This window comes from Aulostomus chinensis, chromosome 1 (assembly GCF_037954235.1).
Source record: "Aulostomus chinensis isolate RoL2024-O1b breed Wild chromosome 1, RoL_Achi_v1.0, whole genome shotgun sequence".
NCBI lineage: Eukaryota > Metazoa > Chordata > Actinopteri > Syngnathiformes > Aulostomidae > Aulostomus > Aulostomus chinensis.
In genome coordinates this window covers 49,751,893-49,823,981 of record NC_141320.1, presented here as the reverse complement: position 1 = coordinate 49,823,981, position 72,089 = coordinate 49,751,893, and the positions used below count along the sequence as shown (strand labels likewise).

General features: G+C 42.0%; 2 non-coding genes across 2 annotated transcripts; one reads left to right on the top strand and one right to left on the bottom strand.

Moving 5' to 3' along the window:
* The first annotated feature begins 41,780 nt into the window (after window positions 1–41,780).
* Window positions 41,781–41,862, top strand: trnas-gcu (transfer RNA serine (anticodon GCU)). The gene has a single exon. It is a non-coding gene; the product is annotated as a tRNA-Ser (tRNA).
* A 4,865-nt stretch (window positions 41,863–46,727) lies between these two features.
* trnae-cuc (transfer RNA glutamic acid (anticodon CUC)) lies at window positions 46,728–46,799 on the bottom strand. Its single transcript has one exon. It is a non-coding gene; the product is annotated as a tRNA-Glu (tRNA).
* Between the last annotated feature and the right edge of the window lie 25,290 nt (window positions 46,800–72,089).

The window sequence follows — 72,089 nt, the reverse complement described above, 5'->3', positions numbered from 1 at the left end:
CTACTAATCTAGAAAATGATGCTAAGGTGATGCAGTGAGAGTTGCTTCAAATCTCAAAATGATGCTCCAGTGATACAGAAAGAGTTGCTTAAAACCTTAAAATGATGCTTACAGTCATGTAGTGAGAGTTGCTTAAAATCTCAAAATGATGCGACAGTGATGTGGTGAGAGTTGCTACTATCCTCAAAATGATGCTGCAGTGATGTAGTAAGAGTTGCTTAAAATCTCAAAATGATGCTCCACTGATGTAGTGAGCGTTGCTACGAACCTCAAAATGATGCTGAGAGTCATGAAGTGAGAATTGCTACTATCCTCAAAATGATGCTGCAGTGATGTAGGAAGAGTTGCTAAAAATCTCAAAATGATGCTTCGGTGATGTGGTGAGAGTTGCTAAAAACCTCAAAATAATGCTGTCAGTAATGTAGTGAGAGTTGCTACGAATCTCAAAATGATGCTACAGTGATGTAGTGAGAGTTGCTTAAAATCTCAAAATGATGCGACAGTGATGTGGTGAGAGTTGCTACGAACCTCAAAATGATGCTGACAGTAATGTGGTGAGAGTTGCTAAAAACCTCAAAATGATGCTGCAGTGATGTAGTTAGAGTTGCTTCAAATCTCAAAATGTTGCTACAGTGATGTAGTAAGAGTTGCTAAAAACCTCAAAATGATGCTCAAGTGAAGTAGTGAAAGTTGCAAAAAAACCTCAAAATGCTGCTACAGTGATGTCGGAAGATTTGCTAAAAATCTCAAAATGATGCTAAAGTGATGTGGCGAGAGTTGCTAAAAACCTCACAATGATGCTGTCAGTAATGTAGTGAGAGATACTACGAACCTCAAAATGATGCTACAGTAATGTAGTGAGAGTTGCTACGAACCTCAAAATAATGCTCCAGTGATGTAGTGAGAGTTGCTACTAATCTAAGAAATGATGCTACAGTGATGTAGGAAGAGTTGCTAAAAATCTCAAAATGATGCTTCAGTGATGTGGTGAGAGTTGCTAAAAATCTCAAAATGATTCCACAGTAATGTAGTGAGAGTTGCTACGAACCTCAAAATGATGCTGAGAGTCATGAAGTGAGAGTTGCTACTCTCCTCAAAATGATGCTGCAGTGATGTAGGAAGAGTTGCTAAAAACCTCAAAATGATGCTTCGGTGATGTGGTGAGAGTTGCTAAAAACCTCAAAATAATGCTGTCAGTGATGTAGTGAGAGTTGCTCCGAACCTCAAAATGATGCGACAGTAATGTGGTGAGAGTTGCTATGAACCTCAAAATGATGCTACAGTAATGTAGTGAGAGTTGCTAGGATCCTAAAAATGATGCTCCAGTAATGTATTAAGTTGCTAAAAACCTCAAAATGATGCTACAGTGATGTAGTGAGAGTTGCTACGAACCTCAAAATCATGCTACAGTTTTGTAGTGAGAGTTGCTACGAACCTCAAAATGATGCTACAGCAATGTGGTTCGACTTGCTAAAAATCTCAAAATGATTCCAAAGTAATGTAGTGAGAGTTGCTACGAACCTATAAATGATGCTCCAGTAATGAAGTGCGAGTTGCTACGAACCTATATATGATGCTACAGTGATGTGGTAGGAGTTGCTTAAAACCTCAAAATGATTCCACAGGCATGTAGTGAGAGTTGCTTAAAACCTCAAAATGATGCTACAGTAATGTTGTAAGAGTTGCTATGAACCTCAGAATGATGCTACAGTAATGTATTAAGTTGCTAAAAACCTCAAAATGATGCTACAGTAATGTATTAAGTTGCTAAAAACCTCAAAATGTTGCTACAGTGATGTAGTAAGAGTTGCTAAAAACCTCAAAATGATGCTCAAGTGAAGTAGTGAAAGTTGCAAAAAAACCTCAAAATGCTGCTACAGTGATGTCGGAAGAGTTGCTAAAAATCTCAAAATGATTCCACAGTAATGTAGTGAGAGTTGCTACGAACCTCAAAATGATGCTGAGAGTCATGAAGTGAGAGTTGCTACTCTCCTCAAAATGATGCTGCAGTGATGTAGGAAGAGTTGCTAAAAATCTCAAAATGATGCTTCGGTGATGTGGTGAGAGTTGCTAAAAACCTCAAAATAATGCTGTCAGTGATGTAGTGAGAGTTGCTCCGAACCTCAAAATGATGCGACAGTAATGTGGTGAGAGTTGCTATGAACCTCAAAATGATGCTACAGTAATGTAGTGAGAGTTGCTAGGATCCTAAAAATGATGCTCCAGTAATGTATTAAGTTGCTACGAACCTCAAAATGATGCTACAGTGATGTAGTGAGAGTTGCTATGAACCTCAAAATCATGCTACAGTTTTGTAGTGAGAGTTGCTACGAACCTCAAAATGATGCTACAGTCATGTCGTAAGAGTTGCTAAAAATCTCAAAATGATGCTAAAGTGATGTGGTGAGAGTTGAAAAAAAAAATCAAAATGATGCTGTCCGTAATGTAGTGAGAGATGCTACGACCCTCAAAATGATGCTACAGTGATGTAGTGAGAGTTGCTACGAACCTCAAAATGATGCTACAGTCATGTAGTGAGAGTTGTTAAGAACCTCAAAATGATGCTACAGTGATGTAGTGAGAGTTGCTAAAAACCTCAAAATGATGCTGACAGTAATGTTGTGAGAGTTGCTACGAACTTCAAAATGATGCTACAGTAATGTAGTAAGAGTTGCTAAAAATCTCAAAATGATGCTGAAGTGATGTGGTGAGAGTTGCTAAAATCCTAAAAATGATGCTACAGTGATGTAGTGAGTTGCTACGAACCTAAAAATGATGCTACAGAAATGTAGTGAGAGTTGCTACGAACCTCAAAAAAATGCTACAGTTATGTGGTGAGAGTTGCTACGAACCTCAAAATGATGCTACAGTGATGTAGTGAGAGTTGCTACGATCCTCAAAATGATGCTACAGTAATGTATTAGGTTGCTAAAAACCTCAAAATGATGCTACAGTGATGTAGTGAGAGTTGCTACGATCCTCAAAATGATGCTACAGTAATGTATTAGGTTGACTAAAAACCTCAAAATGATGCTCCAGTGATGCAGTAAGAGTTGCTTAAAACCTTTAAAAATGATGCTGACAGTCATGTAGTGAGAGTTGCTACTATCCTCCAAATGATGCTCCAGTGATGTAGTAAGAGTTGCAACGAACCTCAAAATGATGCTGACAGTCGTGAAGTGAGATTTGCTACTATCCTCAAAATGATGCTACAGTGATGTAGTGAGAGTTCCTACTAATCTAAGAAATGATGCTAAAGTGATGTGGTGAGACTTGCTACTATCCTCCAAATGATGCTACAGTGATGTAGTGAGAGTTGCTTAAAATCTCAAAATGATGCGACAGTGATGTGGTGAGAGTTGCTACGAACCTCAAAATGATGCTGACAGTAATGTGGTGAGAGTTGCTAAAAACCTCAAAATGATGCTGCAGTGATGTAGTGAGAGTTGCTACTAATCTAGAAAATGATGCTAAAGTGATGTAGTTAGAGTTGCTTCAAATCTCAAAATGATGCTCCAGTGATGCAGTAAGAGTTGCTTAAAACCTTGAAATGATGCTTACAGTCATGTAGTGAGAGTTGCTTAAAATCTCAAAATGATGCGACAGTGATGTGGTGAGAGTTGCTACTATCCTCCAAATGATGCGACAGTGATGTAGTGAGAGTTGCTTCAAATCTCAAAATGATTCTACAGTGATGTAGTGAGAGTTGCGACGGAACTGAAAATGATGCTCCAGTGATGCAGTAAGAGTTGCTTCAAACCTCAAAATGAGTCTGACAGTCATGTAGTGAGAGTTGCTAAGAACCTCAAAATGATGCTACAGTGATGTAGTGAGAGTTGCTAAAAACCTCAAAATGATGCTGACAGTAATGTAGTAAGAGTTGCTAAAAAACTCAAAATGATGCGACAGTGATGTGGTGAGAGTTGCTACGAACCTTAAAATGATGCTGCAGTGATGTATTTAGTGTTTGTAAAAACCTTAAAATGATGCTGACATTCATGTAGTGAGAGTTGTTTAAAATCTCCAAATGATGCTACAGTAATGTGGTGAGAGTTGCTAAAAATCTAAAAATGATGCTGTAAGTAATGTAGTGAGACTTGCTACGAACCTCAATAATGCTACAGTAATGTTGTAAGTGTTGCTAAAAATCTCAAAATGATGCTAAATTGATGTGGTGAGAGTTGCTACTATCCTTCAAATGATTCTACAGTGATGTAGTGAGAGTTGCTTAAAATCTCCAAATGATGCTACAGTAATGTAGTGAGAGTTGCTACGGACCTCAAAATGATGCTCCAGCGATGCAATAAGAGTTGCTTAAAACCTTAAAATGATGCTGACAGTAATGTAGTGAGAGTTGCTAAAAATCTAAAAATGATGCTGTAAGTAATGTAGTGAGACTTGCTACGAACCTCAATAATGCTACAGTAATGTTGTATGTGTTGCTAAAAATCTAAAAATGATGCTAAAGTGATGTGGTGAGAGTTGCTAAAATCCTCAACATGATGCTACAGTAATGTAGTGAGAGTTGCTACGAACCTCAAAATGATGCTACAGTAATGTAGTGAGAGTTGCTAAAAACCTCAAAATGATGCTACAGTGATGTAGGAAGAGTTGCTAAAAACCTAAAAATGATGCTAGAGTGATGTAGTGAGAGTTGTTACGAACCTCAAAATGATGCTCCAGTGATGTAGTGAGAGTTGCTTAAAAATTCAAAATGATGCGACTGTGATGTGTTGAAAGTTGCAAAAACCTAAAAATGATGCTCCACTGATTTAGTGAGAGTTGCTACTATCCTCAAAATGATGCTGCAGTGATGTCGGAAGAGTTGCTAAAAATCTCAAAATGATGCTTCGGTGATGTGGTGAGAGTTGCTAAAAACCTCAAAATGATGCTGTCAGTGATGTAGTGAGAGTTGCTACGAATCTAAAAATGATGCAACAGTAATGTAGTAAGAGTTGCTAAAAATCTCAAAATGATGCTACAGTGATGTGGTGATACTTGCTAAAAATCTCAAAATGATTCCACAGTGATGTAGTGAGAGTTGCTACGAACCTATAAATGATGCTACAGTGATGTGGTAGGAGTTGCTTAAAACCTCAAAATGATTCCACAGTCATGTAGTGAGAGTTGCTTAAAACCTCAAAATGATGCTACAGTAATGTATTAAGTTGCTAAAAACCTCAAAATGTTGCCACAGTGATGTCGTAAGAGTTGCTTAAAACCTCAAAATGATGCTCCAGTGATGTAGTGAGAGTTGCTACTAATCTAAGAAATGATGCTACAGTAATGTAATGACAGTTGCTACGAACCTAAGAAATGATGCTACAGTGATGTAGTGAGAGTTGCTACTGACCTCAAAATGATGTTGACAGTTATGTAGTGAGGGTTGCTTAAAACCTCAAAATGATGCTACAGTGATGTATGAGAGTTGCTACTAACCTAAGAAATGATACTACAGTGATGCGGTGAGAGTTGCTACGAACCTAAGAAATGATGCTCAAGTGATGTAATGAGAGTTGCTACTAACCAAAGAAATGATGCTACAGTGATGTAGTGAGAGTTGCTACGAACGTCAAAATGATGCCACAGTGACTTCATGAGAGTTGCTCCTAACCTAAGAAATGATGCTACAGTGATGTAGTGAGAGTTGCTCCTAACAAAAGAAATGATGCTACAGTGATGTAGTGAGAGTTGCTACTAAACTAAGAAATGATGCTACAGTGATGTAGTGAGAGTTACTATGATGCTCAAAATGATGTTCACAGTAATGTAGTAAGATTTGCTAAAACTCTCAAAATAATGCTACAGTGATGGAGTGAGAGTTGCTACGAACCTAAGAAATGATGCTACAGTAATTTGGTGAGAGTTGCTACGAACCTCATAATGATGCTGAAGTGATGTAATGAGAGTTGCTACGAACCGAAGAAATGATGCTACAGTGATGGAGTGAGAGTTGCTACTGACCTCAAAATGATGTTGACAGTGATGTAGTGAGGGTTGCTACTAACCTAAGAAAGGATGCTACAGTGATGTGATGAGAGTTGCTAATCATCTCAAAATGATGCTAAAGTGATGTGGCGAGAGTTGCTAAAAACCTCACAATGATGCTGTAAGTAATGTAGTGAGAGATGCTACGAACCTCAACATGATGCTACAGTAATGTAGTGAGAGTTGCTACGAACCTCAACATGATGCTACAGTAATGTAGTGAGAGGTGCTATGATGCTCAAAATGATGTTGACAGTAATGCAGTAAGATTTGCTAAAACTCTCAAAAAAATGCTACAGTGATGGAGTGAGAGTTGCTACGAACCTAAGAAATGATGCGAAAGTGTTGTAATGAGAGTTGCTACTAACCAAAGAAATGATGCTACAGTGATGTAGTGAGAGTTCCTACTCATCTCAAAGTGATGCTACAGTTATGTAATGAGAGTTGCTATTAATTTCAAAAAATGCTGAAGTGATGTAATGAGAGTTGCTACTAACCTCAGAAATGATGCTACAGTGATTTCGTGAGAGTTGCTACTGACCTCAAAATGATGTTGACAGTGATGTAGTGAGGGTTGCTACTAACCTAAGAAAGGATGCTACAGTGATGTGATGAGAGTTGCTAATCATCTCAAAATGATGCTAAAATGATGTAATGACAGTTGCTAAGAATTTCAAAATTATGCTAAAGTGATGTAATGAGAGTTGCTAAAAAACCTAAGAAATGATGCTACAGTGATGTGGTGAGAGTTGCTACGAACCTCAAAATGATGCTACAGTGACTTAAAGAGAGTTGCTCCTAACCTAAGAAATGATGCTACAGTGATGTAATAAATTGCTACTAACCTAAAAATGATGCTACAGTCATGTAGTAAGAGTTGCTACAAACCTCAAAATGATGCTGACAGTAATGTACTGAGAATTTCTGCTTACCTCTGAATAAGGCTGCAGTGATGTAGTGAGAGTATCTACTCATCTCAAAATGATACTACAGTGATGTAATGAGAGTTGCTACAAATTTCAAAATGATGCTGAATAGATGTAATGACAGTTGCTGCTAACCTAAGAAATTATGCGACAGTGATGCAGTGAGACTTGCTACTAATCTCAAAATGATGCTAATGTGATGTCATGAGAGTTGATTAAAACCTCAAAATGATGCTACAGTCATGTCGTGAGACTTGCTACTAACCTTAAAATGATGCTGACAGTGATGTAGTGAGAGTTGCTACGAACCTCAAAATGATGTTACAGTGACTTCATGAGAGTTGCTCCTAACCTAAGAAATGATGCTACAGTGGTGTGATGAGAGTTGCTACTCATCTCAAAATGATGCTAAAGTGATGTAATGAGAGTTCCTACTAATTTAAAAATGATGCTAAAATGATGAAGTGAGACTTGCTTCTAACTTTAAAATGATGCTGACAGTGATGTAGTGAGAGTTGCTACGTACCTCAAAATGATGCTACAGTGACTTAATGAGAGTTGCTCCTAAACTAAGAAATGATGCTACAGTGATGTAATAAATTGCTACTAACCTAAAAATGATGCTGCAGTCATGTACTGAGAGTTGCTACTCATCTCAAAATGATGCTACAGTGATGTGGTTAGAGCTGCTACTCATCTCAAAATGATACTACAGTGATGTGGTGAGAGCTGCTACTATGCTAAAATGATGCTCACAGTAATCTTGTGAGAGTCGCTTAGATTCAAGATTGCTTTATTGTCATTAACCATGGTGGAAATGTCAACGAAATTTTCTTTGCATTTTTTAAAAACCTCAAACTGATGCTACAGTGATGTCGTGAGAGTTGCTACTAACCTCATAATGATGCTTACAGTAATGTCATGAGAGTTAAAACAAACCTCATAATGGTGCTAACAGTAATGTCATGAGAGTTGCTACTAACCCAAGAAATGATGCTCCAGTGATGTGTAGAGAGTTGCTAAAAACCTCAAAATGATGCTAAAAGTGATATAATGAGTTTCGAAAAAAACTTAAAATAATGCGATAGTAATGTGGTGAGAGTTGCTCCTTTCCTCAAAATGATGCTGAGAGTAATGTAGCAAGATTTGCAAAAAATCTAAAAATAATGCTACAGTGATGTAGTGAGAGTTGCTCAAAACCTAAAAATGATGCTGTCAGTAATGTAGTGAGAGTTAATACACATCTCAAAATGATGATAAAGTGATGAAATGACAGTTACTACTCACCTAAGAAATGATGCTACAGTGATGTAGTGAGAGTTGCTATTAACCAAAGAAATGATGCTACAGTGATGTAGTGAGAGTTGCTACTAACCTAAGAAATGATGCTACAGTGATGTGGTGAGACTTGCCACTATGCTCAAAATGATGCTGACAGTAATGCAGTGAGAGTTACTTAAAACCTCAAAATGATGCTACAGTGATGTAATGAGAGTTGCTACTAACCTAAGAAATGATACAACAGTGATGTGGTGAGAGTTGCTCCTAACCTAAGAAATGATGCTACAGTGATTTAGTGAGAGTTGCTACTAACAAAAGAAATGATGCTACAGTGATGTAGTGAGAGTTGCTACTCATCTCAAATCGATGCTTAAGTGATGTCATGAGAGTTGCTACTAAACTAAGAAATGATGCTACAGTGATGGAGTGAGAGTTACTATGATGCTCAAAATGATGTTCACAGTAATGTAGTAAGATTTGCTAAAACTCTCAAAATAATGCTACAGTGATGGAGTGAGAGTTGCTACGAACCTAAGAAATGATGCTACAGTAATGTAGTGAGAGTTGCTACGAACCTCATAATGATGCTGAAGTGATGTAATGAGAGTTGCTACGAACCGAAGAAATGATGCTACAGTGATGTAGTGAGAGTTGCTACTGACCTCAAAATGATGTTGACAGTGATGTAGTGAGGGTTGCTACTAACCTAAGAAAGGATGCTACAGTGATGTGATGAGAGTTGCTAATCATCTCAAAATGATGCTAAAGTGATGTGGCGAGAGTTGCTAAAAACCTCACAATGATGCTGTCAGTAATGTAGTGAGAGATGCTACGAACCTCAACATGATGCTACAGTAATGTAGTGAGAGTTGCTACGAACCTCAACATGATACTCCAGTAATGTAGTGAGAGTTGCTATGATGCTCAAAATGATGTTGACAGTAATGCAGTAAGATTTGCTAAAACTCTCAAAAAAATGCTACAGTGATGGATTGAGAGTTGCTACGAACCTAAGAAATGATGCTACAGTGATGTAGTGAGAGTTGCTACTAAACAAAGAAATGATGCTACAGTGATGTAGTGAGAGTTCCTACTCATCTCAAAGTGATGCTACAGTTATGTAGTGACAGTTGTGACGAACCTCAAAATGATGCTAAAGTGTTGTAATGAGAGTTGCTACTAACCAAAGAAATGATGCTACAGTGATGTAGTGACAATTGCTACTAATCTAAAAATGATGCTAAAGTGATGTAATGAGAGTTGTTATTAATTTCAAAAAATGCTGAAGTGATGTAGTGAGAGTTGCTACTAACCTCAGAAATGATGCTACAGTGATTTCGTGAGAGTTGCTACTGACCTCAAAATGATGTTGACAGTGATGTAGTGAGGGTTGCTACTAACCTAAGAAAGGATGCTACAGTGATGTGATGACAGTTGCTAATCATCTCAAAATGATGCTAAAGTGATGTAATGAGAGTTGCTAAGAATTTCAAAATTATGCTAAAGTGATGTAATAAGAGTTGCTACAAACCTAAGAAATGATGCTACAGTGATGTGGTGAGAGTTGCTACGAACCTCAAAATGATGCTACAGTGACTTCATGAGAGTTGCTCCTAACCTAAGAAATGATGCTACAGTGATGTAATAAATTGCTACTAACCTGAAAAGGATGCTACAGTCATGTAGTGAGAGTTGCTACAAACCTCAAAATGATGCTGACAGTAATGTACTGAGAATTTCTGCTTACCTAAAAATAAGGCTGCAGTGATGTAGTGAGAGTTGCTACTCATCTCAAAATGATACTACAGTGATGTAATGAGACTTGCTACTAATCTCAAAATGATGCTAATGTGATGTCATGAGAGTTGATTAAAACCTCAAAATGATGCTACAGTCATGTCGTGAGACTTGCTACTAACCTTAAAATGATGCTGACAGTGATGTAGTGAGAGTTGCTACGAACCTCAAAATGATGTTACAGTGACTTCATGAGAGTTGCTCCTAACCTAAGAAATGATGCTACAGTGGTGTGATGAGAGTTGCTACTCATCTCAAAATGATGCTAAAGTGATGTAATGAGAGTTCCTACTAATTTAAAAATGATGCTAAAATGATAAAGTGAGACTTGCTTCTAACTTTAAAATGATGCTGACAGTGATGTAGTGAGAGTTGCTACGTACCTCAAAATGATACTACAGTGACTTAATGAGAGTTGCTCCTAAACTAAGAAATGATGCTACAGTGATGTAATAAATTAATACTAACCTAAGAAATGATGCTACAGTGATGTGATGAGAGTTGCTAATCATCTCAAAATTATGCTAAAGTGATGTACTGAGAGTTGCTAATCATCTCAAAATGATGATAAAGTGATGTAATGAGAGTTGCTAAGATTTTCAAAATTATGCTAAAGTGATGTAATGAGAGTTGCTACAAACCTAAGAAATGATGCTACAGTGATGTAGTGAGAGTTGCTACTAAACAAAGAAATGATGCTACAGTGATGTAGTGAGAGTTGCTACTGATCTAAAAATGATGCTAAAGTGATGTCGTGAGAGTTGCTACGAACCTCAAAATGATGCTACAGTGACTTCATGAGAGTTGCTCCTAACCTCAGAAATGATGCTACAGTGATGTAGTGAGAGTTGCTACGAACCTAAGAAATGATGCTACAGTAATGTAGTGAGAGTTGCTACGAACCTCATAATGATGCTGAAGTGATGTAATGAGAGTTGCTACGAACCGAAGAAATGATGCTACAGTGATGTGATGAGAGTTGCGAAGAATTTCAAAATTATGCTAAAGTGATGTAATGAGAGTTGCTACAAACCTAAGAAATGATGCTACAGTGATGTGGTGAGAGATGCTACGAACCTCAAAATGATGCCACAGTGACTTAATGAGAGTTGCTCCTAACCTAAGAAATGATGCTACAGTGATGTAATAAATTGCTCCTAACCTAAAAATGATGCTGACAGTAATGTACTGAAAATTTCTGCTTACCTCAAAATAAGGCTGCAGTGATGTAGTGAGAGTTGCTACTCATCTCAAAATGATACTACAGTGATGTAATGAGAGTTGCTACTAATTTCAAAATGATGCTGAATAGATGTAATGACAGTTGCTGCTAACCTAAGAAATTATGCGACAGTGATGCAGTGAGACTTGCTACTAATCTCAAAATGATGCTAATGTGATGTCATGAGAGTTGATTAAAACCTCAAAATGATGCTACAGTCATGTAGTGAGAGTTGCTACTAACCTCAAAATGATGTTGACAGTGATGTAGTGAGAGTTCTACTCATCTCAAAATGATGCTACAGTGACTTCATGAGAGTTGCTACGAACCTAAGAAATGATGCTACAGTGATGTAGTGAGAGTTGCTACTCATCTCAAAACGATGCTTAAGTGATGTAATGAGAGTTAATACAAACCTAAGAAGTGATGCTACAGTGATGTGGTGAGAATTGATCCTAATTTCAAAATAATGCTAAAGTGGTGTAGTGAGAGTTGCTACGATCCTCAAAATGATGCTGAAAGTGATGTAGTGAGAGTTGCTACGAACCTAAGAAATGATGCGACAGTGATGTAGTGAGAGTTGCTACTAACCTAAGAAATGATGCGACAGTGATGTAGTGAGAGTTGCTACAAATGTCCAAATGATGCTTAAGTGATGTAATGAGAGTTGCTACTAACCTAAGAAGTTATGCTACAGTGATGTGGTGAGTGTTGATAGTAATTTAAAAATCATGCTAAAGTGATGTAGTGAGAGTTGCTACGATCCTCAAAATGATGCTACAGTGATGTTATGAGAGTTGCTACGAATCTCAAAATGATGCGACAGTAATGTCGTGAGAGTTGCGACTATCCTCAAAATGATACTAAAGTGATGTAGTGAGAGTTGCTACGATCCTCAAAATGATGCTACAGTGATGGAATGAGAGTTGCTACGAATCTCAAAATGATGCTACAGTAATGTCGTGAGAGTTTCGACTATCCTCAAAATGATGCGACAGTGATGTAGTGAGAGTTGCTACGATCCTCAAAATGATGTTAAAGTGATGTAATGAGAGTTGCGACAAACCTAAGAAGTGATGCTACAGTGATGTGGTGAGAATTGATCCTAATTTCAAAATAATGCTAAAGTGGTGGAGTGAGAGTTGCTATGAACCGCAAAATGATGCTACAGTGATGTAATGAGAGTTGCTACTTACCTAAGAAATGATGCTACTGTGATGTGGTGAGAGTTGCTACGAACCTCAAAATGATGCTACAGTGATGTAGTGAGAGTTGCTACTTACCTAAGAAATGATGCTACAGTGATGTAATGAGAGTTGCTACTTACCTAAGAAATGATGCTACAGTGATGTAATGACAGTTGCTAGGAATCTCAAAATGATGCTCCAGTAATGTTGTGAGAGTTGCGACTATCCTCAAAATGATGCTACAGTGATGTTATGACAGTTGCTACTAACCTAAGAAATTATACTGACAGTGTTGTGGTGAGAGTTGATAGTAATTTCAAAATCATGCTGAAGTGATGTCATGAGAGTTGCTTCTAACCGAAGAAATGATGCTACAGTGATGTAGGCAGAGTTGGTACGATGCTCAAACTGATGCTTCCAGTAATGTAGTGAGAGTTGCTACAAACGTCAAAAATGATGCTACAGTGATGTCATGGGAGTTGCTCCTAACCTCAGAAATGATGCTAGAGTGATGTAACGAGATTTGCTACAAACCTAAGAAATGATGCTACAGTAATGTCGTGAGAGTTGCGACTATCCTCAAAATGATGCGACAATGATGTATTGAGAGTTGCTACGATCCTAAAAATGATGCTGCAGTGATGTGGTGAGAGTTGCTACGATCCTCAAAATGATGCTACAGTGATGTGGTGAGAGTTGCTACGAACCTAAGAAATGATGCTACTGTGATGTGGTGAGAGTTGCTACGAACCTCAAAATGATGCTACAGTGATGTAGTGAGAGTTGCTACTTACCTAAGAAATGATGCTACAGTGATGTAATGACAGTTGCTAGGAATCTCAAAATGATGCTCCAGTAATGTTGTGAGAGTTGCGACTATCCTCAAAATGATGCTACAGTGATGTTATGACAGTTGCTACTAACCTAAGAAATTATACTGACAGTGTTGTGGTGAGAGTTGATAGTAATTTCAAAATCATGCTGAAGTGATGTCATGAGAGTTGCTTCTAACCGAAGAAATGATGCTACAGTGATGTAGGCAGAGTTGGTACGATGCTCAAACTGATGCTTCCAGTAATGTAGTGAGAGTTGCTACAAACGTCAAAAATGATGCTACAGTGATGTCATGGGAGTTGCTCCTAACCTCAGAAATGATGCTAGAGTGATGTAAGGAGATTTGCTACAAACCTAAGAAATGATGCTACAGTAATGTCGTGAGAGTTGCGACTATCCTCAAAATGATGCGACAATGATGTATTGAGAGTTGCTACGATCCTAAAAATGATGCTGCAGTGATGTGGTGAGAGTTGCTACGAACCTAAGAAATGATGCGACAGTGATGTAGTGAGAGTTGCTACAAATGTCCAAATGATGCTTAAGTGATGTAATGAGAGTGGCTACAAACCTAAGAAATGATGCTACAGTGATGTAATGAGAGTTGTGACTTACCTAAGAAATGATGTTACAGTGATGTGGTGAGAGTTGCTACGAACCTCAAAATGATGCTACAGTGATGTAATGAGAGTTCCTACAAATCTCAAAATGATGCTGCAGTAATGTCGCGAGAGTTGCGACTATCCTCAAAATAATGCGACAGTGAAGTAGTGAGAGTTGCTACGATCCTCAAAATGATGCGACAGTGATGTGGTGAGAGTTGCTCCGATCCTCAAAATGAGGTGGCAATGATGTAGTGAGAGTTGATACTAATCTCAAAATGATGCTGACAGTGATGTAGTGAGAGTTGATACTAATCTCAAAATGATGCTACAGTGATGCAGTGAGAGTTGATAGTAATTTCAAAATAAAGCTATAGCGGTGTAATGAGAGTTGATTCTTCCCTAAGAAATGATGATACAGTGATGTCATGAGAGTTGCTTCTAACCGAAGAAATGATGCTACAGTGATGTAGGCAGAGTTGGTACGATGCTCAAACTGATGCTTCCAGTAATGTAGTGAGAGTTGCTACGAACCTCAAAATGATAATACAGTGATGTCATGGGAGTTGCTACTAACCTAAGAAATGATGCTACAGTGATGCAGTGAGAGTTGATCGTAATTACAAAATAAAGCTATAGCAGTGTAATGAGAGTTGATTCTTCCCTAAGAAATGATGCTACAGTGATGTAGTGACAGTTGCTATGAACCGCAAAATGATGCTACAGTGATGTAATGAGGGTTGCTATTTACCTAAGAAATGATGCTACAGTGATGTGGTGAGAGTTGCTACTAACCTAAGAAATGATGCGACAGTGATGTAGTGAGAGTTGCGACTAATCTCAAAATGATGGTACAGTGATGTAGTGAGAGTTGCTACGATGCTCAAAATGATGGTACAGTGATGTAGTGAGAGTTGCTACGATGCTCAAAATGATGCTTACAGTAATGTTGTGAGAGTTGCTTAAAACCTCAAAATAATGCTACAGTAATGTCGTGACAGTTGCCTCTATCCTCAAAATGATGCGACAGTGATGTAGTGAGAGTTGCTACGATCCTCAAAATGATGTTAAGTGATGTAATGAGAGTTGCGACAAACCTAAGAAGTGATGCTACAGTGATGTGGTGAGAGTTGATACTAATTTCAAAATAATGCTAAAGTGGTGTAGTGAGAGTTGCTACGAACCGCAAAATGATGCTACAGTGATGTAATGAGAGTTGCTACAAATGACCAAATGATGCTAGAGTGATGTAATGAGAGTTGCTACAAACCTATGAAATTATGCTACAGACATGTGCTGAGAGTTGATAGTAATTTCAAAATCATGCTAAAGTGATGTAATGAGAGTTGCTACTTACCTGAGCAATGATGCGACAGTGATGTAATGAGAGTTCCTACGAATCTCAAAATGATGCTGCAGTAATGTCGCGAGAGTTGCGACTATCCTCAAAATGATGCGACAGTGAAGTAGTGAGAGTTGCTACGATCCTCAAAATGATGCGACAGTGATGTGGTGAGAGTTGCTACGATCCTCAAAATGAGTTGGCAATGATGTAGTGAGAGTTGAAACTAATCTCAAAATGATGCTGACAGTGATGTAGTGAGAGTTGATACTAATCTCAAAATGATGCTAAAGTAATGTAATGAGAGTTGCTACAAATCTAAGAAGTGATGCTACAGTGATGCAGTGAGAGTTGATAGTAATTTCAAAATAATGCTAAAGCGGTGTAATGAGAGTTGCTACTTCCCTAAGAAATGATGCTACAGTGATGTAGTGAGGTTTGCTACGAACCTCAAAATAATGCTACAGTGATGTAATGAGAGTTGCTACTTCCCTAAGAAATGATGCTACAGTGATGTAGTGAGAGTTGCTACGAACCTCAAAATAATGCTACAGTGATGTAATGAGAGTTGCTACTAATCTCAAAATGATGCTAGAGTGATGTAATGAGATTTGCTACAAACCTAAGAAATGATGCTACCGTGATGTGGTGAGAGTTGACAGTAATTTCAAAATCATGCTAAAGTGATGTAATGAGAGTTGTTATTTACCTAAGAAATGATGCTACAGTGATGTAGGCAGAGTTGCTGCGATGCTCAAACTGATGCTTCCAGTCATGTTGGAAGAGTTGCTACAAACCTCAAAATGATGCTACAGTGATGTCATGGGAGTTGCTACTGACCTAAGAAATGATGCTACAGTGATGAATTGAGAGTTGCTACAAATGTCAAAATGGTGTGACTGATGTAGTGAGAGTTGCTACGAACCTCAAAATGATGCTACAGTGATGTAATGAGAGTTGCTACGAATCTCAAAATGATGCTACAGCAATGTCGTGAGAGTTGCTACTAAACGAAGAAATGATGCTACAGTGATGTGGTGAGAGTTGCTACGAACCTCAAAATGATGCAACAGTGATGTAATGAGAGTTGCTACTAACCGAAGAAATGATTCTACAGTGATGTAGTGAGAGTTGCTACGAATCTCAAAATGATGCTACAGTAATGACGTGAGAGTTGCTACTATCCTAAAAATGATGCGACAGTGATGTGATAATTACGATGAAGCTCATAATGAAATTACAGTGATGTATTGAGAGTTGCTACTAACCTCAAAATGATGCGACAGTGATGTAATGAGAGCTGCTCCGATACTCAAAATGAGGTGGCAGTGATGTAGTGAGAGTTGATACTAATCTCAAAATCAAGCTAAAGTGATGTAATGAGAGTTGCTTCTTACCTAAGAAATGATGCTACAGTGATGTGGTGAGAGTTGCGACTAACCTCAAAATGATGCTACAGTGATGGAATGAGAGTTGCTACGAATCTCAAAATGATGCTACAGTAATGTCGTGAGAGTTGCGACTATCCTCAAAATGATGCGACAATGATGTATTGAGAGTTGCTACGATCCTCAAAATGATGCTGACAGTGATGTAATGAGAGTTGCTACGGTCCTCGAAATGATGCTACAGTGATGTTATGACAGTTGCTACTAACCTAAAAATGATGCGACAGTGATGCGATAATTGCGATGAAGCTCATAATGAAAGTACAGTGATGTATTGAGAGTTGCTTCTAACCGAAGAAATGATGCTACAGTGATGTAGGCAGAGTTGCTACGATGCTCAAACTGATGCTTCCAGTAATGTAGTGAGAGTTGCTACAAACCTCAAAATGATGCTACAGTGATGTCATGGGAGTTGCGACGAACCTCAAAATGTTGCAACAGTGATGTAATGAGAGTTGCTACTAACCGAAGAAATGATGCTACAGCAATGTTGTGAGAGTTGCTACTATCCTAAAAATGATGCGACAGTGATGCGATAATTGCGATGAAGCTCATAATGAAACTACAGTGATGTATTGAGAGTTGCTTAAAACCTCAAAATGATGTTGAAAGTGATGTAGTGAGAGTTGCTAAAAACCTCAAAACGATGCTACAGTGATGTCTTAAGAATTGCTACTCACCAAAGAAATGATGCTACAGTGATGTAGTGAGAGTTGTTACGAACCTCAAAATGATGCAGGGTGACTTTGTGGAAAGTCTTGCACTCCCAACACATTCATTCTCACTAATGCAGTGACAGGTCAGAGTAAAGGGAGCCTCCATGTCCACAGATGTCCACATGCCAGCTGGACTTCCTTTTTCACTCCTTCCCGTTCCTCCTGGTACTTTTTAGCCACCGTTTGTTTGATGGTCTGAAAATGACACCCAGTGTAAATCAATACATTGAAATTAAAGATGAAATAAACTGGAGATATCAACGACTGCTTTAGATCATTTCCACACAAACCTTTCTGGTTGGCAAACATATGAGGCTCAAGGACCTGAACCAGTTCCCTGAACCCTTCCCTCTCAACAGTGCTGAGGGGCTGGCAGTCCTTCAGGATGAAATTCAGCAGAGCCTCATCCAGCATCTGCTTCCTGGAAGCTGGATGGTTAAAGATGAAGGAGAGAAGAAATGAATAGGAATTAATGATCAATGAAGCAACTGTGAGTCAGTTGGAGAGTGGCTGTATACCTGAGTTCATCCTGGTGGATCTGGGACTTCATTCTCATGCCTGGCCCCATCATGCCTCAGCACTGAAGAGGTGCTTTTGTTGAGATGAGACGCTTCTGTCCAACAAATGCCACATTCAACCTGCAGAAAAGAACATGAGTACTCAGCTAAAAGTTCCTTTCTTCATGGTGACTGGTGTTTCTTAGTCTTAGACCACCAGGTTTCCAATGAGGTGTATCGGATACGTTGTTGTGTGCCGCTGAAATCCGTCCAATTCCGGCGTTGTTTCCTCATGAAATATGTTTGCCTTAAAGCTCATTAAAGTGTTGAACCACAATATCGTTCACCATAACTGAGTCAACTTCAAGATAACCTACTTCTACATTCCAGTCCCGGCTGCTCCTGTTCTGCTGCAGTCCAGAAAACAACAACCCGATACAATTGGCGCTCCTTCCCACAGCTCCGGCCCGGATCCGCATGGTTCCGCTGACTGACTGTGAGACGCGCTCCCTCCAGAGTGGCACAGCCCGATGGGGTCCTTATCTGGCACGGGGGCGTAAAACAGGTGCGACTGGAAAGCCTGGTTTATTCTGCGTCGAGGGAACGCGTTGCTCTGCAATACACCGCCAAGCCGCTACGGGGTGTGGCTTTGTCTTTGTATTGTTTACGGGGCTCTTGTCGGATTCCTTGGATTTCTTCCGGTCACAGACAACAATTGTTGGCCATTTGTCAGTCTTTGTAGTGCCGCGAAGAGGCGTTGTAGAGGTGGTCGTACTTGAGCACCTCCTCGATAATCCTTTCTTCAGCTTGGTCTTTTTTTTTCTTGGAGCTTTCACCACAGAAACTTTGAAAATGGCGGTGTTGCTGTGCTGCGACTGAACCGGAAATAACGTTCTGAGCGGACCAATCACAGTCCTCGACGGTGACGTCACCACGCGTCGACGCGAAGCGAAAGCAGGATTTTTTGGAGGCGCGTTTCAGGCTACAGCGTCTTCAGGGGTCTGCGTCGACGGCGTAGGTACGAATACTACTCGACACAGAAGCATAACTCAGGCTTAAATCAGGCTTTATAGTCCAACAGGAAGTTAGCATGTCAGGGATGAGACACCTTTATAGTCCAACAGGAAGTTAGCATGTCAGGGATGAGACACCCTGATAGTCCAAAAGGAAGTTAGCATGTCAGGGATGAGACACCCTCATAGTCCAAAAGGAAGTTAGCATGTCAGGGATGAGACACCCTCATAGTCCAACAGGAAGTTAGCATGTCAGGGATGAGACACCCTCATAGTCCAAAAGGAAGTTAGCATGTCAGGGATGAGACACCCTCATAGTCCAACAGGAAGTTAGCATGTCAGGGATGAGACACGCTTATCGTCCAACAGGAAGTTAGCATGTCAGGGATGAGACACGCTTATCGTCCAACAGGAAGTTAGCATGTCAGGGATGAGACACGCTTATCGTCCAACAGGAAGTTAGCATGTCAGGGATGAGACACGCTTATCGTCCAACAGGAAGTTAGCATGTCAGGGATGAGACACGCTTATCATCCAACAGGAAGTTAGCATGTCAGGGATGAGACACCCTGATAGTCCAACAGGAAATTAGCATGTCAGGGATGAGACAGCCTTGTAGTCCAACAGGAAGTTAGCATGTCAGGGGTGAGACACCCTGATAGTCCAACAGGAAGTTAGCATGTCAGGGATGAGACACCCTGATAGTCCAACAGGAAGTTAGCATCTCCATGGTTCCCTTGACCAGAAGCCAGTGGGATCGTTCCATTCTGACATCTTGATTGACATTTGTCCTTCTCTTCGCTAAATAGCTGGCAATTATTTGAAGAAAACCTTGATTTACTTTTTGTATTTTGATCTTCAGCTCATTTGCATACTTTTGTTAAAATTCTCCCCTTTTTGTCTTTTTTTTCTGCTGTTTTTAGCACAAAGTCCACCTGGTGCCGAAAGACCAGTTCAGCATGGACTACGTTGAACCTTCAGTCCGCTGCATCAGCACCCATGGACGGTTCCCCCCTGACAGGTGGATTCTGGTGAGGAACATTAGTGGGACAGCGCTCTTGTTAGAACGGTTCTGATCCACCTTCCCTCCCCCTGTAGCTCCTCCTGTGTCCCCTCAGGCTCTTGTTAGAAGGGTTCTGATCCACCTTCCCTCCCCTTGTAGCTCCTCCTGTGTCCCCTCAGCGCTCTTGTTAGAACGGTTCTGATCCACCTTCCCTCCCCCTGTAGCTCCTCCTGTGTCCCCTCAGCGCTCTTGTTAGAACGGTTCTGATCCACCTTCCTCCCCCTGTAGCTCCTCCTGTGTCCCCTCAGCGCTCTTGTAAGAACGGTTCTGATCCACCTTCCCTCCCCCTGTAGCTCCTCCTGTGTCCCCTCAGCGCTCTTGTTAGAACGGTTCTGATCCACCTTCCCTCCCCCTGTAGCTCCTCCTGTGTCCCCTCAGCGCTCTTGTTAGAAGGGTTCTGATCCACCTTCCCTCCCCCTGTAGCTCCTCCTGTGTCCCCTCAGCGCTCTTGTTAGAAGGGTTCTGATCCACCTTCCCTCCCCCTGTAGCTCCTCCTGTGTCCCCTCAGCGCTCTTGTTAGAATGGTTCTGATCCACCTTCCCTCCCCCTGTAGCTCCTCCTGTGTCCCCTCAGCGCTCTTGTTAGAACGGTTCTGATCCACCTTCCCTCCCCCTGTAGCTCCTCCTGTGTCCCCTCAGCGCTCTTGTTAGAACGGTTCTGATCCACCTTCCCTCCCCCTGTAGCTCCTCCTGTGTCCCCTCAGCGCTCTTGTTAGAACGGTTCTGATCCACCTTCCCTCCCCCTGTAGCTCCTCCTGTGTCCCCTCAGCGTTCTTGTTAGAACGGTTCTGATCCACCTTCCCTCCCCCTGTAGCTCCTCCTGTGTCCCCTCAGCGCTCTTGTTAGAACGGTTCTGATCCACTTTCCCTCCCCCTGTAGCTCCTCCTGTGTCCCCTCAGCGCTCTTGTTAGAAGGGTTCTGATCCACCTTCCCTCCTCCTGTAGCTCCTCCTGTGTCCCCTCAGCGCTCTTGTTGGAACGGTTCTGATCCACCTTCCCTCCCCCTGTAGCTCCTCCTGTGTCCCCTCAGCGCTCTTGTTAGAACGGTTCTGATCCACCTTCCCTCCCCCTGTAGCTCCTCCTGTGTCCCCTCAGCGCTCTTGTTAGAACGGTTCTGATCCACCTTCCCTCCCCCTGAAGCTCCTCCTGTGTCCCCTCAGCGCTCTTGTTAGAACGGTTCTGATCCACCTTCCCTCCCCCTGTAGCTCCTCCTGTGTCCCCTCAGCACTCTTGTTAGAACGGTTCTGATCCACCTTCCCTCCCCCTGTAGCTCCGCCTGTGTCCCCTCAGGTTTCCAAACTCCCTCCCACTGGCTGGTGCTGAAGGAGGGCCAGAGCTCCTCCTACAGGAGCCCATCCTGGCCTCCACCGCTGCAGCTCCTCCACTGCCCTCCCACCAGAGAGATGAGCCCCCTGGTTCAGAGGTGACAGACCACCTCTGGGAGCAGACAACAGAGACCACATCAGGCTGGACTCCGTGCAGGTACGGAGGCTGACGGCTGCTGAGTGAGTGAGTTTACGACGCTCCCACCACTGCTGCTGGATTGATTTAACACATCTGGAATATTGAGATTTATTCTGGGTCAACATCTGCATCTGTTGAAGTCCTCAGTCTCCATGCAGGTGGTGTTGTTCCAGATAAAAGGTCTCAATAACAGCATCACTCCAGGTGAAACCATTCCAAAGAAGGCTAAGTGGAGCTGGCATATCAGCCCCCAATGGAAGCCTGCTGCTGCTGCCAAGCTCTCCATGTCATCATGGAAAAGTTGATTGTTCAACTCAATGTTTTTCCCATTGGGAGGAGATTTGTTGTTCCACCATGAAGTCTTTTCTGGTGATGAGTTTGTGTGTTGTAGTAGCATGAAGATATCTTGTTATCATGATCAACTCATCTGGCCTGGTGGAAGAACGCTGCTGTGTTTGGATTCAGACGAGTCAAATCTGAACCAGGGACTTGTAGTTTTATCCTCGGTCTCTGGACTCATAAAATGGAGACCGGCCCAGTTTGACACTTTTGAACTCCTCCATGATGTTCAAATCTCATGACTGAGATTCGTGATTGGAAACATCGGCGGTTCAGGAAAGAAAACATGTACCATTGAACATCGCTCTCATCCTTCTACTCAGAACGCTGCGGTGGACTCCACCTTGTCCAGGCTTTGGGCAGATACGTCTTCATCCTCCACCACCACCAGCCGCTCCACCCCACCCACCCTTTGCAGGTCTACATTACCAGGGTCGGATCTGGCAGGGTGGAGGATCTTTGATTCATCTTTGCTTTCCTGCTCCGGCTGTTTGAGAAACATTCAAATGGAGATGGTTGTTTGTGTCTTTCAGGCCACGCCAACGCCTCCTTCTGTCCCCACGCTTACGGCTGCTGAAACGTGCCGGTGTCTGAAAACCAGATCATTCTGGATGTGCCGGACCACCAGGTCCTCCTCACCTGCAGGTTCCTGCAGGCAGAGCCCTGTGGTGGTAGGTTTCCTGCTCCTCTGCTGGACTGATACCCTCTCCCTTTCCCGACACGTATCTGCTGTTTCTACTCTGTGCCTCCTTCTCCTCTGTCAGGCCTGGACTTCTTCCTTCTGTCTCTCCAGGATCACGTCCTGGTGGTGCCTGAGAGCAGCTCCAGCTCCAGCTCCCTGAACCAAGAACCACTGGAGAAATCTGACCACTTCATCAGCAACTGTGGCCTCAACAGCTTTCATGTCAAGTCGGTGTCTCTCAGCCTGAGTTGGTCCATGTTCTGTATCCCTGAATGTTCTAGAGGAACTAAACTGGGCCTGACTGGGACGCTTCTGTCTGCTCAGATTTGGGTTGTGAATGCATTCAGATGTCATTTACAAGCATTGGAACTAAAGACCTGAGCCTCAAGAATATTTAGTTCTTGATTTACTTTCTCTTGCAGGGTTTCATTTTGTGCTAATTTTCTTTTGAAGATCTTTGTTTTTTTGTTGTCCTTCCATTTAGCAAGTTTGGCTAAGAACCTTTTCCCCACTAAACTAATTTTCCTAAAATGTCTCGCTAACGTTTCCTTTTTCTCTGTCGTCCCTCCTGTCCTTCGTCTCCATTCTGTCTCAGCTCAGCTGTGTCTCTTGGGCTCTCTTCAACAACGGCGCCCTGCCTTGTGCCTGCCATGAGGTTGGAGCTGAGAGTGACACCTGCGAGTCATTTGTTGGTCGGTGCAGCTGCAGGCCCCACGTGATTGGCCGAGACTGCTCCATGTGGGCCGCGGGTTGCTGGGGATTCCCCTCTGCAGACGTGAGTGTCAGATTGGATGAATGATGAGTAATAAGGGCTTTTAATGATGAGAGGACGGACCAAACCAACCTGTCCAACCATCAGAGGACAGTTTGTTGTTCTCGTTTCAACTCTTATACATCACTGTCAGCATCATTTTGGGATCTTTAGCAATTCTTACTACATAACTGTCAGCATCATTTTTGAATTCATTAACAATTCTTCCTATATAACTGTAGCATTATTTTGAGGTTTTTAGCAGCTCTTACTAGATTACTGTTAGCATCATTTTGAGGTTATTCGAAAATTTCACTCCATTACTGTTAGCATCATTTTGAGTTCATTAGCAATTATTACTACATTTCTGTCATATCATTTTAGATCATTACCAATTCTTCTGACATCACGATACCATTATTTTGAGGTTCGTAGCAACTCTTACTACATGACTGTCAGCATCACTTTGAGGTTGTTCGAAACACTTACTACATCACTGTCGCATCATTTTGAGATCATTAGCAATTCTTCTGACATCACTGTCCCATCAGTTTGAGATCATTAGCAATTCTTCCGACATCACTGTCGCAATATTTTGAGGTACGTAGCAACTTTTACTACATTACTGTCGCATTATTATGAGGTTCGTAGCAACTCTTAGTACAAGACTGTCAGCATCACTTTGAGATTATTCGAAAGGTTCGCTCCATTACTGTTAGCATCTTTTTGAGTTCATTAGCAATTCTTACTAAATCACTGTCGCATCATTTTGAGATCATTAGCAATTCTTCTGACATCACTGTCGCAATATTTTAAGGTTTGGAGCAACTCTTACTACATTACTGTCAGCATCACTTTGAGTTTATTAGCAACTATCACGATATTACTGTTGGCATCATTTTGCGTTGTTGAGCAATTCTCACGACATCACTGTAGCATTAAATTGAGTTCATTAGCAACTCTTACTAAATGACTGTCAGCATGACTTTGAGGTTGTTCGAAACTCTTACTACATTACTGTAAGCATCACTGAGTTTCTTAGCAACTATCACTGCATTACTGTTAGCATCATTTTAAATTCATTAGCAATTCTTCCGACATCACTTGTGCAATATTTTGAGGTTCGTAGCAACACTTACTACATGACTGTCAGCATCACTTTGAGGTTATTCGAAACTTTCACTCCATTACTGTTAGCATCATTTTGAGTTCATTAGCAATTCTTACTACATCACTGTCGCATCAGTTTGAGATCATTAACAATTCTTTTGACATCACTGTCGCATTACTTTGAGGTTCGAAGCAACTCTTACTACATTACTGTAAGCATCACTTTGAGTTCATTAGCAATTCTTCCGACATCACTGTCGCAATATTTTGAGGTTCGTAGCAACTTTTACTACATTACTGTCGCATTATTTTGAGGTTCGTAGCAACTCTTCGTACATGACTGTCAGCATCACTTTGAGGTTATTCGAAACACTTACTACATTACTATAAGCATCACTGAGTTGATTAGCAACTTTCACTCCGTTACTGTTAGCATCATTTTGAGTTCATTAGCAATTCTTCCGACATCACTGTCGCAATATTTTGAGGTTCGTAGCAACTTTTACTACATTACTGTCGCATCACTTTGAGGTTCTTAGCAACACTTACTACATGACTGTCTCCATCACTTTGAGGTTATTCGAAAGTTTCACTCCATTACTGTTAGCATCATCTTGAGTTCATTAGCAATTCTTCAGACATCACTTTCGCAATATTTTGAGGTTCGTAGCAACTTTTACGACATTACTGTCGCATTATTTTGAGGTTCGTAGCAACTCTTAGTACAAGACTGTCAGCATCACTTTGAGGTTGTTCGAAACACTTACTACATCACTGTCAGCATCACTGAGTTGATATGCAACTATCACTACATTACTGTTAGCATCATTTTGAGTTCATTAGCAATTCTTACTCCATCACTGTCGCATCATTTTGGGATCATTAGCAATTCTTCTGACATCCCTGTCACATTATTTTGAGGTTCGTAGCAACTCTTACTACATTATTGTTTCATTATTTCAAGGTTTGTAGCAACTCTTACTACATGACTGTCAGCATCACTTTGAGTTTATTAGCACCTTTCACTACATTACTGTTAGCATCATTTTGAGTTCATGAGCAATTCTCACGACATCACTGTAGCATTGAATTGAGTTCATTAGCAACTCTTACTAAATGACTGTCAGCATCACTTTGAGGTTGTTCGAAAACTCTTACTACATTACTGTAAGCATCACTGAGTTTCTTAGCAACTATCACTACATTACTGTTAGCATCATTTTGAGTTCATTAGCAATTCTTCCGACATCACTGTCGCAATATTTTGAGGTTCATAGCAACTTTTACTACATTACTGTCGCATTATTTTGAGGTTCGTAGCAACTCTTAGTACATTGTTGTTGCATTATTTTAAGGTTCGTAGCAACGTTTACTACATGACTGTCAGCATCACTTTGAGTTTATTAGCAACTATCACTACATTACTGTTAGCATCATTTTGAGTTCATTCGCAATTCTTACTACATCACTGTCGCATCATTTTGAGTTTATTAGAAATTCTACCGACATCACTGTCGCAACATTTTGAGGTTCGTAGCAACACTTACTACATGACTGTCAGCATCACTTTGAGGTTAATCGAAACTTTCACTCCATTACTGTTAGCATCATTTTGAGTTCATTAGCAATTCTTACTACATCACTGTCGCATCATTTTGAGATCATTAGCAATTCTTCCGACATCACTGTCGCATTATTTTTAGGTTCGTAGCAACTCTTTCTACATGACTTTCAGCATCACTTTGAGGTTATTCGAAACGTTCACTCCATTACTGTTAGCATCATTTTGAGATCATTACCAATTCTTCTGACATCAGTGTCGCATCATTTTGAGGTTCGTAGCAACTCTTACTAAATGACTGTCAGCATCACTTTGAGGTTGTTCGAAACACTTATTACATTACTGTAAGCATCACTGACTTGATTAGCAACTATCACTACATTACTTTTAGCATCATTTTGAGTTCATTAGCAATTCTTCCGACATCACTCGAAATATTTTGAGGTTCGTAGCAACATTTACTACTTTACTGTCGCATTATTTTGAGGTTCGCTGCAACTCTTACTACATGACTGTCATCATCACTTTGAGGTTATTTGAAACTTTCACTCCATCACTGTTAGCATCATTTTGAGTTTATTCGCAATTCTTACTAAATCACTGTCGCATAATTTTGAAATCTTTAGCAATTCATCTGACATCACTGTCGCAATATTTTTAGGTTCGTAGCAACTTTTTCTACATTACTGTCAGCATCACTTTGAGGTTGTTCGAAACTTTCACTCCATTACTGTCAGCATCATTTTGAGTTCATTAGCAATTCTTACGACATCACTGTCGCATCATTTCGAGATCATTAGCAATTCTTCTGACATCACTGTCGCATTATTTTAATGTTCGTAGCAACTCTCACTACATTACTCTTGCATTATTTAAAGGTTCGTAGCAACTCTTACTACATTACTGTCAGCATCACTTTGAGTTTATTAGCAACTTTCACTCCATTAATGTTAGCATCATTTTGAGTTCATTAGCAATTCTTACTAAATCACTGTAGCATCATTTTGAGATCATTAGCAATTCTTCTGACATCACTGTCGCATTATTTTGAGGTTCGTAGCAACTCTGACTGCATGACTGTCAGCATCACTTTGAGGTTGTTCGAAACACTTAGTACATTACTGTTAGCATCACTTAGTTGATTAGCAACTATCACTACATTACTGTTAGCATCATTTTGAGTTCAATAGCAATTCTTCCGACATCACTGTCGCAATATTTTGAGGTTCGTAGCAACTTTTACTACATTACTGTCGCATTATTTTGAGTTTCCTAGCAACTCTTACTACATGACTGTCAGCATCACTTTGAGGTTATTCGAAAGTTTCACTCCGTTACTGTTAGCATCATTTTGAGTTCATTAGCAATTCGTACGACATCACAGTAGCATTAAATTGAGTTCATTAGCAACTCTTACTACATGACTTTCAGCATCACTTTGAAGTTGTTCGAAACACTTACTACATGACTGTCAGCATCACTTTGAGGTTGTTCGAAACTCTTACTACATTACTGTAAGCATCACTGAGTTTTTTAGCAACTATCGCTACATTACTGTTAGCATCATCTTGAGTTCATTTGCAATTCTTACGACATCACTGTCGCATCATTTTGAGATCATTAGCAATTCTTCCGACATCACTGTCGCAATATTTTTAGGTTCGTATTAACTCTTACTACATGTCTTTCAGCATCACTTTGAGGTTATTCGAAACTTTCACTCCATTAATGTTAGCATCATTTTGAGTTCATCAGCAATTCTTACTAAATCACTGTAGCATCATTTTGAGATCATTAGCAATTCTTCTGACATCACTGTCGCATTATTTTTTAGGTTCGTAGCAATTCTTACTACATGACTGTCAGCATCACTTTGAGGTTGTTTGAAATGTTCACTCCATTACTGTTAGCATCATTTTGACTTCATTAGCAATTCTTACTAAATCACTGTCGCATCATTTTGAGATCTTTAACAATTCTTCTGACAACACTGTCGCATTATTTTGAGGTTCGTAGCAACTCTTACTCCATTACTGTCAGCATCACTTTGAGATTGTTCGAAACGTTCACTCCATTACTGTTAGCATCATTTTGAGTTCATTAGCAATTCTTACTACATCACTGTCGCATCATTTTGAGTTCATTAGCAATTCTTCCGACATCACATTCGCAATATTTTGAGGTTCGTAGCAACTTTTAGTTCATCACTGTCGCATCATTTTGACATCATTAGCAATTCTTCCGACATCACTGTCGCAATATTTTGAGGTTCGTAGCAACTCTTACTACATTATTTTTGCATTATTTTAAGGTTCGTAGCAACTCTTACTACATTACTGTAAGCATCACTGTGTTTCTTAGCAACTATCACTACATGACTGTTAGCATCATTTTAAGTTCATTAGCAATTCTTACTACATCACTGTCACATCATTTTGAGATCATTAGCAGTTCTTCCGACATCACTGTTGCAATATTTTGAGGTTCGTAGCAACTCTTACTACATCACTGTCGCATCATTTTGACATCATGAGCAATTCTTCTGACATCACTGTCACATTGTTTTGAGGTTCGTAGCAACTCTTACTACATTATTGTTGCATTATTTTAAGGTTCGTAGCAACTCTTACTAAATGACTGTCAGCATCACTTTGAGGTTGTTCGAAACTCTTACTACATTACTGTAAGCATCACTGAGTTTCTTAGCAACTATCACTACATTACTGTTAGCATCATCTTGAGTTCATTAGCAATTCTTCCGACATCACTGTCGCATTATTTTGAGGTTCGTAGCAACTCTTACTGCATGACTGTCAGCATCACTTTGAGGTTGTTCGAAACACTTAGTACATTACTGTAAGTATCACTGAGTTGATTAGCAACTATCACTCCATTACTGTTAGCATCATTTTGAGTTCATTAGCAATTCTTCCGACATCACTGTCGCAATATTTTGAGGTTCGTAGCAAATCTTTCTACATTACTGTCGCATTATTTTGAGGTTCATAGTAACTCTTACTACATGACTGTCAGCATCACTTTGAGGTTATTCGAAACGTTCACTCCATTACTGTTAGCATCATTTTGAGTTAATTAGCAATTCTTACTAAATCACTGTCGCATCATTTTGAGATCTTTTGCAATTCTTCTGACATCACTGTCGCATTATTTTGAGGTTCGTAGTAACTCTTACTACATGACTGTCAGCATCACTTTGAGGTTGTTCGAAATGTTCACTCCATTACTGTTAGCATGATTTTGAGTTCATTAGCAATTCTTACTAAATCACTGTCGCATCATTTTGAGATCTTTTGCAATTCTTCTGACATCACTGTCGCATTATTTTGAGGTTCGTAGCAACTCTTACTACATGACTGTCAGCATCACTTTGAGGTTGTTCGAAACTCTTACTACATTACTGTAAGCATCACTGAGTTGATTAGCTACTATCACTACATTACTGTTAGCATCGTTTTGAGATCAATAGCAATTCTTACGACATCACTGTCAGCATCATTTTTTATTTACTCGCAACTCAAAACACATGACTGTCAGCATCACTTTGAGGTTATTCGAAACTTTCACTCCATGACTGTTAGCATCATTTTGAGTTCATAAGCAATTCTTACGACATCACTGTCGCATCATTTTGAGATCATTAGCAATTCTTCCGACATCACTGTCACATTATTTTGAGGTTCGTCGCAAATCTTACTACATGACTGTCAGCATCACTTTGAGGTTATTCGAAACGTTCACTCCATTACTGTTAGCATCATTTTGAGTTCATTAGCAATTCTTACTAAATCACTGTAGCATCATTTTGAGATCATTAGCAATTCTTACTAAATCACTGTCGCATTATTTTGAGGTTCGTAGCATCTCTTACTACATGACTGTCAGCATCACTTTGAGGTTATTCGAAACTTTCACTCCATTACTGTTTGCATCATTTTGAGTTCATTAGCAATTCTTACGACATCACAGTAGCATTAAATTGAGTTCATTAGCAACTCTTACTAAATCACTGTAGCATCATTTTGAGTTCATTAGCAATTCTTACTAAATCACTGTAGCATCATTTTGAGATCATTAGCAATTCTTACTAAATCACTGTCGCATCATTTTGAGATCTTTTGCAATTCTTCTGACATCACTGTCGCATTATTTTGAGGTTCGTAGCAACTCTTACTACATGACTGTCAGCATCACTTTGAAGTTGTTCGAAACTCTTACTACATGACTGTCAGCATCACTTTGAAGTTGTTCGAAACTCTTACTACATTACTTTAAGCATCACTGAGTTTATTCGCAACTATCACTACATTACTGTTAGCATCATTTTGAGTTCATTAGCAATTCTTACTAAAACACTGTCGCATCATTTTGAGATCTTTAGCAATTCTTCTGACATCACTGTCGCATTATTTTGAGGTTCGTAGCAACTCTTACTACATGACTGTCAGCATCACTTTGAAGTTGTTCGAAACTCTTACTACATGACTGTCAGCATCACTTTGAGTTTGTTCGAAACACTAAGTACATTACTGTTAGCATCACTGAGTTGATTCGCAACTATCACTACATTGCTGTTAGCATCATTTTCAGTTCATTAGCAATTCTTCCGACATCACTGTAGCATTATTTTGTGGTTAGTCGCAACTCTTACTACACGACTATCAGCATTACTTTGAGGTTGTTAAAAACTTTCACTCCATTAATTTTAGCATCATTCGGAGTTCATTAGCAATTCTTACTAAATCACTGTAGCATCATTTTGAGATCATTAGCAATTCTTACTAAATCACTGTAGCATCATTTTGACATCATTCGCAATTCTTCTGACATCACTGTCGCATTATTTTTTAGTTTCGTAGCAACTCTTACTACATGACTGTCAGCATCACTTTGAGGTTATTCGAAACGTTCACTCCATTAATGTTAGCATCATTTTGAGATCATTAGCAATTCTTACTAAATCACTGTCGCATCATTTTGAGATCTTTAACAATTCTTCTGACAACACTGTCGCATTATTTTGAGGTTCGTAGCAACTCTTAGTACATGACTGTCAGCATCACTTTGAGGTTGTTCGAAATGTTCACTCCATTACTGTTAGCATCATTTTGAGTTCATTTGCAATTCTTACTAAATCACTGTCGCATCATTTTGAGATCTTTTGCAATTCTTTTTACATCACTGTCGCATTATTTTGAGGTTCGTAGCAACACTTACTACATTACTGTCAGCATCACTTTGAGGTTATTCGAAACGTTCACTCCATTACTGTTAGCATCATTTTGAGTTCATTAGCAATTCTTATTAAATCGCTGTCGCATCATTTTGAGATCATTAGCAATTCTTACTAAATCACTGTCGCATCATTTTGAGATCTTTAGCAATTTTTCCGACATCACTGTCGCAATATTTTGAGGTTCGTATTAACTCTTACTACATGACTGTCAGTATCACTTTGAGGTTATTCAAAACTTTCACTCAATTACTGATAGCATCATTTTTAGTTTATTAGCAATTCTTACGACATCACTTTCACATCATTTTGAGATCATTAGCAATTCTTCCGACATCACTGTCGCATCATTTTGAGGTTACTCGCAACTCTTCCTACATTACTGTTGCATTGTTTTGAGGTTAGTAGCAACTCTTACGACATGATTGTCAGCATCACTTTGAGGTTATTCGAAGCGTTCACTCCATTACTGTTAGAATCATTTTGAGTTCATTAGCAATTATTACTAAATCACTGTCGCATCATTTTGAGATCTTTAGCAATTCTTCTTACATCATTGTCGCATCATTTTGAGGTTCGTAGCAACTCTTACTACACGACTGTCAGCATTACTTTGAGGTTATTCGAAACTTTCACTTCATTACTGACAGCATCACTGAGTTTATTAGCAACTATCACTACATTACTGTTCGCATCATTTTGAGTTCATTGGCAACTATCACTACATTACTGTTAGCATCATTTTCAGTTCATTAGCAATTCTTCCGACATCACTGTAGCATTATTTTGTGGTTAGTAGCAACTCTTACTACACGACTGTCAGCATTACTTTGAGGTTGTTCGAAACTTTCACTCCATTAATTTTAGCATCATTTTGAGTTCATTAGCAATTCTTACAAAATCACTGTAGCATCATTTTGAGATCATTAGCAATTCTTACTAAATCACTGTAGCATCATTTTGAGATCATTAGCAATTCTTCTGACATCACTGTCGCATTATTTTTTAGTTTCGTAGCAACTCTTACTACATGACTGTCAGCATCACTTTGAGGTTATTCGAAACGTTCACTCCATTAATGTTAGCATCATTTTGAGATCATTAGCAATTCTTCTGACATCACTGTCGCATTATTTTGAGGTTCGTAGCAACTCTTACTGCATGACTGTCAGCATCACTTTGAGGTTGTTCGAAACACTTAGTACATTACTGTAAGCATCACTGAGTTGATTAGCAACTATCACTACATTACTGTTAGCATCATTTTGAGTTCATTAGCAATTCTTACTAAATCACTGTAGCATCATTTTGAGATCATTAGCAATTCTTACTAAATCACTGTAGCATCATTTTGACATCATTAGCAATTCTTCTGACATCACTGTCGCATTATTTTTTAGGTTCGTAGCAACTCTTACTACATGACTGTCAGCATCACTTTGAGGTTGTTCGAAACTCTTACTACATTATTGTAAGCATCACTGAGTTTATTAGCAACTATCACTACATTACTGTTAGCATCATTTTGAGTTCATTAGCAATTCTTCCGACATCACTGTATCATTATTTTGTGGTTAGTAGCAACTCTTACTACATGACTGTCAGCATCACTTTGAGGTTGTTCGAAACTTTCACTTCATTACTGAAAGAATCACTGAGTTTATAGCAACTATCACTACATTACTGTTAGCATCATTTTGAGTTTATTAGCAATTCTTACTCCATCACTGTCGCATCATTTTGAGATCATTGGCAATGTTTCCAACATCACTGTCGCATTATTTTGAGGTTCGAAGCAACTCTTACTACATCACTGTCAGCATTACTTTGAGGTTATTCGAAACTTTCTCTACATTACTGTTAGCATCATTTTGAGTTCATTAGCAATTTTTACAACATCATTGTCGCATCATTTTGAGATCGAAGCGAAGTAAAATCTGGTCAACTGGACGTAAGTTTATCTTGAAGACGTTTCACCTCTCATCCGAGAGGCTTCTTCAGTTCTAGTGAAGAGTGTGGAAACTCCAGCTTATAAACCTATGTGGGAGTGGTCAGTGCTATTGTGGTGGAAACGACCCTCCCGAGACTCACCTGGCCTCCCCAAACGACAGTCGTTGTGAGGTGTCAGGGAGTTTCAGGGGTGGTCGTTAGGGAGTTTCACCGACCACTCAGATGCTAATGGGATGTGCTGGCATCAGCCGTTCCACATGGGTCTTTCAGCTGAACTCTTTGGGGAAGCTTTGAAAGGACTTGGTTGTAAATAGGTGAAAGGAAATGTCGCAGTCCACCTCCTCTGTTCAAAGATGGTTTCTCTATCCTGACGTGGATGGCTTCTTTAACTCCTCTTTCAAACCATCTGTCCTCTCTGTCGAGTATTTGGACATGGTCGTCCTGGAAGGAGTGGCTTTCCTCCTTGAGGTGGAGGAAAACCGCTGAGTCCTGTCCTCCAGAGTTGGCTCTTCTATGTTGGGCCATGCGCTTGTTGAGGGGCTGTTTGGTTTCCCCTATGTAGAGATCCGTGCAGGCCTCACTGCATCTGACAGCGTATACCAGATTGCTTTTCTGGCTGTGAGGGGTGGGATCTTTGGGGTGAACCAGTCTTTGTCTCAGAGTGTTGTCTGGTTTAAAAGACACAGGGATGCGGTGCTTATTATAGATTCTCCTTAATTTCTCAGAAACCCCTGCCACATAGGGGATCGCTATGTTTTTTCTCCTGCCTTCTTCATCTTCCCTCCTCCTGGAGCTCTCCTCCTTTCTGGACCTGGAAGAGGATTTTACAAAGGTCCAGTCTGGGAAGCCACAAGTTTTAAGTGCTCTTTTCAGATGCTGCTGTTCTTTTTTCCGGCCTTGGACGCTGGTGGGGATGGTCTCCGCTCGGTGTTGCAGCGTCCTGATGACACCTAACTTGTGCTCCAGAGGATGGTGAGAGTCAAAAAGCAAGTATTGGTCAGTGTGGGTGGGTTTCCTGTACACATCCACCCTCAGGCTCCTGTCCTCAAGCTGGACCCAGATGAGACCATGGTGTCCTACGATGTGACCTCCTTGTTCACCTGCGTCCCTACCGTGGAGGCTGTGGAAACAGTGAAGAAACGCCTACAGCTACACCCTCAGGCTCCTGTCCTCTTGAATGTAGACGTCGCAGTCCAAAAAGGGCAGATGGTTGTCTTTCACATCCTCTCTGGTGAACTTGATGTTGACGTCTACCGAGTTGATGTGTGCTGTAAACGGTTGTACCTCCTGAACCTTGATCTTCACCCAGGTGTCATCAACGTATCGGAACCAGTGGGTGGGGGGGGGTCCACTGAAGGAAGTCAGGGCCCTCTGTTCCACCTCTTCCATGTATAGGTTGGCCACGATAGGAGATACGGGAGAACCCATGGCACAGCCGTGTTTTTGCCTGAAAAACTTCCCTCTGTACTGGAAGTAGGTTGTGTTCAGGCAAAGGTCCAGAAGTTGGCAGATTTGGTCCGGATTGAGGTTGGTCCTGTTGCTGAGGGTGTTGTCCAGCTGTAGGCGTTTCTTCACTGTTTCCACAGCCTCCACGGTAGGGACGCAGGTGAACAAGGAGGTCACATCGTAGGACACCATGGTCTCATCTGGGTCCAGCTTGAGGACAGGAGCCTGAGGGTGGATGTGTACAGGAAACCCACCCACACTGACCAATACTTGCTTTTTGACTCTCACCATCCTCTGGAGCACAAGTTAGGTGTCATCAGGACGCTGCAACACCGAGCGGAGACCATCCCCACCAGCGTCCAAGGCCGGAAAAAAGAACAGCAGCATCTGAAAAGAGCACTTAAAACTTGTGGCTTCCCAGACTGGACCTTTGTAAAATCCTCTTCCAGGTCCAGAAAGGAGGAGAGCTCCAGGAGGAGGGAAGATGAAGAAGGCAGGAGAAAAAACATAGCGATCCCCTATGTGGCAGGGGTTTCTGAGAAATTAAGGAGAATCTATAATAAGCACCGCATCCCTGTGTCTTTTAAACCAGACAACACTCTGAGACAAAGACTGGTTCACCCCAAAGATCCCACCCCTCACAGCCAGAAAAGCAATCTGGTATACGCTGTCAGCTGCAGTGAGGCCTGCACGGATCTCTACATAGGGGAAACCAAACAGCCCCTCAACAAGCGCATGGCCCAACATAGAAGAGCCAACTCTGGAGGACAGGACTCAGCGGTTTTCCTCCACCTCAAGGAGGAAAGCCACTCCTTCCAGGACGACCATGTCCAAATACTCGACAGAGAGGACAGATGGTTTGAAAGAGGAGTTAAAGAAGCCATCCACGTCAGGATAGAGAAACCATCTTTGAACAGAGGAGGTGGACTGCGACATTTCCTTTCACCTATTTACAACCAAGTCCTTTCAAAGCTTCCCCAAAGAGCTCAGCTGAAAGACCCATGTGGAACGGCTGATGCCAGCACAGCCCATTAGCATCTGAGTGGTCGGTGAAACTCCCTAACGACCACCCCTGAAACTCCCTGACACCTCACAACGACTGTCGTTTGGGGAGGCCAGGTGAGTCTCGGGAGGGTCGTTTCCACCACAATAGCACTGACCACTCCCACATAGGTTTATAAGCTGGAGCTTCCACACTCTTCACTAGAACTGAAGAAGCCTCTCGGATGAGAGGTGAAACGTCTTCAAGATAAACTTACGTCCAGTTGACCAGATTTTACTTCGCTTCGATCTACGATGACCTGGATGAATGAGAACCTACACAGACATCATTTTGAGATCATGAGCAATTCTTCTGACATCACTGTAGCATTATTTTGAGGTTTTGAGGTACCTTTGTTTGTAACCTCGTCCCCACTGATCCTGGATCTGCTCGACGTTCCTGCCTGTTAAAAGGAAGGTTTTTATCACCACTGTTGCAGGATGTGCTGCTGATGGAGAATTGTTGGGTGGAGGTTCATTGAAGGAGTTTGGTTCTGGACCTGCTCTACTAGTAAAGAGTCAGGAGAGAACTTTGTTGTGATTTGGTGCAATACAAATAAAATTAACTTGACCAGTGTCATTTGTGGTCTTTTGTTAATTGCATGCCACATGAAATTATTATTGGTCAGTTTTCTAGCAACAGTCTCACAGCGTCAAGACAAGAACACTTCTACTTTTGATGTTGACAGTTTGTTCAACACTAAACTTCATCCAGTACCATGTTGTCAAACACTGGAACCTCCACAGCACCTGAACAGGGACTTGAACCCTGGACCTCAGATTAAAAGTCTGATGCTCTACCATCTGAGCTCCTCAGGCTCTTTCAACAGCATTGAGACAGGAACAGAAACACCTGTGAAGGTCAAACTGATGCTTTCTTGACTTGTTCAGTCCTCCATGTTGAAGTCCACCATGCTTTTGATTGGCTCTGATTCTCTGTGGCAAAATCCAACAAGAGGCTCCAAAAATGTCCTGAATGTCACAAGAATGCACAGGACAAGATGTTAGTTTCCTTCATGTCTGCAGTTCCTCCACTGGAAAGTAAAGTCAATGCTGCTCCTCTGCTGAAACCTGGGATCGGACCAGGGACCTTTAGATCTTCAGTCTAAGGCTCTCCCAACTGAGCTGGTTCAGTTCTGAGTGAGGGCCCTGCTTCTCTCATTTATAATCTCTTCCACTCTCACTAGAACTTAGAGAGGATTGGAGCTTCTGAAGTCCTGACACATTGAACAGTTCTCCAGGACCAAACTGAACGAACTGAAGAAGCTTCTTGGAACTCTAATTTCTTAACTCACTTTCTCCAAGAACTGTGCCTGGACGAAGGCCGTTTCCAGCTGTCCTTCAAGCTGACGAGGGCCAAGTTTGATGACCTGTTTGTGAGGATATCAAGGATGGACACCAACTACAGGCCCCAGGTCCGTTGACATGACTTCCCTGCCACCAGGGGAATGTCAGTGCTGACAGGCTCTCTGGACTCATTGTCATGAGAATTTGTCACATCAGTTGAATATCTTCACATACGTGAATTCATTGAAGGAGTGTGGTTCTGGACCTGCTCTACCTGTCAAGTGTCTTGAGATAACTTTTGTTGTGATGTGGCACAATATAAATAACATTGACTCGACAATAAATCGACTCTTTCCCCCCAACCGTTTAAAGCAAACAGCCGTTCCCACTGATCCTGGATCTGCGCAACGTCCCTGCTTTTTAAAAGGAAAATTGTCATCATTGCTTTTGCAGGATGTGCTGGCTGATGGAGAATTGTTGGCTATAAACTCATTGAACTCACTCCAAGTCATTAGTTTTGAGCAAACTCATGACTCCTGATGTTTAACTCAATTGTTTGTTAAACACAGAGATCCAGGTGTAGTCCCTCTATGTTCATCCACTAAACTAGAATAGAGTTCTCCTCTTTCCATGGTGGAACAAAGAAGGGGGAGGGTCAATAAGAATATGATCTTTGGACGTTACAGCATCTAAAGACTCAAATCCATATTTCAGGATACATATTTGAGAGGGAGGAAACAGTGATGGGAGGCTGGAGGCTTGAAGGGCTTGATTTTTAGCGGCCAGTGAAGCCACCTTTTGCTGGCTGAGTCCCAGAGACTCATGGAGGCTCTTTGTGGAGGATTTCCACGAGAGTCCAGCATCGGAACTTGTTAGTTTCCTGTCAACTGAGTCCAGGATGTCCCCGAGGTCCTTATTGGGTGATGAGGGTGCGCTGGACGGTCAGCTTCTTTTGGGAAGTGGGGTCGCCACGTTACCGGTCCTCCCCACGACGGGTCGGTGGCAGCACTCGTCAACGTTCCCCTGCAGACTTTCTGCGGTTCCTTCTTCCAGATTTTATTGATGAGGATTGTTGTGGATGAGAGAATTGAAAATTCTTACTTCAGTTTGAGGTTTTGATTATTCAAACTGTGTAGATTGGCGTTAAGAAGTTAGCTTGTTTGGATAAATTCAGGTGTGAGCCACCACACTGAATCAGGCACAGGTAGGACGTTCACCCTGACATGGAACATCAACAGTTTAACGTTGCTGGCAGGACTCCAACCTGAGCAGGGACACCCCAATGGATTTCTAGTCCATCGCCTTCACCACTCAGCCACAACGACCACATTCACACACACACTTGAAGAGGATGGATATTCACAAAATGATCTTAATTTCTGTCACAAGCCCATTTGTGTGAGGTCCTATTTTCTCTTTTTCAGCATTCCTTTGTTTCCAGGTCTCTAATAAGTGCAGAATTACAAAGACAAGCAAGCTGGATCCATCCTGGGCAGGTGATAGGAGCCACTGACCACTGGCCAGAGACCCTGGCACAGACGTTGGGGGTGGTGAGAGAGAGCATTTCTACAATTATATTCTACATTTATAGAAGTCTACAATCCTACAATTTCATTGAGCAGACGCTTTTGTCCACAGCCACGTACGTACATCACATGTATAGAATATATATGTTCCTCTTTCATCTACTGATTAACCACAAAATGCCGTTAAATGCCAGTAAATTCTGAGTATTTATTCATTATTCATGATTATTCATTATTTTTGAATCCATTTTCACTGTCACTCTTCTGTTCATTTTCAGTTTGATTCATAAAAATGAACAAACTTTGGCGTGTTTTCTTCTCTTGTGTGTCAACAACTTTGGATTGGGAATCTCCTGACAAACAGACCACATGACCAGGAGGAAGTGTTGTTGGTGAGTTTGGCCCCTGAGCTCAAGACAGTTGGGACCAATAAAGGACAGCTTCAAATGCAGCTGTGAAGCCTCATTGTCAGCTGGGAGGAACGACAGGTGTCTCCCTCTAGTGGCTCCTCACAGCAACACCAGCCTCATTTCAAACACATGCATCCACCACCTCACTACCAAAGGCCAGTTGGGCCTGGACAGACAGGTGAGTTTCAAGTGTTGGACAAAGGTCTTTAAGATGTTCTTATTAATTCTATAACATCTGAGATTAAAATCTATGGAATTACAACCAACAAGCAGCCAAACACCTGATCAGATGCTCCTTCATGAGGCTGAGAAGAATCAATCTAAACTGGGATGAAGAAAATTAACTGAGAGGAGAAACCTCCTGATTGGATGACATGGACCCACCTGATCCATGTCAGCCTTGTTGGAGCAGAAAGAGGTGGATCAGAGGAATCAGTGGATCAAGACTCAGGTGGCAGATGAAGAGTCTCTGTATTCACAGTGGAGTCAGAGAAATCTTCCAACGTGAGAGAACGTGACAGACCATTTTATACTGAAGACAGGCTGTGTGTGTGTGTGTGTGTGTTTATGTGCAGACTTTTCCCTGGAACAACGTCTTTTATTTGAAGCAAGAAAGCAAGAGCCTCCAGATCAAAGTCAGAATTGATGATGTCATCAGGGCTTTGATAGTGTATTTATTTGTACCTAGAATTCTGTCTTTGATCTCAGGAGGACGTGAGAGAAACTCAACTTTAAAAAGTATATGAGAGCATTCAGCTTGGTTAGAAAACATTTTGACTGTTCAACAGTAGAATTTGTTAGAAACAGTTTACAACACTTAGAATTAAATTGAAGATACAAAAACCTTCCACACTTAAATCCTGTCTCTAACTTCAAACTGGGGATGAACATTTTTATAATCAATCTGTCTCTATGTGATGGCCCTGCCATGGACTGGTGACCTGTCCAGGATAAACCCCGCCCCTCACCTGAGGGCTGCTGGGATAGGCTCCACCCCCACGAACCATTGCAGATCATCAATAACCAAAGCTACTAAGGAGGATTACAGAGTTTGGGAGTCAGTGACTTAATAGAGTCTAACAAAGGGTTGAACCTGAATGAGACAGTCACCCTTCAACATGGGGCCATGGCAGAGTGAACCAAGAACACTACAATGGGGGTGAGAGTGGAGCCATGATGGACTCACAGTTCATCACCTCCACCATCATGTGGACCACCTGATCACCTCTCCCTCAACCACTAAATAACTCATTCCCTGACCGGGAATCGAACCCAGGCCGCGGCAGTGAGAGCGCCGAATCCTAGCCACTAGACCATCAGGGACCACACTGAGCTCTCCAACAACAGAGACTATAGACAATGACTCAAGAACACAGGACTCTGTGGTCTCAGCTTGAGATGCAGAGGGTCCACCAAGACCACCAGACACCTCAGCCCCCTAAAGACAGTCCACCCCCAGGATCCTGCCCCCTCTGCTCCAACTCAGCCCTCCATTCATAACGTGACTTTCGCTACGTCCGAACTGCCAAGTACCAACCTACGTCCTCCTGCTACGACCTGAACATGGCGGCACCACTCAGACACCCTAGAAGATTGGTGGGGAAGCACGACCTCTGCTGGCAGAGCACAGACACCGCAATTAGGTCGACAGCACCAACGAAAGCCCCACCTGCTGGCCTGACTGTGGTACTGCACTCCACTCTGAACAAACCTTTCACTCATTCTCTATTATTAAGCACGTTAACGCACCTGTACAGGTGTGTTCACATTATATACATATTATATATTTATGCTTGGCCGTTTTTGATGAACTTGGGCGGTACTCTGGTGCAGGGATGAGGTCATGGAGCTGATCTGGGAGCAGTCCTGATGTTAAATGCTGTGATGAAGGACAGTGTGGAGGAAAAATGAGTCAATTTTAAATTGTCAACAGTTTAACGTTGTTGGCAGGACTCCAACCTGAGCAGGGAGACCCCAATGGATTTCTAGTCCATCGCCTTCACCACTCGGCCACAACGACCACATTCACACACTTTTGTAGGAGACTGAAATTAGACAATGAAAGTTCATGTCAGCACAGTCAAACATTTTTTGTCCTCTCTCAAAGACAAACTATTTGTGTGTGTGTGTGTGTGTGTGTGTGTGTGTCAGTGTTGTGACTGAGCAGTGAAGAAGACGACCTTCTGACTCCATTTTCTTTGTTGCTCTTCTATCAGTTCCTCAGTTTCACTCATCAAGTGAAGCAGCTTTGACAGGTTTACTTCTCTGTGTGCTCACAACTTTGGTCTTTAAACTCCTGACAAACTCACCACGTCACACATTTGGTGAATTAAAGCAACAAATAATGACATCATGATGATTCAGGTTAGGGGGGCACGGCCTGGAGGAAGAGTGGCCGTCTAGCAGAGTTGCTGGTTCAGTTCTCACTTCAGCTGGTGACCATGTTGAAGTGTCCTTGAGCAAGACACTGAGCCCCTCATTGCTCCTGATGACCAGCATCCAAGACCAACAAGCTTCTGATTGGCTCTGATTCTCTGAGCCAAAATCCAACACAGGAAACAGAAAATCTTGAGGTTGTCTCACTTTTTTTTTAAAGAAACTCAGCTCAGGACAGTGATAGGAGGCTTGTTTCCTTGATGTGGGCTTCACCTCCACTGCTGTCCACATTTAACTGCTGGCTGATGCTGGTCCCCTGTTGAAACCTGGACCAGACCAGGGACCTTCAGACCTTCAGTCTAACGCTGTTCCAGCATTGGATGAAAGAGACTGGTGCTCTCATCTTCTTCAACACTGACTTGTTCTACCAGGACAAGAGAATCTGAGCTTGGATGTCATTTAGAAGTCAAAGGCTTGTTAAACTGGTCAACATCAGCTGGTGTTCACTCTGATGATGTAGCGATGGTCTGGATTCTTCCTTCTGGAGCACCAAGCTGCTGGGAAGAAGCCTGATGATGTCAGAGTTGTGTTCAGTGGCTCCTGCTGGGTCCATTTCTGACAAATGGGCTCCAAAGAGTTCAGCTGTTTGAAAGGTCAGGGTTGCTGTTAGCAGACGAGGTGGCCGAGTGGTTAAGGCGATGGACTGCTGATCCATTGTGCTCTGCACGCGTGGGTTCGAATCCCATCCTCGTCGCAAGTGTCTCTAGTTTCTGCTCCTAGATTATGGAATTACTGTGAGGCTTTTAACTGACACAGACACCAGCTGACTCAATTTCTCTTTCACAACCTGACCAAAACAACTCTGACACCCAGAGCTCACATGTGTCAATCACCTCTGGAGAAGGTCCCGCCCCCTTTGAGCCATAAATCCTCCCATCAGTGAAGAAAACTGAAGACGCCTCTTGGATGAGAGCTGAAGCATCTTCAAGAAACCTGAAACAGTCCACTTGGAACGTTTAAATAATTCTACAATCCTACAGTTTCACTGAGCTTTTGTCCAAAGCCACGTTCATGTCTCACATGTATATAAAATATATGTGACACTCTTTCATCTACTCATTAACCAAAAATGCAGTCTAATACCAGTAAATTTGTGCAGAGGAAAACGTTATTTGTGCTGCTTCTTTATTTATTTATTTAGTTTAGTTAGTATTTTTTAATGTGTTTTCTTTCAAGTCACATTTTGTCCATTAACTTCATAATCAGAGTCTCCATCTCATCACATGACTAAAGTCTGGGTTCTGTATTGGTGGTAAAATATCCTTCCATGCCCCTCACTAGTTTGCACACAGAAAAGCATATTTTACTGGTTTCAGATCTCTTAGCTTGTTCTCTCTCTTAAACCAGCTGAGGCAGCTTTCATTGTGTGATCGTTGTGGTCGTCTTCCACTTACTCCTTACTAGTAAGGGTCACGGGGGGGCTGGAGCCTATCCCAGCATCTACGGGCGAGAGGTGGGGTTCAACCTGGACAGGTCACCAGTCCATCGCAGGGCCAACATACAGAGACGAACAACCATTCACACTCACAGTCACACCTACGGCCAATTTAGAGAATCAATCAGCCTCGTCCCCAAATTGCATGTCTTCGGACGGTGGGAGAAAGCTGGAGTACCCGGAGAGAACCCACACAGGAACAGGGAGAACATGGAGACTCACACAGAAAGGTACTGCGCCCGAGCCAGGACCAGACTGATGGAAATCAAGTGTCTGAGGCTGTTAGCAGCCATGAAGTTGATCTGGTTGGCACTGGTATTTGTTCTTGCTGCAGCTCAGGAGTGATTCAGGAGAAGAGTTTCAGAACAGCCAAGGTTGGGGACTGGAATTCTAAAATTTCACCTGGAACCAAACAACCTTGGAGGGTAAAACCTCCAATCCTAGCCACTCAGATGCAGCAGCAGAAGAAGCTGTCATCCACCCTGACAGTCAGAGCATCAAGTCAAGAAAACATCACCATCTTGTAGTTCCAAACCTCCACCTGTCAGATTCAGCTACTTCTTATTGTGGGACTTTAAACTTGAACACAATGGAATTTGGACAAGGAGTTTTCCTTCCAGTCCAAACATCATCGTCCAGCCTCCAACCAGAGGTCCATCAGTTATCATGGAGCCACAGGTGGAGTCTGGATTCTTTTCAGGAATGAGACGGCAATGACAGTCCTGCCAAGTGACATCACTGACATGAATGGATGACTTCAGTCACGCGACTGGATGACTTCAGTCACGCGACTGGATGACTTCAGTCACGCGACTGGATGACTTCAGTCACGCGACTGGATGACTTCAGTCACGCGACTGGATGACTTCAGTCACGCGACTGGATGACTTCAGTCACGCGACTGGATGACAGTGTAGATGCCAATGTAGAGGTTGGGGAAATCGTCTCTGAGAATCCAGCTTGAACCCACAGCCTCCTTGTTTTCCAAAAACCCAAACAGCGACCATCAGTCTCCCTCCAATCCTGTACTTGGGTAAACAACAAAAACAGAGTAAAAGTCTCTGGCAACATATTTGTTTCCTGTAGGGTTTCTTCATGTATGTGTGGTGTACCTGCTTTCCCAGAGGACTGCCATCTTTGTTCTGTGGGCTGACATGTTTTAGTGTCAGCACAGGTCATAGCGCTGAGACTGAACTCTCATTCTCCTCCAAGTATTATTTCCACCTCACACTCCTGCAGATATTCAAGTGAACAGGGAACACAAATTTATGCTCAACTTCTCCTGTGTATTCATCCACAGTCACTAAACAACAACCAAACCAAACAAAAGGGGTTTGCTAGCATGGCGATCAGCTGTAGTTCACCATCTTATCCAGGTCACATGACTCAGGAGTGGCGTGGCCGTCTGGCAACCAAAAGGTGGCTGGTTTGATCCTCACTTTCTCCAGTGACCATGTCAAAGTGTCCTTGAGTAAGAAACTGAACCCCTAAATACTTCTGATGAGTAGGTTGGCTCCTTGCATGGCAGCCTTCAGCATCAGTGTGTGAGTGTGTGAATGAGAGGACATTGTTCAGCTCCTTGAGGGCTGCTGAGGTAGAAAGGCTCTGTACAAACTGAGTCCTTTTACCATTTCTTTCCTGCTTCTAGCAGCGCTGTTGTCACTTCCTGTGACCGTGGAGGAAAGGAGTCCCCCTTCAGAATAAGTTTGATATCATTGTTACTTCCTCTTCAACATGCCTTTAGCAGACCAACTCACAGAACAACGCAGTGAGGTAGTGTGTCCGAGCGGTCTAAGGTGCTCGATTAAGGTTCCAGTTTCTGAAGAGGCGTGGGTTCAAATCCCACCACTGCCATCATGTCCCAGGTCACTGGAGAGGTGTGGCAGGTCTCTAACTGCCTCTCCTCTCTCTTCCACTTCAAACCTGTGACCAAAAGAAGAATCCTCCTGTGAGTCCACAGACCTGAGCATCGCTGCTCTGACTACCAGGTTACCTCCTGGTTATCAAGGTGAAGTCAATGGGGAGGTAGTCAGTTGTTCCTTTGTTTTATGACAGAGGCTTCATTGTGAATTAAATAATTTTAATTCTTTACTTGAGGTTTCATGCTGTTTTGATTGAAAAAGGCGAGTTCCTGGAGAAGATCTTCTAGGGGTCCAGGTTAAAGCGGTGCCCCAGCTGGCAGCAGGTGCTGACCCAGGTCCTGCATGGGAGATACTGTCAGTTCTGTTCTGCCCTGCTCACAACCACAGGCTGGTGTTGAGGCCTGCAGCAACCAGGGCCCCAGTCACCAAGAGTATAAAGGCTGGTCATTGTGGCAGTGGGAGGAGTCAAAATGAAGACAGACCAATGTGAGCAGGACGTTCCTGGAGAAGTCAGAAGAACTTGACCATGTTTCCTACAGTACCCAGGAGGCCTGGTAGTTGTTGAAGGAAGCTCCAAAAGCAAAGAGCAGACAGCAGGATATCAAAAGAAAAGATCCAGACACTAAAACTACAAGTAGAAACAAGAAGAAATACTAAAAGCCTTGGAAAGATACTACAAGGTTGGATATACATTATTATATACACTACTATTCTCACTGACTCCTAAAGAGGGACAGGAAACATTAGAATGTGGATCAGATCAGCTGATTTCAGTGTTGAGTCCATCCCTCCATCCACTTTCTGTTCTATCCTTTAAGGGTCACGGGGGGGGGGGGGGGCGATCCCAGGTGACATTGTTCAAGAGGCAGGGTTCACCCTGGACAGGTCACCAGTCCATCAGGAGAAATGAGGTGGTCGGTGTCATGCAACCTAAACTAAAACATTAGTCAGATCAAATTCAGATTAAAGCAAGAGTCTCCAGATCAAAGTCAGAATTCCTGATGATGTCATCAGGGCTTTGACAGTAGCTAGAATTCTGTCTTTGATCTCAGGAGGACATGAAAGAAACCCAATTGAGGAAAGTAGAGGAGAACATTCAGCTTCATTTGAAACACTTTAACTGTTGAACAGTAGAATTTGTTTGAAACAGTTTACAACGCTGAGTGACAGGATTGAAGAGGGAAGAGTTTTCTACTTTAAATTAATTCTAACTTCAAAGTCAAGTCAAGTCAATTTTATTTATTTATTAATTTTATATTACACAGCACCTGAACAGGGACTTGAACCCTGGACCCTCACATTAAAAGTCTGATGCTCTACCGTCTGAGCTCCTCAGGCTCTTTCTACAGCATTGAGACAGGAACAGAAACACCTGTGAAGGTCAAACTGATGCTTTCTTGACTTGTTCAGTCCTCCATGTTAAAGTCCACCATGCTTTTGATTGGCTCTGATTCTCTGTGGCAAAATCCAACAAGAGGCTCCAAAAATGTCCTGAATGTCACAAGAATGCACAGGACAAGATGTTAGTTTCCTTCATGTCTGCAGTTCCTCCACTGGAAAGTAAAGTCAATGCTGCTCCTCTGCTGAAACCTGGGATCGGACCAGGGACCTTTAGATCTTCAGTCTAAGGCTCTCCCAACTGAGCTGGTTCAGTTCTGACTGAGGGCCCTGCTTCTCTCATTTATAATCTCTTCCACTCTCACTGGACCTTAGAGAGGATTGGAGCTTCTGAAGTCCTGACACAAATCAAACCAGGGACTCTGAACCACACAGTGAAGGAGTTGGTCATCAAGGTTGATGGCAGCTTATTAAGTTCTATCTTTGATCAAATATAAGAAATGTAAATGAATTCAACATTGATTGCATTTCCCTCCTTTCTTTGGTGCCCTCAGACTTTCTGAGAACTGTAGGAGGAACTGCTCTCTGTTCTGTGTTTGTTCTGCTCAATGGAGGAAGGAACCGAGGACCGAAGCTCTTAAGTTTTCCAGTTCCTACATCAGTGAATGGACTTTCTGTGCTGAGGAGGAACCAAAGCTACTAAGGAGGATTACAGTTTGTCCTTGCAGGAGTCAGTGACTTAATAGTGTCTAACAAAGGGTTGAACCTGAATGAGACAGTCACCCTTCAACATGGGGCCATGGCAGAGTGAACCAAGAACACTACAATGGGGGTGAGAGTGGAACCATGATGGATTCACAGTTCATCACCTCCACCATCATGTGGACCACCTGATCACCTCTCCCTCAACCTCTAAATAACTCATTCCCTGACCAGGAATCGAACCTGGGTCGCGGCGGTGAGAGCGCCGAATCCTAGCCACTAGACCATCAGGGACCACACTGAGCTCTCCAACAACAGAGACTATACACAATGACTCAAGAACACAGGACTCTGTGGTCTCAGCTTGAGATGCAGAGGGTCCACCAAGACCACCAGACACCTCAGCCCCCTAAAGACAGTCCACCCCAGGATCAGCTTCTACCACTCAGTGGTCCAGAACCATTATGAAGCCTGATCAGGAATGTGAGCAAAGCTCTTGGAACAGGCCTGCTGCCACCACAACTAAGATCCTGCAGGTCACTAGAAACTCCAGTGTCCAGCTGACAAGTGGACTTTCCTCTGATCTGTGGTGGTGCTGAGTTTAGCAAACACCTCCAACAAGAAGATGAAGGAGGCCATCAACTCCTCCAAGCTCAACATCTATACTGGCTTTACTGGGAGATCAGGAGGTCAAAGCAGATCATCACCCTCCACCTCAGATGGTTTCTACTCACAGAGATGAGGGACCAGTTCAAACCAGCTACCTGGAGCTCCCTTAAGCCATTGTCCCCATCAGCTAACATCTGGATCTGGACCTGCACCGGTGCTGACTTGTGTCTTGAGTCCCCAGAGTTTGTTGAACCAGAGAAGCTTCAACTGGTGGCGGTCGTACAACCAAGCGTGAAGGTGAGCCTGCATTGTCTGATCTGGAGCTAACAGGAATTAGCAAGTTAGCAACTGTTCTAGAGTTGCTGCTGAGTTGAATTTTAATTTATTTGTTAAAAGGTTCCAGTTTCTATGAGGTCAGGGAAGATTGGTGTGGATCCAAAGGTCCCTGGTTGGATTCCCACCTCTCACAGAGGACCTGATGCTTCACGTGAGCTGTGGGATTGGTCTTTACTGCTGAGACAGAAAGAATCCTCCCACATTGGCTTCTTTTAACTGTCAACATTGGTTTGGCTCATTGGAACATTTTCAAACCCTCGTTGCTCAGATTTTCCATTAATTTGATCATGACTTTAGACACATGTTCTGTTTATTGATTAAATAATCACTTGAGTTATGAATTTAGTGAGTCAACCAGACTTGGTCAATGACAAAAGTTAGTCTGGTTATTATTCAGTCACACACACACACGCACACATGCACACACACGCACACACACACAGCCTGTCTTCAGTATAAAATGGTCTGTCACGTTCTCTCACATTGGAAGATTTCTCTGACTCCATTGTGAATACAGAGACTCTTCATCTGCCACCTGAGTCTTGATCCACTGATTCCTCTGATCCACCTCTTTCTGCTCCAACAAGGCTGACATGGATCAGGTGGGTCCATGTCATCCAATCAGGAGGTTTCTCCTCTCAGTTAATTTTCTACATCCCAGTTTAGATTGATTCTTCTCAGCCTGATGAAGGAGCATCTGATCAGGTGTTTGGCTGCTTGTTGGTTGTAATTCCATAGATTTTAATCTCAGATGTTATAGAATTAAGAATGCAATGGCAGTCCTGCCAAGTGACATCACTGACATGACAGGATGACCCAGTCATGTGACTGAAGGAGCTGAGAGCTAAACATCATTGTTGATGGTGTCTTCCACTGTAGTCAGCAGCCACAACTCCTCTATCAACACCTGTCAGAGACCTGCTGGAGGCCCCACTGAGGTTTGAACTGGGATCACTGGATTCAGAGTCCAGAGTGCTCACCATTCCACCATGGAACCATCAAAGATGAAAGGTGTGAGACAAACTATGGCACTAATCATGTATGAGGGACTGCAGTGGTTTTCTGGATCTAATTTCCACAAACAAATGATGATTTGGGGAAAGGTCTGACAAAGTCTGACAAACATACCCTGATTTTTTCACAAACAAATGATGATTTTTAGACAGTGAGACAGTGCTCTTATTTTGGAGGGCCATCAGGATGTGAAATATCCCAGACCTCTGAGATCAGAGTGTTCACTTTGATCTCAGGGTCCTGAATTTAGAGGGTTCCTTCTTTGGTCTCCAAGTTCTAACTCCCATCTGAGTGAATCCTTTTTTCAATGAACTCCTCAGACCCTGATGATGTCAGGAAGAAATCCAGACATTCAGTTCTCATCTCAGCTGTTCTGACTGAGACGTCAAGCAGTCAGGAAAAAAGTGTTACGACCCAAAGTGGGACCTTTACAGGAGCTAACAAAGTGTCTTTTTTCCTAAACTACTTGAGGAACTGGTTAAACCAGTAAAATATGCATTTCTGTGTGCAGACCAGTGAGGAGCCTGGGTGAGTGGAAGGATGTTTACCACCAACACAGAACCCAGACTTTAGTCATGTGATGAGATGGAGACTCTGATGATGAAGTTAATGGACAAAATGTGACTTGAAAGAAAACACATTTCTTCAGCAGACTTTGATCCAACATTGAAGTTAGAGTTTGGTGGCTGCTCCATGTTGGAGGAAACCAGGCGATGTTGGACCGTCACAGGGAAGCTCTTTTGCCTCCTCTGCTGCCAGTTCAACCACTCACTCCCATCAGTGGAGAGCAGCTTCAACTGGGTTTGGAATGTACCATTGTGGATACATAGGAATGTGGAGAAAATGTCCTTTGTCAGAAGTGGGATTTGAACCCACACCTCCAGGAAAGACTGTGGCCTGAACGCAGCGCCTTAGACCGCTCGGCCATCCTGACAGACACTGAAAGTTGGAGACTGTAATATGAAATGAATTAATTCACTGACAAAGTAGAATTTTTGTTAACATTAAACACACAGTCTGTGTTCATGGCAGGAAGAAATGAATGTGTGTGTGTGTGTGTGTGTGTGTGTGTCAAGTCACAACAAAAGTTATCTCATGACACTTTACTAGTAGAGCAGGTCCAGCACCAAACTCCTTCAATGAATCTACACCAACAATTCTCCACCAGCAGCACATCCTGCAACAGTGGTGATGAAAACCTTCCTTTTAACAGGCAGGAACGTCGAGCAGATCCAGGATCAGTGGGGACGGCCTTCTGCTTTGACCGATTGGGGGGAAAGAGAGCAGGAGAGCAGGGCAGAGACAAAGACAGATAATGCTCTTCTACAACAAGGACTGTTCAGTCAATGGTAGAGCAGAGTGGCGCAGAGGAAGCGTGCTGGGCCCAGAACCCAGAGGTCGATGGATCAAAACGATCCTCTGCTAGAAGAAGAAAAATAAAATGAACCAGTGTCTTTAGAAATGTGTGTCTGTTAAAAAGAGGTTCATAAGGATTTTGTCTTCCTCCACAATCACCAACCATTGTGAGAGTTAACAACAGTCCACTTTCTGACTGAAGCAAAAGTAGACTTCAAAAGGTTTTTCTGATTCAACATAGCAGCTAAATTTCCATTTCCATTTCCTGAACAGGACAGGTTAAAAAAAAAGGGAATGTCATGACTTCCTCTGTATGTTAGAATATGAACGACTAAAAATGTTCATGCCCAGTTTTAAGTTAGAATTAAACTGAAAATACAAAACTCTCCCCTCCTCAATCCTGTCACTCAGTGTTGTAAACTGTTTCAAACAAATTCTACTGTTGAACAGTTCAAGTGTTTCTAATGAAACTGAATGTTCTCCTCTACTTTCCTCAGTTGTGTTTCTCTCATGTCCTCCTGAGATCAAAGACAGAATTCTGGGTACAAATAAAGACACTATCAAAGCCCCCTGATGACATCATCATCAATTCTGACTTTGATCTGGAGTCTCTTGCTTTAATCTTGGCTTTGATCTGGCTAATGTTTCCTGACAGGTTGCTGTTTCCACTCCAGAGCAACCAGTAGTTGATCCTATCAGACCAGTCTGATGAACGAAGCTTTTCACTGTCAGTGGAATCACTGGGAAAAAAAACTCCTCCTGTCAGATGAAGGCTTCACAGTGTTGAGGAGGGTTTGTTCAGATGATTCTGGAAGAATAAATCAAAACCTCATCATTGAACATGAACATTAATCACTGATGACTGTTTTAACTGAACCTACTGGATACTGTGGTGCCTGGTGAGGAGACAACTTGGGTACAAAGTTGCAGAAGAGGGTTTTTGGAGAGGAGATGTAGATGAGATGGTTTCCAAATCAAATCGGTTGTCACAAAGGAAAGTCTGCATGGAAACACACAAACACACACACACACACACACACACACACACACACACACACACACACACACACACACACACACACACACACACACACACACACAGAGTCCTACTGACTAACCCATGTTTTTCTTCACTTAAACCACCACTGGAGTATTGAAAGAGATTGCATGAGACACCATCAACTTACATTAAAAACCCCTGACTGCCTTTTATCCCCTCCTGGCTGCAGGAAATTAGACAGACCAGCCCATAGCGGGGCTGCACGGTGGTGCAGTGGTCAGCACTGTGCCCTCACAGCAAGAAGGTCCCGGCTCGGGCGTTGGATCTTTCTGTGTGGAGTTTGCATGTTCTCCCTGTTCCTGCGTGGGTTCTCTCCAGGTACTCCGGCTTCCTCCCACGGTCCAAAGACATGCAATTAGGGGACTAGGCTGATTGATACTCTAAATTGACTGTAGGTGTGACTGTGAGAGTGAATGGTTGTTCGTCTCTCTATGTTGGCCCTGCGATGGACTGGCGACCTGTCCAGGGTGAACCCTGCCTCTCGCCCGTAGATGCTGGGATAGGCTCCAGCCCCCCCGTGACCCTTACTAGTAAGGAATAAGCAGAAGATGACGATGGATGGCCCATAGAGTGGAGGTGAGACCACAACCATGCTCCACAATCAATATTTACATCAAACCAGCACCATCTCAATAACATAACCTGACTAAATATATACATGATTCCAGACTACTACACCAATTCAATAATACATCCACATGCATTATCATTCAATGAACCTTGCCTGTGATTGTACCCCCTCCCCCATCTGGGAGCAAAGGTTTGCACCTACAGCTCTTAAGGAGCTTCCTTGGGCCACTCTCCCCTTTTGGCTCCACCCCCTTTAAGGAAACCACCAGGAAGAGGTGAGGACTGACCGTGACGACTGAAACTGCCACATTTACATGAGACAAACTTGATCAACACTAAATACCAGGCCTTGCACAGTGATTCCCACTGACTGACACTGGGGTCTTCATTTTCCACAGGCAGGATGGCCGGTCCCCCTGTGCTTCCCAGGTCCCTCCCTGGAACACATGGCATAGAAAATGTTTCACTTGTTTGCTGATTCAATAAACCTGACCATTAACATGTGTGTGTGCCTCTAATTTACATAAACTGTTAATACCAAGACAAATGCTACCTTCAATTAATCATTGATGTCATGGAACCCTTGGTCTCCATGACATTGGTCAACCAGAGAAGCTTCAACTGGTGATGCTCATTCAACCATGCATGAAGGTCAAGCTCCATCATCTGCTGTGCTTCTTAACAGGGCAATTAGCTCAAATGGTAGAGCGCTCGCTTAGCATGTGAGAGGTAGAGGGATCGATTCCCTCATTCTCCAGAATACTTTAACTTTTTCTGTTGATCAGAGGAGCTGCTGGGTGATGAATGCTGATGTTTGTCCACTGGTGTGATAAAGTGTCACCCTGTTACTGAGATGTGAATGAACACCTGCTCAGGTCAAAGCTGCAATGAAGTCAAGTCATCACCCTGTAAGGCACCAAATAACAACTAAAGTTACACTTTACAAGTAGAACAGGTCCAGTTCAACACTCCTTAAATGAATTTACACCCAACAAATCTTCATAAGCAAGCACATCCGAGCTTAGGCCCAACTTTTCTTGGCGCTCTCCCAGATGCTTGGGAGCGCTAGTTGGGCCTAAGCTAGGAGCTAAGCTAAGGTGGTCTGCACCAGCTAGTGAGGGCTGGCTAGCTCTCGCAGCTTTTGGTGCAGAGCCGCTGCAGGTCCAATTCAACATGGCTAAGCCTCACCTCCAACACAACAAAAAAACTACATTTAACACACTTATCAGTTTCACTAAAGGAGGCAGAGGAGGAACAAAACATGTGGCACCCTGAGCAGGAGAGAGGAGAACAAGAGGGAGAAGCCATCGTTAGCTTAGCGTGTTTACAAGGCAGAAAGACTGTTGCTACCAGAATGATGGTCTTTTAAACTTCAGCCAAATAAAGCAAGTAGGTATTAATTTTTGGTGGGTAATTAGTCAACGAAATAAGGAATTAGCAGGGAGGATCACACTTTAGCGAGCACAATGAAGCAAGGCTCTACGTGCAGCAACACAGAAAAAGGAGTTGAGGTCACAGGCTTCCTGAAACCAAGGTCAAAAATCCAGAACGGACAAAGGGGAGGACGACAAAGACAAAGACACAAGAAAAAGAGATAATAACCATGAACTCCATAACAACCATAACAAATATAACCATACAGAACAGATAGAACAAATATAACAAGAAAAGCATTAAAAAATATGTCACCTCTGGTCAAATACCCTGATTCGCATTTGTGTCTCTCAGCATTTTCATTTTCATGTTAAAGCCTCCAGAATGAGGGGAGGGGTCAGGGGCAGTTTACTGTGTTGTCTGCAAACTGAATTACAGGAAACCTGAACTTCCACTGTCAATGTATCCAATTGATGAATAACTTGTAGTGATTGCCCACACACACACACATACACACACACACACACATTTTGTGAAACAACTCAGGAGTCATCAGGTGTTTTACTCAGAGGGATTCATTCATGATAAATGAGCATGGAGGAGACCCAGTAATCATCAACACAAGCGTCACATGAGCAGGTCACCACCCACTTTTATTGATTGGTTCTTGTAAGAATCACTCCTAACGCCATCAGGAGGTCATTTTTTGTCCTGCCCTGTCTCAACTGTTGGAGCACAACTACAGCCTGAACTCTGCCACTACCTTATCCCTCCCTACCAACGTCATACAGACCCACTATCTGGACTAGCCTGACCCCCCCTGACCCTCATCAGTCACTCGTAGTGCCTCCCACTGGAAGGAATAGGAGCGTCTGTGAGCTCTGACTGTTGGGATGCACATCCATGTGATGGAAGAGCTGTTTTAAACAGGGAATCATTTGACCTCTTGACCTGTGTGGGCAGGTAAGGAGGCACGATTCCATCATGAACAATAATATTACTAAACAAATGGGTCTTTAGCTTCTTTCTGAAGGTGTCCACAGCGTCCTCATGTCCAGTGGGAGAGCGTTCCAGAGTCTAGGAGCTGCAACCTGGAAGGTTCACTCTCCTTCAGTGAGGCTGAATCCCTTTGGTCAGGGAGGATAAGGGACCCCACAGGTATCACTAAAGTGCTTTAGACTGCAAAGGACTCAGCTAATCAAGCTGGGATCAACTGCTGTGGTGATCAAGGTATCATCATATATAACAAACAAAGAAAACAGAGTTGAGGAAAAGCACACAAAGAAGAAGCTATGAACATTAACAGAGCATCTTCTACACCAGATGTCACACGGCTCAGTAGACCTCTGGTTTGACCCCGAGCAGGTCCAGTCTCCAGGGTGCCCCCATCATTCTGCTTTTCAGTTGCAGGACATGCAGCAGAATCCCATCGCTCCTCTGCAGAAGAACATATGAGAGCGTCTGCTTGCTCTTCTCTGGCTGGACGTAGGGGAGAGTCTGCTTGCTCTTCTGTGGCAGGACGTAGGGGAGAGTTTGCTTGCTCTTCTGTGGCAGGACGTAGGGGAGAGTCTGCTTGTTCTTCTCTGGCTGGACGTAGGAGAGAGTCTGTTTGCTCTTCTCTGGCTGGACATAGGGGAGAGTCTGTTTGCTCTTCTCTGGCTGGACGTAGGAGAGAGTCTGTATGCTCTTCTCTGGCTGGACGTAGGGGAGAGTCTGTTTGCTCCTCTCTGGCTGGACGTAGGGGAGAGTCTGTTTGCTCTTCTCTGGCTGGATGTAGGGGAGAGTCTTTTTGCTCTTCTCTGGCTGGATGTAGGGGAGAGTCTGTTTGCTCTTCTCTCGCTCTACGTAGGGGACAGTCTGTTTGCTCTTCTCTGGCTGGACGTAGGGGAGAGTCTGCTTGCTCTTCTCTGGCTGGACGTAGGGGAGAGTCTGCTTGCTCTTCTCTGGCTGGACATAGGGGAGAGTCTGTTCTCTCTTCTCTGGCTGGACGTAGGGGAGAGTCTGCTTGCTCTTCTCTGGCTGGACATAGGGGAGAGTCTGTTCTCTCTTCTCTGGCTGGACGTAGGGGAGAGTCTGCTTGCTCTTCTCTGGCTGGACGTAGGGGAGAGTCTGCTTGCTCTTCTCTGGCTGGACGTAGGGGAGAGTCTGCTTGCTCTTCAGAAGTTTGCTGAACCTTCACTTGAAGGTCATGATTTTCCTCTTTCAAACAGCTTTTTAAATCATGAAGATTTCCCAGGATTTCCCACTGAGCACTGCTCCTTTTCTTCTTTTATGCTGTCACTGCACATAGAAGACTCTGAACTTCACCGTTCAGACTGCCAGTCTTTGTGGGGTCCTGGTCCTTCCTTGATTCAAGGTGGGCCAACTCAGCAGTGAAGGTCTCTGTCTCCTGAGATGCAGTAGAAACTCGTCTCCTCAAACATCCATTTTCTGCCTGTCTCTCCTCACTCTGGGACCTCAGCTGTTCAAGAGTCGTCTTCTTCTCAGTGAGTTCTTCTCTCATTTTGTTCTTCTCTGCCTGGATGGAGTTGAGCTCACACTTGAGGTCACACTTCTCCTTGTAAACCATCTTCACCTCAAGCTGAAGATTGTGGACTTGTGTGTTCAGGTCTCTGATCTGAGTCTGGTTCTCCTCCCTCACAGATTCAAGGTTGCCCACCATGGCAGACATGTTCTCTACCAGCTGATATGCAATGATCTTCTCTTGTCCAAGACTAGAAACCTGTCCCCACAAATTCTGGTTTTCTGTCCATCTCTTGTCACACAGAGACTGAAGCTGATCAAGTGCACTTTTCTTCTCAGTCAGGTCTTCCTCAAGACATTTCATCTCCACCTGTTCACTCTCCCTCAGAGACTGAACGTGGGTCAGCTCTTTTCTGAGCTCATTGTTCTCTCCATCAACCTTCCTCCCCTCACACTGAAGACTGTGGACTGTTGCGTTCAGATCTTCTATCTGAGTCTGGTTCTTGTCCTGGACCATTTTGAGGTTGGCCACCACAGCAGTGAGGTTCTGTAACTCCTGGATTGCTCTTTTATTCTCACGTTCAAGAGTAGAAACTTGTTCCCTCAAATTCTGGTTTTCTGCCTGTGTGTTGTCACTCAGAGACTGAAGCTGCTCAAGTGCAGCTTTCTTCTCAGTCAGGTCCTCCTGCTCTGTCAGCCTTAGAGATGGAGAAGCAGGATCACATTGACCAGGATCATTCAGTGGATAAATACAGCTCCTACTGAGATCCACCAGATCTCTGAATGCTCCAACGATACAATCCAATGGAGTCATATCCTTCTGTCCTGGGTTGATCTGAAGATCTTGAGCCAGACTAAATCTCCTGGAACTGTCAAGTGTTTAAAGACCAAAACTGCCCCATAAATGTGGAGTCTGGGTTCTTTTCTATAATGTGATGGCAGTGACTGTCCTGCAGAGTGACATCACTGACATGACTGGATGACTTCAGTCACGTGACTGAAGTCATCCAGTCACATGACTGAAGTCATCCAGTCATGTCAGTGATGTCACTCTGCAGGACTGTCACTGTAAAATAGTTGGACCCAGCAGAGCTGCCAGATTAGGAGTTGATGGAGTCGTTGCAGATACCAGGGTCCAAAGTCCAGCTTGAACCTGGTTTGTGCAGTTCTTTTTTTTTTTCAAACATCTCTTTATTATATTTTGGGATAAACAAATACAAGGACATGACAAACAGAATGGGCAAATAACAATAAACAAATGTATAAATTAGGATACAAAGGTAGAAAGGGACACAGGAGAAAAAAAAATCCGTTTACAATCAATTCAGTTTTCCAATCTAAGCCTCAGTTTGTATGTCATTCTGTTCCAAATAGTTGTAAAAAATATGCCAAATCTTCCAGAATTTTTCCAATTTATTTTTAGTGAAATAACTTAAATTTTCAAGGGCAAAATTAAAGGACATTCCTTTCAACCACTGAGAAATTCCACTGATAGATTGATCCTTCCAAGAACGGGCAATACACCTTTTAGCTTCAAGAAAACAAATATTCAGGAGGGATCTTAGGCTTTTTGAAGCGACAAAATCATCCGGGTAAATATTTAGAATGCATGTTTTAGGGTTACATGGAACCTCTTTACCAATAATGCGACTGACTCGATCCACAACCTTTCCCCAAAAACAAGAAATTTGGGGGCATTCCCACATACAATGAATCAATGACCCTTTCTGGTGATTGCATTTAATACACGTGTCAGGAATATTAGGGTTAAAGTGGTGTAGCCTAGCTGGAGTAATATACTGCCTGCTTAACCACTTATATTGTAGTAATTTGGAGTGTGTGTTTGCAGTTTGAGTTTGAACTAATGAGCAAGCCTGTGTCCATTCCTCCTGTGTTATATTCTCTGTAAGTCCATCCTCCATGCTTGGAAGATATTGTTAGAAGATTCTTTGCACTTGCTGATGAATAGGTCATATAATATGGTCACTTGTCCCCTACCTTGACAGTGTTTTAAAATTATTTCTTCCAATGAAGAGAAAGGGGGGAGCTCCAAACTACTACCCTGTTTAGACATTATAAAACTTTGTAATTGGAGATATTTGAAAAAGTGTTTTGTGCGAATATCGTATGTGGCTTTGAGTTCTTCAAATGACATAAATTTACTGCCAATGTAAAGATCAGCCACCTTAGATATACCTTTAGTGGACCAAAGTTTAAAGCCTGAGTCTGCCCTGCCTGGTTGGAAGTTGTCATTGCCAAAAATAGGAGAAAATCGTGATAGTTGTTGTGTTACATCAGTATATGCTAAAACCTTATGCCAAATCGTTATTGAATTCTTCAGAAAGGGATTTTTTGTCCTTTTGATCAGTCTTTTTACCTCTGCCGAGTATATATAAAGATTTAAAGGAAGTGAAATCGAGTGAGATTCAATCGTTACCCACACTGGGGGGTGATCCTCAACAAAATAAAACATGCTTGCCCTAATCTGAGCTGCCCAGTAATACCACAAGAAATTTGGTAGCTTCAACCCACCTCTGTCGTATGGAAGATAGAGCAAAGAAAGCCTAAGTCTTGGTCGCTTATTGTTCCATATGAAGTTTGAAAATATTTTCTTCAAAGATTGGAAGAGAGAGAGAGGAGGAGAGAGTGGGATTGTTTGGAAGAGGTATAAGTATTTGGGCAAAACTGTCATTTTTAGGATATTAATGCGTCCAATCAAAGAAATAGGTAATTTTGTCCACCTATTTATAAGCTGTGTAACAGCATCTGTAAGGGGGTTATAGTTCGCTGAGATAATTTCATTAACATCTGGCATGATTTTAACTCCTAGATAATTAAATCCTTCTTTTGATATTACAAATGGAGTTGAAACTGGAGGGCTGAGTCTCTCTCTTTCTGTCAAAAACATTATTACAGATTTACTATGATTTATTTTATAACCTGAGAAGAGCCCAAAAGCCTGTGCCAAATTTAGCAAGGCTGGCAAGGTTTGTTTTAAATCGGAGCAGAATAGAATAACATCATCCGCATAAAGGGCTATGCGGTGTTCAGTACCACCAACTGTTATTCCCTTTATAATGTCATGATTACAAATTGCCATGGCCAGGGGCTCGATAGCAAGGGTAAATAACAGGGGAGATAAGGGGCAACCCTGTCTTGTGCCTCGATTAAGGTTGAAAGAGTTAGAAGCCAGGCCATTGGTCAAAGTTTCAGCTTGCGGGTTAGAGTAGAGAAGGCGAATCCACCTCAGGAAATTTTCCTTAATACCAAACCTCTGTAGGACTTCAAACAAATACGACCACTCTATCCTATCGAAGGCCTTCTCTGCGTCCAGCGACAGGACAGCGTAGCCAGGGATCCCAGACCTCTCAAAGAGAATATTAAGTACTCTCCTTAAATTATGAAAGCCCTGCCTTCCCTGTATAAATCCATTCTGGTCCGAGTGGATCAATTTGGGTAAAATACGTTCCAACTTCATAGCCAGTATTTTAGACAATATTTTAAGGTCATAATTGATGAGGGATATTGGCCTGTAAGATCCGCATTGGTCCGGTGACTTCCCAGGTTTCATAGTAATGTAATTGTTGCCATATTAAGAGAGAGAGGAAGGACTCCATTATTGAATGATTCTTAACACATTTCAAGTAGTGGTGGTATCAGTTTAGATTCAAATATTTTATATATTTCAACTGGTATCCCATCTGGCCCAGGAGTCTTTCCTCCTTTCAAATTGGATATAGCCTCGGACAAATCCCTGGCACCAAGATTAAATTCCAGAGAGCCCACAGAGTCCTCATCCAAGGGGACAAAATCTAGAGAGTCTAGAAAGTTCTTTTGGTGGTTTGTAGCTAAATCTGAGTATTCAGATTGATATAATCTATGATAGAAATTTAGAAATGTGTTGTTAATTTCAACTGGGTCAGAAGTTAACTCCCCTTTGTCTGTTTGAACAGAGTTTATTGTTCTTTCTGTTTGCATCTGTTTAATGCGCCATGCCAACAATTTGCTGGCCTTTTCACCTTGCTCATAAAAGGATTGTTTTAGTTTTAACAGGCTCCTTGTAGCCTTATTTGTGGATAAAGCATTATACCTCGCCCTCAGTTTATGGAGCTCCATAGTTTGATGATGGTTAGGATTCTGGTAAATTTGGTTTTCAATTTCTTTTTTTTTTTTTCAAGGTGTTCCATTTCTAGTCTTTGGGATTTGTACTTAAAGCTTGTAAAGCTTATCATTTGGCCTCTTAAAAAGGCTTTAAAAGCTTCCCACCTTACAGACGCGGATGTTTGGTCAGTGTTGTATTCAAGAAACAGATCAATTTGTGTACCAATAAATTTTATAAATTCAGGGTCTGTCAGCCAGCTTGTTTGTGGGCGCCATCTTAAAGAGTGGTGTAACCTGCCGTGCAGTCTGAATATAAATGAGGTTGAGGCATGATCTGAAATTAAGATACTGTCATACCAGGATTTTGTAATTTGGGGTCTTAATTCAGCTGAGATTAGAAAATAGTCAATTCTCGAGAAGGTCTGGTAGGTACTAGAGTAGTAGGAGTAATTTTGTTTGTTGGGATACATATTTCTCCACACATCAATCAAGTTCAAATCCTTCATACACAGAAATAACTCTTTCCTTGTTTGACTGTGTGAGGTGTTTACCCCAGTAGACCTATCCAGTTCTGGTTGAAGTACACAGTTGAAATCCCCACCAATGACAAGGTGACCAGATAAAGTGGCTTGTGCTAAGAAAAGATTTCTGAAAAAGGTGGGGTCATCATTATTTGTCCCATATACATTAACCAGGTTTAGTCTGATTGAGAAAATTTGGCATTGGATAATCTGCCAAATTTATCTTGAGTAACATTGATAAGTTGAAAAGGTAATGATTTATGTATAAGGGTGGTTACTCCCCGTGAGTGAGAGCTGAAGGATGCTGAAAACACCTGACCATGCCATCTCCTTCTCACCCTGACAATTTCCTCCGAGATTAAAAGGGTCTCCTGGAGGAAGACTATCTTAGCTTTTAAATGTCGTATCCTACCCATGACTTGTTTTAGCTTGACAAGGCTATTTAGACCTCTTACATTCCAAGAGGTAAACTGAAGTTCAGACGTCATAAATTGTTTCTTCTCGTTCTTGGATAAAGTTAAGTTGGCTGCTAACAGGAACTACACCAAAACACAAAGAAAGGGGGGGGGGGGACTACAGAGATGCGCAACTACAACAAACAGAGAAAGAACATTTGAACAATTACTGGGTGAATTTCCCCAACTGAAAAACACCCCCCCACCCCACAATATGTGAATCCCGAGGAGCCCGTAACGGGGCCCAACCATGGCGCTTTGCTGGTCCACACCAGCCGTCAGCGTGGCGAGGAACAGCATGCCTAACACAATAGGCCAAGCCCTCCAGGAAAAAAAAAAATGTAAGCAAAAATATTGAAAAGCTAAGACAACCAAACATTATAAATCAGTTATTAGCCTGCAAGCAGCTTCACAAGGTTACAGTCCACTGTATACTTAGAGGCCAAACATAAACCAACATAAGCCGAGCAGTAGTGTTATAAAGGCATATTAGAGTTTTTGCACAGTTCTGCTCGTTACCTATTATGCCAAAAAGATAGAGAAGAAAAAAAAAATACAGCAGACCAAGCTGTGTTAGTGTCAATAAGGCGATATTAGTATTTACCCACGGCCTGCTCGTTGTAGTCCCAATATAAATTTCTCTGCCGCTGCCGAGGTGTCGAATACGTGCCGTTTCCCTTGGAGGGTAACCAGGAGTTTAGCCGTGTGAATAATCCCAAACCGTAGATCTGGAATGCTGAGAGAAGCCAAATCCTTCTTCACTTGGTCGAAGATTTTCCTCCGTCTAAGCAAGTCGGTGGAAACGTCGGGAAGGAGCATGATCCTCTGATTGTCGAGTAACAGCGGGCCCTTCGTCCTGGCAGCCTTCATTACCCGGGTCTTGTCCGCGTAGTTAAGGAACTTCATTATCACTGCTCTGGGTCGCCCCGTTGATTGTTGGTCAGTTACGTTGATTTGGCCGATTCTGTGTGCTCTCTCGATCACGAGCGGCCCCGGAAAGTTGTCCGCTCCGAGCACATCGGTTAACCATTTCTCCAGAAATGTGCACAAGTCAGACCCCTCTTTCTTTTCGGGGAGGCCCAGCAGACGAAGGTTGGAGCGGCGGCTGCGGTTTTCCAGGTCGTCAACTTTAAGCGCCAGCTTCTCCACGGTCGTTTTCATGGTAGCATTTTGAGCTAGCAGAGATGCGATATCATCGTCATTGGAGCTGATTCTGTCCTCCGCTTCCGTGACCCGCATAATGACCTCGTTCAATTCGCTTTTCACACTTTGTATTGCGTTCAATAGTCCGTCAAATCTTGTCGTGAAATCTTCTTTCATTGCTTGGATAGCGGTCAGGACTTGGTCTTGGCTTGTTATCAGGCTAGCACCTGTTGTTTCTTCGCTAGCCATAGCCACGCTGTTAGCTTGCAGTACATGATCAGGTGTGGAGTCCGTTTTCGCAGGTTTTTGAGCCTGTTTTGCTGGTTTCGGAGCCATTGAGAATGAATCACACCACAACTTTAGAGCGAGGAGGAGAAAAAAAACAAAAAACTGCTGTACAGGATTATTTTAACCGTTTGGTTGTCCTAACTTCTATATAAGTTCTGAAATTGCACACTTGAGAGAAACCATTTGTCACGACCTGGCACTCAACCCTGAAGGAAAGTGAGTGGATTGTGGTCTGTGTAGACAATGTGTTTACACAGCAAATAATTATGAGAACACACATGAAAACACACATTGTAGAGACATTAATTTTGCTGAGTTAGTTGCTAAAGCTCCTCAGCTCAGGAAACTTGAGACGACACAATGGAAAAACGTCCTTTGCCCATTCTGCCTATGCCTGCTCCTACACAGACAGAGTGGTCCTGCTCAGGCAGGCTGCTGTGCTGCTGGGCACCACTGAAGCAAATACACGGTTGCTATGCAACGGACTAGTTGGACTTCCGATGTCCGGGAGGGCCGGCTGTAACATACAGGATGAATTTTTACAGTGAGGTTCTTCTTCTTCTTCTTCTACAGCTGAATTAAAGTGTAAACAGCCATCCACACTCCTTTTAACTGTTCTTTATAGACTTGTCTTTTATTAAACGTTCTGTACACTTAAAGTTCTCAGTGATTTTGTTTCCACATCAAGGCTCTTCTTTATCTCTACTGAGGCTTTATGCTGCTTTAAGTGTATGTTATTGTTGATTTGTCTGTTTATCTGCTGCCCCCACAACCTGCATTAGGAGATAATTAGCGGTATGTACCGAAAACCAGTTTGCTGTAAAACAAAATCCCTGCAATTGTCAATAATAATAACAATAATAATAATAATAATAATAATAATGATACAAGAACACACCTTAGGTTCATTTTGTGCCTGAATTTTCCTTTAAGAGCTAGAAAAGATGGATTTTATTGGAAGCCAGTGCAGTGAAGCTCAGACTGGGTGATATGGTCTCTCTTCCTATTTCCTGTCAATATGTGTGCAGCTGCATCCTGGAGCAGCTGCAGAGTCTTTCACCACTTGTCAGTGCAGCCTGATCATAAAGAACTACAATTCCTCTCATTGTGTATTTACCCACAGCAAGATGAGCAAGAGGACCAGGAACAAACCCTGCTTTGAGGGAGGAGGACCACCGAGCTCCCAAAAGAAGGACTTTGTCATCATCTCGACTGGAGAGCCTGCTGGGGCAGAACTTTACTGATGCTCAAGTGCAACAGCCCAGCAGGTCTGCCTGAGCCAGGGCTCAGGAAGAAGTTAAGAAGTACTGTAGTTCTCCACCTCTCCGTCTCTGGGGACCCTCTTGACTGGTGGGGTGGGAATGAGCTACGTTTTGCTCTTATTTCCAGGCTTCCCAAAAGGTACCAATGTGTTTTTTTTCAACAGCAAAATAAAATATAATAGAAATGAGTTCAACTCTTGTTTTTATTCCAAATATATTGTTTTTAGAAAATTGTTGCAAAAATGTGAAAAAGTGCATCCATAAACATAAATTAGAGATGCATCAATAATCATTTTGTGACTGAATCGGAGCCCCTGAATTTTAATAATCGAATTGTGAGGTGTCCAAAGATTCCCACCATTAATTGCAGTAGAGTTTCCAATATATTCCACTATTTTCTCGTTTTGTAGGAGAGGCTTTAATGTCTGTCTTTGATGTCTGAACTCTGACTCTGATGTCATTGGTGCTGACTGAATTCTACCCCCTGACAGACTGGGAAGGCTCCTATTGGTGATGTCATCATAAATATATGAAGGCCTTGTTTCAGTGTCAGGAACCAATCAGAGCAGCCTCCTCCTGACTAAACAGCTCTACTCATCAAGCCCCTGACCCCAGACTCTTCTTGGTGAACTGATCAGAGATCAGATTAGTAGAGAAGCAGTGACACAAAGGGAAACTTCCTCATTCCCTGAACGCAGCTTCATCAAACAGAGCAATGCTAACTGTTCACCTGCAGTAGTGATGTCATCAGGACAGGAAGTTGATCAGACATGGGAACTTTGACTCAGATCAACCAGGGAGGGAGGAGTTATCAGAGTCTGATTGTGCTGATGAATCATCAGAACTCTCCATCACGCCGTGGTCTCAGCGTTGACCTGAAGTCCCAGGCTTCAAGTCAATTTTTTCAGTTTTATTTGTATAATGTGAGCAGGTGGAGCTACAGGTGGCAGCTTGAGCCTCTTCAGGTCTGCAGCCTCCTCCAGCAGCACCCGGATCTGGGATGAGGGGAGAAGAAGACGAGTTAGTAATGAGTGACACATATAGGAGGAAAGAGATGAGGAGAGAGAAGCCCAGTGCACCATGGGAGATCCCCCAGCAGCCTAAGCCTATAGCAGCAGATCTAAGGGCCAGCCTAAGCAGCCCAACTATAAGCCTGATCAAAAAGGAAGGTCTTTAGTCTGCTCTTAAAGGTCGAGAGGGTGTCTGCATTCTGGACTGAAACTGGGAAACGGTTCCACAGGAGGGGAGCCTGATAGCTGAAGGCTCTGGCTCCCAGTCTACTTTTAGAACTCTAGGAACCACCAATAACCCTGCATCCTGGGAGCGAAGGGTTCTAGCTGGATAATAGGGGACTAGGAGCTCTGTCAAATATGAAGGTGCCTGACTGTTGAGGACTTTGTATGTTAGAAGGAGAATTTAGAATTCTATTCTGAATTTGACAGGGAGCCATGCAGAGAGGCCAGTACAGGAGAGACATGGTCTCTTCTACTAGTTCTAGTCAACACGCGGGCAGCAGCGTTCTGGACCAGCTGGAGAGTCTTTAGGGACATGAAAGACAGAACAGCGACCTGTCACACCTCTTCAGTGACCTGGGACATGATGGCAGTGGTGGGATTTGAACCAACGCCTCCTCAGAGACTGGAGCCTAAATCCAGCGCCTTAGACTGCTCGGCCACACTACCTCACTGTGCTGTTCTCTGAGTTGGTCTGCTAAAGCCATGTTGAAGAGGAAGTAACATCATGATATCAAACTTATTCTGAAGGGGGACCCCTTTCCTTCCACGGTCACAGGAAGTGACAACAGCGCTGCTAGAAGCAGGAAAGAAATGGTAAAAGGACTCAGTTTGTACAGAGCCTTTCTACCTCAGCAGCACTCAAGGAGCTGAACAATGTCCTCTCATTCACACACACTCTCACACTGATGCTGAAGGCTGCCATGCAAGGAGCCAACCTACTCATCAGAAGTATTTAGGGGTTCAGTCTCTTACTCAAGGACACTTTGACATGGTGACCGGGGGTAGTGAGGATGGAACTGGACACTGGTATCTGCAACGACTCCATCAACTCCTAATCTAGCAGCTCTGCTGGGTCCAACTATTTTACAGAACATTTGACAGACCTGTGGAGCAGTGAGGACACACATGAGTTGATCACATGATCCACTGAAGCACCATTTTACCTGCCACTGAGGTCACCAACATGAACTGGAGTTGGGAATCTTGAACTGAACCTGGTATCACAGCGACACCTGCTGCTGCAAAATGGAACAGCAACATTGAACCAAGTACAGGATTGGAGGGAGACTGATGGTCGCTGTTTGGGTTTTTGAAGAACAAGGAGGGCGTGGGTTCAAGCTGGATTCTCAGAGACGATTTCCCCAACCTCTACATTGGAATCTGCACTGCCATCCAGTCATGTGACTGAAGTCATCCAGTCACGTGACTGAAGTCATCCATTCATGTCAGTGATGTCACTTGGCAGGACTGTCATTGCCGTCTCATTCTAGAAAAGAATCCAGACTCCACCTGTGGCTCCATGATAACTGATGGACCTCTGGTTGGAGGCTGGACGATGATGTTTGGACTGGAAGGAAAACTCCTTGTCCAAATTCCATTGTGTTCAAGTTTAAAGTCCCACAATAAGAAGTAGCTGAATCTGACAGATTTCGTTTCACTTTGATCTTCACAAAGACAAAGTGCGTCTGATGGAGGCACCTCTGACAGAGTGGAATGTTTCCATGTTGCCATGACAACGTGAGGCCCCTCACCTCATCTGTTCCTTCTGCCGGTCGGCGTCAAGAGAGCAAGATGGCTGCTTCTCCATCTGGGTGGATGAGCAGCTCCTCCCTCTCTGAACCTGAATGGAGCAGAACCATGAAATCATTGCAGGAAATCATGGAGGAGAAATGAATGAATGAGACTTCCAGTCAAACTGAGACAAACGTCCAGGTTTGGTTATCAAAGATATCTGACATTCATCAGTAGACTGACAAAGATGCTCATTATTATTGCAGCAGATTAAACTAGAGAATAAAGAGGGTCTCATTTTTGGAAAAAATATTTAATATTTCATTACATTTTCCAAAATCCATCCATCGTCATCTTCCGCTTATTCCTTACTAGTAAGGGTCGCGGGGGGACTGGAGCCTATCCCAGCGTCTTCAGGCCAGAGGCAGGGTTCACCCTGGACAGGTCACCAGTCCATCACAGGACCAACACATAGAGACAAACAACCATTCACTCTCACAGTCACACCTACAGTCAATTTAGAGTATCAATCAGCCTCATCCCCTCTTGATGTCTTTGGACTGTGGGAGGAAGCTGGAGTACCAGAGAGAACCCACGCAGGAAAGGGGAGTCTCACAAAGAAAGATCCCGCGCCCGAGCCGGGACTCGAACCCGGAACCTTATTGCTGTTAGGCCACAGTGCTAACCATTGCACCACCATGTAGCACATTTTCCAAAATATGACAGTATATTTTGGTTTTATAGGAGAGCCTTTAATATCTGTCTTTATTATCGGTTTATTATCTGTTATTAGCAATTCTTCTGACATCACTGTCGCATTATTTTGAGGTTCGTAGCAACTCTTACTAAATGACTGTCAGCATCACTTTGAGGTTGTTCGAAACACTTACTACATGACTGTCAGCATCACTGAGTTTATTAACAACTATCACTAAATTACTGTTAGCATCATCTTGAGTTCATTAGCAATTCTTCCGACATCACTGTCACATCACAATTCCGACATCACTGTCACATCACTGTCACTAGATTACCGTCAGAATCATTTTGAGTTCAATAGCAATTCTTAAGACATTCCTGTAGCATCAATTTGAGGTTCGTAGCAACTCTTAATACATGACTGTCAGCATCACTTTGGGTTTATTAGCAACTATCACTACGTTACTGTCGCATCATTTTGAGTTCATTAGCAATTCTTCTGACATCACTGTCGCATTATTCTTAGGTTCGTAGAAACTCTTACTACATTATTGTTGCATTATTTTAAGGTTCGTAGAAACTCTTACTACATGACTGTCAGCATCACTTTGAGTTTATGAGCAACTATCACTACATTACTGTGAGCATAATTTTGAGTTCATTAGCAATTCTTACTCCATCACTGTCGCATCATTTTGAGATCATTAGCAATTCTTCCGACATCACTGTCGCAATATTTTGAGGTTCGTAGCAACTTTTACTACATTACTGTCTCATTATTTTAAGGTTCGTAGAAACTCTTACGACATGACTGTCAGCATCACTTTGAGGTTATTCGAAACTTTCACTCCATTAATGTTAGCATCATTTTGAGTTCATTCGCAATTCTTACTACATCGCTGTCGCATCATTTTGAGATAATTTCCAATTCTTCTGACATCACTGTCGCATTATTTTGAGTTCATTCGCAGCTCTTACTACATTACTGTCAGCATCACTTTGAGTTTATGAGCAACTATCACTACATTACCGTCAGCATCATTTTGAGTTTATGAGCAATTCTTCCGTCATCACTGTCGCATTATTTTGAGGTTCGTAGCAACTCTTACTACATGACTGTCAGCATCACTTTGAGGTTATTCGAAACGTTCACTCCATTACTGTTAGCATCATTTTGAGTTCATTAGCACTTCTTACTACATCACTGTCCCATCATTTCAGATCATAAGCAATTCAGATCATAAGCAATTCTTACTACATCACAGTCACATCATTTTGAAGTTCGTAGCAACTCTTACTACATTACTGTTGCATTATTTTGAGGTTTGTAGCAACTCTTACTACATGATTGTCAGCATCACTTTGAGGTTATTCGAAACGTTCACTCCATTACTGTTAGCATCATCTTGAGTTTATGAGCAATTCTTACTCCATCACTGTCGCATCATTTTGAGATAATTAGCAATTCTTACGACCTCACTTAAACATTATTATGAGGATATTAACAACTATTACTACATTACTGTCAGCATCACTTTGAGGTTATTCGAAACTTTCACTCCATTACTGTTCGCATCATTTTGAGTTCATTACAATTATTACTACATCACTGTCGCATCATTTTGAGTTCATTACCAATTCTTACGACATCACTGTCCAAACAGTTTGAGATCATGAACAATTCTTCTGACATCACTGTCGCAATATTTTGAGGTTCGTAGCAACACTTACTACATGACTTTCAGCATCACTTTGAGGTTTTTCCAAACACTTACTACATTACTGTAAGCATCATTGAGTTTATTAGAAACTATCACTACGTTACTGTTAGCATCATTTTGAGTTTAATAGCAATTCTTCCGACATCACTGTCGCATTATTTTGAGGTTAGTCGCAACTCTTACTACATTACTGTCAGCATCACTTTGAGTTTATTGGCAACTATCACTACGTTACTGTTAGCATTATTTTGAGTTTAATAGCAATTCTTACGACATCACTGTCAGCATCATTTTAAGGTTACTCGCAACTCTAACCACATGACTGTCATCATCACTTTGAGGTTATTCGAAACTTTCACTCCATTACTGTAAGCATCTTTTTGAATTCATTAGCAATTCTTACGACATCACTGTCGCATAATTTTGAGATCATTAGCAATTCTTCTGACATCACTGTCGCATTATTTTGATGTTCGTAGCAACTCTTACTACATCACTGTCGCATAATTTTGAGATCATTAGCAATTCTTCTGACATCACTGTCGCAATATTTTGAGGTTCGTAGCAACTCTTACTACATTATTGTTGCATTATTTTAAGGTTCGTAGCAACTCTTAATACATTACTGTCAGCATCACTTTGAGTTTATTTGCAACTATCACTACATTACTGTTAGCATCATTTTGAGTTCATCAGCAATTCTCACGACATCACTGTAGCATTTAATTGAGTTCATTACCAACTCTTACTAAATGACTGTCAGCATCACTTTGAGTTTATCAGCAACTTTCACTGAATTACTGTTGCCATCATTTTGAGTTCATTAGCAATTCTTACTAAATCACTCTCGCATCATTTTTAGATCTCTGGCAATTCTTCTGACATCACTATCGCATTAATTTGAGGTTCGTAGCAACTCTTACTACATTACAGTTGCGTCATTTTAAGGTTCATAGCAATTCTTATTACATGACTGTAATAATCACTTTGAGGTTGTTCGAAACAATTACTACATTACTGTAAGCATCACTGAGTTTATTAGCAACTATCACTACATTACTGTTAGCATCATCTAGAGTTCATTAGCAATTCTTCTGACATCACTGTCGCATTATTTTGAGGTTCGTAGCAACTCTTACTACATTACTGTTGCATTATTTAAAGGTTTGTAGAAACTCTGACTACATGACTGTCAGCATCACTTTGAGGTTCTTCGAAACACTGACAACATCACTGTAAGAATCACTGACTTTATTAGCAACTATCACTACATTACTGTTAGCATCATTTTCAGTTCATTAGCAATTGTTACGACATCACTGTCCCATCAGTTTGAGATCATTACCAATTCTTCTGACATCACTGTCGCATTATTTTGAGGTTCGAAGAAACTCTTACTACTTCACTGTTGCATTTTTTTAAAGATCGTAGTAACCCTTACTACATGACTGTCAGAATCACTTCCGAGGTTGTTCAAAACAGTTACAACATTTCTGACAGTATCACTTTGAGTCCATTAGCAACTATCACTACATTACTGTTAGCATCATTTTGAGGTTAGAAGCAACTCTTACTACACGACTATCGGCATCACTTTGAGGTTGTTCGAAACACTTACTTCATTACTGTCAGCATCACTGAGTTTATTAGCAACTATCACTACGTTGCTGTTAACATCATTTTGAGTTCAATAGCAATTCTTACGACATCAATGTCAGCATCATTTTTAGGTTATTCGCAACTCTAACCACATGACTGTCAGCATCACTTTGAGGTTATTCGAAACTCTCACTCCATTACTGTTAGTATCATTTTGAGTTCATTAGCAATTCTTACGACATCACTGTCGCATCATTTTGAGATCATGAGCAATTCTTCTGACATCACTGTAGCATTATTTTAAGGTTAGTAGCAACTCTTACTACATTATTGTTGCATTATTTTGAGGTTCGTAGCAACTCTTACGACATGACTGTCAGCATCACTTTGAGGTTGTTCGAAACACTTACAACATTACTTTAAGCATCACTGAGTTCATCAGCAACTATCACTACATTATTGTTAGCATCATTTTGAGTTCATTAGAAATTCTTCCGACATCACTGTCGCAGTATTTTGAGGTTCGTGGCAACTCTTACTACATGACTGTCAGCATCACTTTGAGGTTATTCGAAACTTTCAATCCATTACTGTTAGCATCATTTTGATTTCATTAGCAATTCTTACTACATTACTGTTAGCATCATTTTGAGATCATTAGCAATTCTTACTACATCACTTTCGCATCATTTTGAGATCATTAGCAATTCTTATAGCAATAAATTACTGTTTGCATAATTTTGAGTTTATTGCCAATTCTTACGACATCACTGTAGCATTAAATTGAGGTTAGTAGAAACTCTTACTACATGACTGTCAGCATAACTTTGAGGTTGTTCGAAACTCTGCATTATTTTAAGGTTAAAATAAAAAGAGTTGCTCCGAAACAAAAAATTATGCGACAGTGATGTAGTAAGAAGTGCTAATGAACTCAAAATGATGCTAACAGTAATGGAGTGAACGTTTCGAATAACCTCAAAGTGATGCTGACAGTCATGTAGTAAGAGTTGCTACGAACCTCAAAATAATGCGACAGTGATGTCAGAAGAATTGCTAATGATCTGAAATTATGCCACAGTGATAGAGTAAGAATTGCTAATGAACTCAAAATGATGCTAACAGTAATGGAGTGAACGTTTCGAATAACCTCAAAGTGATGCTAACAGTCATGTGGTTAGAGTTGCAAGTAACCTAAAAATGATGCTGACAGTAATGTAGCAAGAGTTGCTAATAACCTCAAAACAATGCTACAGTGATGTCGTAATAATTGCTAATGATCTAAAAAATGATGCGACAGTGATGTCATAAGAATTGCTATGGACCTCAAAATGATGCGACAGTGATGCAGTAAGAATTGCTACTGAACTCAAAATGATGCTAACAGTAATGTAGTGATAGTTGCTAATAAACTCGGTGATGCTTCCAGTAATGTAGTAAGTGTTTCGAACAACCTCAAAGTGATGCTGACAGTCATGTATTAACAGTTGCTTCTAACATCAAAATGATGCAAACAGTAATGTAGTGGAAGTTGCTAATAAACTCAGTGATGCTTACAGTAATGTAGTAAGAGTTTCGAACAACCTCAAAGTGATGCTGACAGTCATGTAGTAATGTTTGCTACGAACCTTAAAAAATGCAACAGTAAAGTAGTAAGAGTTGCTACGAACCTTAAAATAATGCAACAATAATGTAGTAAGAGTTGCTTCGAACCTCAAAATAATTTGACAGTGATGTCAGAAGAATTGCTAAAGATCTCAAAATGATGCCACAGTGATGTAGTAAGAATTGCTAATGAACTCAAAATGATGCTAACAGTAATGGAGTGAAAGTTTGGAATAACCTGAAAGTGATGCTGACAGTCATGTAGTAAGAGTTGCTACGAACCTCAAAATAATGCGACAGTAATGTAGTAAAAGTTGCTACGAACCTCAAAATATTACGACAGTGATGTCGGAAGAATTGCTCATGAACTCAAAATGATGCTAACAGTAATGTAGTGATAGTTGCTAATAAACTCAGTGATGCTGACAGTCATGTAGTAAGTGTTGCTACGAACCTCAAAATATTACGACAGTGATGTCGGAAGAATTGCTCCTAACCTAAAAAAAAAGATGCTAACAGTAATGTAGTGATAGTTGCTAATAAACTCAGTGACGCTTACAGTAATGTACTAAGTGTTTCGAACAACCTCAAAGTGATGCTGACAGTCATGTAGTAATGGTTGCTACGAACCTTAAAAAATGCAACAAGAAAGTAGTAAGAGTTG